This window comes from Onychostruthus taczanowskii, unplaced genomic scaffold (genome assembly GCF_017590055.1).
Source record: "Onychostruthus taczanowskii isolate IOZ18803 unplaced genomic scaffold, ASM1759005v1 scaffold21, whole genome shotgun sequence".
NCBI classification, from domain to species: Eukaryota; Metazoa; Chordata; class Aves; order Passeriformes; family Passeridae; genus Onychostruthus; species Onychostruthus taczanowskii.
In genome coordinates, this window is record NW_024499351.1 from 9,668,188 (window position 1) to 9,740,276 (window position 72,089).

General features: G+C 40.8%; 2 protein-coding genes across 2 annotated transcripts; one reads left to right on the plus strand and one right to left on the minus strand.

Moving 5' to 3' along the window:
• Positions 1–10,690: 10,690 nt before the first annotated feature.
• Positions 10,691–39,021, minus strand: EFCAB2 (EF-hand calcium binding domain 2). Its single transcript, XM_041404499.1, has 7 exons — positions 38,994–39,021; positions 21,188–21,272; positions 17,772–17,844; positions 13,661–13,740; positions 11,973–12,015; positions 11,806–11,872; positions 10,691–10,827 (listed from the first exon to the last, which is right to left on the minus strand). The coding sequence occupies exons 1-7, from the start codon at positions 39,019–39,021 to the stop codon at positions 10,691–10,693; spliced, it is 513 nt and encodes a 170-aa protein (XP_041260433.1).
• A 17,629-nt stretch (positions 39,022–56,650) lies between these two features.
• Positions 56,651–70,250, plus strand: HNRNPU (heterogeneous nuclear ribonucleoprotein U). Its single transcript, XM_041404369.1, has 14 exons — positions 56,651–57,604; positions 58,351–58,462; positions 58,587–58,660; positions 60,981–61,120; positions 62,699–62,798; positions 63,897–64,009; positions 64,405–64,668; positions 64,933–65,052; positions 65,657–65,785; positions 66,153–66,321; positions 66,854–67,093; positions 67,345–67,547; positions 68,624–68,695; positions 69,131–70,250. Exons 1-14 carry the CDS (start codon positions 56,872–56,874, stop codon positions 69,182–69,184), a joined length of 2,523 nt encoding a protein of 840 aa, XP_041260303.1. The 5' UTR covers positions 56,651–56,871; the 3' UTR covers positions 69,185–70,250.
• The last annotated feature ends 1,839 nt before the right edge of the window (positions 70,251–72,089 follow it).

The window sequence follows — 72,089 nt, forward strand, 5'->3', positions numbered from 1 at the left end:
AGTGTATTCTGCTCTCCTGCTCTGACTGCCTGAGTAACCCAATGGGGAAACCTAGGAGGATTCATGACTGGACCCAGATCACTTCAGTTTCTGTGTCTGCCCATCAAGGGGTGTTCAGACTTGGCAGCACAGCTCTGGAGAGCAGGGGATGAGTAAGGCATCCCTGTTCATCAGAGGGTCGCCTTGAAGTCAGTGCTCCAGGTGAACACAGTTTGCTGGGTACAGGGACTTCTTTCAGGTTTAAACAAAAGAGCAGATTTGTCACTGAATACAGACATCAGCGTGCAGGAGCTGACTCCAACAGCTTGTCTGTGTGCCCAGGCAGGCTGGGGTAAAGTATTCCTGCCCAGATTCCAGGGAGGAATACTCACAGCTTTATGGTATTCTCTGACTGTGGTCCCAAGCTGTGCTCCCTGGAAGAAACACAAGCACAGAGCAGCTGTGCAATGTGGCTTTTTTCTGATCCATAACTATTCTGTCAGACACCATGACAGAGGGAAAACTACCCCATGGCTAGGCAGCTAGCAAGACAAGCACAGCTTCAGAGGTGGACTGGCAAAAACTGATAGGCATTTCTTCCTACTGCTGGAAAGCTTTGGCAGAGTGGAATGCATTACCCCATGTTACCAAATTCACCAGAACTAGGTCTTCTCTTCTTTAGATAGAGTTTGTCTGCTCATGAAAGTTTCACCAGTTTAACATAAATGGAAGTTCAAATTCCCTTAATGAAATCAGCATGATCTCCTTGATGGTTATTTGTTTGAATGTAAATCTCATTTTACTAGCTACACCCATTTAGTTTGTACCCATGTGAGCGTATGCAAGTCAACCAGGAGAGCACCAGCTTTATGTTCAGACATAAAGCTCCATCAGTTTCAAAAAGCCAATTTAATCTAACAGCCTGTCATGCTTTAACTGCAGCCAACAATCCACCACCCCACAGCCACTCACTCATTCCCCCTCAGCAGGATGGGAAAGAGAACTGGAAAGGTAAAAGTGAGACAACTCATGCGTTAAGATAAGAACAGTTTAACAGTTGAAATAATATTTTTTTAAAAACTCAATAATATAAAATTGCAATGAAAGGGAAAATAAAAAAATAAAAAAAAAAAACTCTGCCTGCACAGCTCCTCACTGCCTTTTTCCCAAACCCATCAGGATATCTCTTTGTGTATAGACAAGGCTCAAGAATGTTTAGAATCACCTACATTTTAATTTGGTTGTTTATTCTTGTCCATATTAAAGAAATGTTCACCCATGCAATTAGCATTATTGAGCACTTCAACCGGTGCCAACCTCACCACTGTATCCACTGCATGATGCCTGATCTGTAATAATGCAACAACATCAATTTACAGTAATGCATTTTTTCCAAATGTCCTAGCACGGGCTGGGTGAGGGCCTGGAAGTGGCTGGTGCTGTAGGAGACTCACAATGACATTCTGTGACCAAGGAGTTTTGAGAAGCAGTCAGGCATGTGATAGAAAAATGTGGTGGGCTGCACTGACAGCTGAGGCTGGTCCTATTTGAAAGCATGAATAAATATTCTGGCAAAAATATTGTTAAGTGAGGGCACTTGTTGATAATTTTGATGTTTACTGAGAAGGCTTGAGTGCCAGTATGCTCACACAGTTCTTTCTATAATGTGACTACAAACTGAAGCATGCGTTTGGCCCAAAAGAGCTGGAATCTCTGCCCTGGAAGTGGCAAATCTCTGTGTCTGTGAATGTGTTCAGGAGCCATTCCATACTGCTGGGAGAAGCCAGGGCTTCATTGTTCACTATGGAGTGCAGCTGGGGAGGCAGCCTGAGGACAGGGACTGGTGATTTTGTGTTATCTGTGTTTTTGTTGGCAGTGAGAGGCTGGTGTTTGCTCCCATGTTATTTACATTTTAGTCTATACCAGGATCACGTCTTTTCTAGGTGGAAGAGATGCTGCAAACCTGAGACGTGTTCTTCTATGTCTACGTACAAATAAATAAATGAACCAGCACCATTGAGTGGAAGATCTCAAGAGAAATGGAGTGCTTCTGTAGCATGCTAAGCCTACTTAAAACAGAAAAATAAGTGTACCAACTCTGATTTTTTTTTCTAGGAAAAGCTACATGCTACCTCAGGGTAGTAAGTGATGTAAGGAACACCTGCTAGAGAGCAGTTTGTGTAAGGTTGTATTATTTGGAGAATCTTCATTTTATTTGGGCTTCAAGCTGATGTATTTATCACAGAGAAAACATTTTTTGTTGCTAAAAAGTACAGAGAAAGCTCCAGAGGGACCAGTAAGAGTATTGCCAAATTTCTAAAGTTGAAATTCTCCTGTTAGATGCTACACAGCACTTGAAGAACCTGTGTGGAGATAGAGCCTATCCTGTCAGTCACTCTCAATTTCACTTGTAAAGGTAGATGTCTCATGAAGGTGGTTCTCAGACCTACCTAGAAAGCAAACATATTTTTCTAAAAAGTGTAAATGAGTGACTTACCTTTTTTCCTGTATGTCAGTCTTGTCCAGTTGTTCACAGTCTTCCACATGCTTTACTGGAAGAAATTTTCATGGACTTCAAAAGGAAGGTTAGAATTTTTTAAGGAAGTGTTTTAGGAAGGTGCTCAGATGCTAACTAATCAGCAGGGGCCCACATGAGTTGAAGAATCTTTGTTGCATGAGTCTCTGAGAAACTAGGCAGACAAAATTGCTGCCTATAATTCAAGTCCATCTGAAAAAAGAATGGGCAGCCAGGGCCATATGGCAGCTTCAGGATTAATAATTGCTGTGCAAATAGCAATAAAATGAAGGCTACAATCTTGTATGCTTCTTCAGGGGAAGGTCCTGACAATATTCAGGAGTCTAGCAAAGGGTGAGGGGGCGGCTGGGTGTGGAGTTTTGGGTGACTACGTGTTTACCATTTTCTGTGCTTAAAGAAAAACATGCACGCCTTCTCCTAAGCTGAACTGTTTCCTAAAAAGGCTGCCTACCTGCCTCAACACTTGTCGCTGTTTTTCTTTATAGCATACTAATGAAATAAAGCTGGGGTTAATTAGGCATCACAGTTGTATTCAGACTAACTAAGGAGATATTAAAATTTTAAGAAGTGAAGCAAGAAATCATTATAGACACTTATTTTACACATCTCATAAGTGTTAATAGTAATGGTCCTTCCTCAGTCTTGAATAATGGTCAACTCACATTCCCTTGAGCAAACAGGCCAAGGAGGTTTTTTTTTAATAGATTACATAAATTAAGTTAGTTTGCTAACTAAACCAAACATCCTGCATACTCATTACTGCTTTTCAAGATTTAGCCACATGGGATACTGATAACAGCAATCCTTAAAACACAAAAACCTTACAGCTCTTGTCTTGATAAATGAGGATAATTTCCAAACATCACAATCACAAGAACTATTTTTTCTGTGGAGCACAAGATAGTCCTAAAATTCCTCTGCATGCCTTCTTCAAGCAGGTAAGGAGTTCCTTAAATTTAAACAGGGTCTTCATTCTCTTATTCACAATACCTGCCACGTGGTTGGTGCCAGGATGGGGCATACTAATGGGACTTCTTAGCCAGTACACTTTGATGTCACATTTGTTGTAAGGAAGGTCCCAGGCTAACTCTCTGGCTGCTCAGGCTCAATCTCTTCACCGTCTTGAAGATGTCAGTAAGGGGAATAAATATGAAGAATTTGTCCTAACAAACTCTGCTTATAACGGAACAACTTCCTTTAACCCACGGACCAGATTGGCCGTGCAGGAAAGTGGTTCATGGAGCCCAAATTAATGAATAATTGAAAGAATGTTCTGCAAAAATGGAAACCATTTTAAAATCTCTGAATGTAGCAGTGCATGGCCAATCTACAGAGTTCTGTAAGTAGCAGGCATCCAAAGTATGCAGTTGACGCCACCAGAATCCCTGCAGAATGAGGCATTCCCTCCAGGAGGAAGAAGATGGCAGTCAAAGTATGCTCTTGCATATGAACTTTTGACCCATCAAGTGCTGTTGAAGAAAGCACAGCTCGTTATCCAGACTTCCAATGTAGGAAATAATGATGTTCTTTAGATGCATCGGTGTCGTGAGGACAGGTAGATGGGAAAGCAGTTTGGCACTGTTGGTTCCCTAGGGTCATGTGTCTAGAACATTCCAAGAATCAAGACAGGCAAAGAGAACTCAAAGGAAATATTAGAGGTTGCAGGTTTTAGAGCAATTAGAGGTCTAAACAATACCATGAAATTGAGTACATTAACCATGTTCCCCTGGGCTGCCTTCAGTAAACTGCATTGTGCCTCCATATGAGACAAGCAATAGAAACAAACGGCATCCAAACAGCTAAATCTGGGGCTTAAACCAGTCTCTGTACACTGAATAATAGCTATCCTGAGCAAATATCCATGTTTTATAACATTTCCTGAATATCAACAAACTGTGGCTCTGGTAGAGCTCTTGTTCTTTTTCTTTCTTTCTTTCTTTCTTTCTTTCTCTTTCTTTCTTTCTTTCTTTCTTTTTTTCTTTCTTTCTTTCTTTCTTTCTTTCTCTTTCTTTCTTTCTTTCTTTCTTTTTTTCTTTCTTTCTTTCTTTCTTTCTTTCTCTTTCTTTCTTTCTTTCTTTCTTTTTTTCTTTCTTTCTTTCTTTCTTTCTTTCTTCTTTCTTTTCTTTCTTTCTTTTCTTTCCTTCTTTCTTTCCTTCTTTCTTTCTTTCCTTCTTTTCCTCCTTTCTCTCTTTCTTGCCTTCCTTTTGTCTTGAATGGATTGAGTTAAGGGCCCTGTATTTACAGTGGTCTTCTTCCCACTCCTAGTTATACAACTTCTCAGAAAGTTCTCCCTTCATGATCTCAATTATAGTAAACCATCATATTCAGCATAAAAATCTATCTCTGCAACTTTGACAAAGCACAAAGAACTAGAGACAGGTTCTCAGTTTTCCATTAAATTTGAGTTGAATTTCAGTGCACCTCTGAGTTTGTGGGAACTCTGAAGAATGGCATTGCTTCTCAAGGCAACAGCTTAAGACCACATGAAAACTGGCTATGGTGGGGTGTCTTTAGTTTTGTCCCTGCAATATTGAGTGCAACTTCACCATGCAAATAGGTGTTCCAACAAAGTTGGAACAAAGTCCTTAAAGCTGCACTACTGAGTTTTTCCTGGCTGTGTTACTATGGATTAAAATTTCAGTCTTTGCTACCAGTTTCCAAATGGACCAAAATATAGCCTTAATTGTAAAATCCATTGTAATGCATAAAACTTGAATAACTCACAGATGTGGAAGACCTCAGAGAGCTTCAAATTCTTGCATTATCAGCTCAAAACCACACCTCTAGAAACCCTTAGAACCCTTAGAACTCCACTCTGATTCTAGGGTGGTGTCCAGGGCCAGACATGGTTGCACACCATAAGGCAAATCTTAGGGCCTGTTCTGCACGGGGGGATGCTGCTGTCTTGGCAAGAAGGAGACTGCTATTGACAACAAATATTCAAGGGCTTTCCTCTATTTGAAACATCTTATTTTGAACCATTTTTTTTTAATGCTACCATTTAGGCAGTTATTTGCAACAAGAAAGCCTCTTCTAAAAGGCTTCTAGAAGAAATAGAGCCCAGAATAAAAGGAACTAGTTTAGTATATGAAAACACAGAAGCAACATGTGTGTGTTTTTAAGGCTGCAGTGTCTCCAGGATAATAGCAGGAAAAGATAATTTTACATCTCCATGCAGAAGCATGCCTAGTTTCACTTTTTGTGCTCTGAACAATATGGAAAAGTTCTGACTGTTGACTCTTGCTCACTCTTGCTTGCATTACTATAGACAAGAATTAACTACTTATACCCACGGTTTTACAGTTTTGGTCATTTCAGTGACATGACTTGCAGCTGGTTGGACACATCTGTTGGATCTTTGACAGATAAGTCTTCTTTAAAGAGACTAAAAAGTTTTTATAGTGCCTTGTGAGCCAGTGCATCACTATTTCTGAAGCTCTTCTGTAGACAGAATTCCCTTTGAAGTCAATGGGAGTTCTCTCTGAATAAGAGCTTTAGGATTTGGGCCTTAAGACATAAATGCTGTGATAAATCTTTTGAGCATAGTGAGTAACATTTTCTTGGCTTTCAGAACTACACTAAGCCAAACAGTAGCCCCAGGGATTCAAAATAGGTTAAATGGGAGAATATGCTTTGTTTCAACCTACATCTTTCTTTAGCTTTTAAATCAGCATAGTCCCCATGCCTAGTACTGACCTGCCAAAAACACTCTCCAACAATAAGAGCAGACATTTTCATAGCTAGTTTTATAGTCAAACCTATCATGGCATGAGATACTATGAAATACAGTTGTGTGCAATGAAAAACAAACATACTTGATGTGAACTGACCTGTTTAGAAGTTGAGACCTGAACATACAGTCTGGGACAAAAGACTTGAAGGCTGAGAACTTTATTAATTATGTTACAGGGAGGTCTGTAGACACTGATTTCAATCAGACCATCATAGTACAAAACACTGTGCAAACATCAGAATTAATGACACAAAAAGTCAGCAAAACAAGTAGGCAAGACTACTTGTACTGATACTCCCTGCAAGATACTCCCTGTCTCCTATTCTTTATAATTCCTCTGACTTTATACATGGAAAGATCAGGAAGCAAGAGATTGTGTGAGCTTCCAATACCTCTCACAAAGTTCAAAATGAAACCTGTCTGCCAACCTCCTGTCACTGTCAAGACTACTCTCCCGCTTTCACACAATTATAACAGTGTATTACTGGACCTAAAACATCTTAACTTCCCGTGCCCATCCCAGCCTTGGTTGAACTCCAGCATCCCCAGCCACTTTCCCCCATGAAACTGAAGGACCAGGCTCTTCCTGTTTCCTGTGATGAAGGCTTTGCCCATGCTGATTTCAGTGGTAACAAGTCTAGAACCAGTGATAAATCCCACCCTGATACAGGCAGCTGTCAGGGAGTGCAGCAGTGCCCAGGAGTGTGGGGCAGAGAAAACTCTCCTGCATTTTCAATCCTCATAAGAGATCACGCAATTGTATTAACAAAATGACACATAAGACAACCAAGAGAAAAGACCAACTGAAACAAGAGAAAAAGGTAGAAAATTCTTATTTCCTAAACAGAGCTAAGAGCCTGAACATTTTACAGGCTCTTACCCGTGTAATATCATGGGTGGAGGTGCACAGATGAACAGCCCAGTTCTCTCCCTGGAGTCCCAGCTCTGATGCTGGATTAGCATTTTGGTGGAGGAAGTCCTGCAACTTCTGTTTCTGCCCAGAGCCAGTGGAGAGTCTCAAACAGCTGCAAATATCACATTGGTATGCACTGCAGTGCAAAAACACTGAAGTCTTCAGGTGTGAATATATATGGGACTACCACTAACAGAGAGGAGTGTTTTGGAGAAGCAACTTCAAAGATGATGAAGGAAACACAAAAAGCAATGTATTACCTGGAATATGAACAACTGTACTTCCAAACACAAGGTCAGCAGCTAGAAGAATTCCTCCACAGTATCAATAAGACTGAGGTCTCCACTATACACCAGATATGGCCTGGCACAGCTGAACTTACTTAAAATTGTAAACAAGTAAATTCTTGTCCAGCCTACAATTCACAGCAGTGATGTAAAAACCTGCTGATTCAGTTGTATGTTTAGATTGTTTCCAGTGTTTGCTTCTTTGATTTCTTCTACTTTTAATTTTGTTTTCTTTTTTTTTTACATCTGGATAATGAGTTACCTTCCCTCTCCCTCCTTAATTAGGTCAAAAAACTCTCTGACTTGCCCAGTTTCTTCATTGCCTTGGCTCTATGTCCCTGTGTGAAATCCAGGTGCTACACTGGCTCCTCCCTGGAGATTTGTCCTTTTGTTCCAGTCCCTTACCTTGGTTCCTATCTTGAGGGAAGAGGCAAAAGAGCCAGCAGGGAGAGGCATGTCATAAGAGACAGCTCAATACCACTCAGCAGTTCAATTTGTTCACCTCAAAGAGGACAAAGTAACATATTTTCCCTTCAAATTTAGAGACAAAGAGGGGTTTTATTTTCACCAATATGGTTCCTGAAGTCTCCTCTCCCTTTCCCTAGGGTAGGGGTCCCTGCTCATCCCCAGGGAGCACACAGAAGCAAGGCACTCAGTCCCTCATCCAGCCTACCACTGCCATGGGGAAATGGGTGGCCATGGGCTGGCAAATCACGAAAGGCACAGGCAAGGGAACAGCCTTGTGTGGCCACAGGCAAGGGAACAGCCTTGAGTGGCCACACGCAAGGGAGCAGCCTTGAGTGGCCACTGCTCAGCCTCCTCTGGGGCGACCCATGGGGCAGCTGCTTCACGAGCCTGTCAGATCACTCTATTTCAGCCTAGCTGACAGAGCACACTCAGGTTTTAGGACACTACAGAGTCTGAGATAGGTTCTTGACAATTCTTTCACCCTCAGTTTGGAAACTCTCTGGGCAATAAAATTTGCTTACTTATGCCCAAAGAGAAGACTGCAACTTGCTTTTGTCTGTCTTGTTTGCACACATCTTTCTTGGGGATGGTTATAAGAAAATGGAACTGGAAGAACTGCTGTACAATAAATCCAGACACAATCACAATCCCACTTTTTAGTTGCCAGAATACCCTCTTTCCTTGCATTTGAGGACTGCAAAAAATTTATATATATTAAAAAATGCATGTTAATCTCCTATCTGCACTATGAATTGCAACAGTGTTGTATGTGGACATCCTGATTTGACACAGCAACAACTGAGGCAGCCTCTGGGGAAACACCACTTGAAAGAAATTGTGCTCTCTCTGGAGCATTGGGAGCTATGAAATTATATTCTGAATAAGCATCTTCCTGCTGATATCTAAGATGACACTGACAAGAACTCCAAGACTGCATATGAATGGAACTTGTACTCACACCACCTGTGTCAGAAATCCAGTATAACATACTTCCACATCAACAGGAAGAAAGATTCATCTAGAGAAAATAATTTCAGCTTTGAGAGATTGAAGAAGACTAATACAAATGTATTTTCTTAATAGGCTTTTGTTGGTTTTGCTTCAATCTTCAAAAACTTGTATCTTCCCCCAGTGTAACACCAATGGTAGCCTTTGTTTTTCCTTCTCACTGGCAATGAAGTTGGAACACACAGTAAGTGTTTTAAACCAGAATGCACTGCTGAGTCTTAGGAGCAGCGCAACAATGTTTCCCAGATGCAGCTTAGAACTTGGGCAAATGTTGTCTACCTGCATTAATTCTTCATTGTCTTGCTGTTTAAGCAAGTATCAGTGAAAGACAGCTTGGGTTAGAGAAGTAAAAATTGAATCAAAAAATGGTCTCTTTCAGACTGCTTCCATCACCCATTTAGATCATGCTAATCTCTTCTTTGTGAAGCACAGCAGGTCACTTTTAGCTGTGCATGAAAACAGTTTGTCTGAGCTTCCAGCCCAAAGGAAACAAATGGGTAGGAAAAAAGACCTGTTATGAGGAGGGGTGCTAGGCTCTGTTCTCAGCACTGCCACTAGATAGGCATGACAGGGAGTGAGGCACTCAGTGCCCCTCTGTGTCAGTCTTCCCTACATTTCATCAGCTGATGAAGGTTGTGGATGACACAGAGCTGGAATATGCAGATGGAACAAAGGAGGGGTAGAAAATAGTACAGGAGGAAAGCAAACTTGATAAAGAGTAGTAAAAAAGGGTGGAGTACAAAGTACAAGATGCTACTCTTGAGGAGCAAAACACAGAATCTCCTACAAACTGAGAAATCATCAGCTGCTGGTCATGTGTTAGAAGATTATGTACAGCAAGAACTCAAGGGGAAAGAACTTGAACTCAAGTTAAAGAACAGCAGTACAGTAACAGAAAATTATCAATCAGGAAATAAGAAGAGCTGTGACGTCTGTGGTGGTCTGCTAGCAGGAAAAGCTGAGACATCCATTCTACACTAATACCTTTCCAAAAATGGTCCTTCATCAGTTTATGAAAATCAAATTCTCATCCTGCTATCCTAAGTTTTGAAGAGTTGAAGTCACTGACTTTCCAGCTGGTTACAAAAGGGGAACTGTTCCTTGCCTATAGTAACCAAAATGTTCTCAAGAATTAGGTTTACTATGGAAATGGTTGGAGTGTTCTCTGCACGTTTAAAATGGAAGTAAAATATCATGTCAGCGGATTAATAATATAAACTGGAACTAACTAGTCCAGTTCAATTGCCTATGGTAAACAAAACACAAATATCTGAAAAACACTAAGAATTATAGAAAGTTTATTTGATCTATTATTTCAAAAGCTACCTGGTTCCTTATTAGTTAAACATAGACAAGGACTACAGTTAAATATAAAAGCTTCATCTTGTTATTATTAGTCACCTTAAGATACTCACTTACCTGCTTATTACATATTTTCATAGGTCTCACTTTCTCTTAGTTTTTCAAAAGCAATCATAAAGTTATTTCTTAACTTCATTAACATTATTTTTCCTGCTATTTTCCAACAAAATTCCATTATTTCTTTTCCAGACCTTACAGAGTATTTCTGTCAAGAGCACTTTTTCCAGATGTGAATATATTTTTATATGTATATATACATATATACACACACAGAATCCAAGGAAACATAACTACACAGATTTCATTTTAATTATAAGCACCAAGTGACAAGCTGAGCTTTGTTATACATTAAAATACATATTTCAACTATCTGTCAAGCCATGGTGCTGTTACCAAAAGGCATCTCAGACATTAAAAGGGAAGGTCTTGGTTTCGTCTACTACCAGCTTTGTACGGTAATCTCTGTAGTGAAGAGTATCTGTTTCTGGATCTAGAGCAACGGCAAGCATGTCCTCCATTTCCTCTTGAGTAAAGGGCTCACCTGAAAGACAGCACAGAATAACATTTTATCTCGGTAAGTATCCTGTCAAGGACTAGCAAATTCCGCTGCCTTTCCCTTGAAAGGATCTCCTTTTGATTCTCACACAGAGGAGAAAAGGAACAAACCTAAATATTTTATTCCTTCCCTTCTGCCAATATAAGTCCTGCACACCAAGTGAGCCAGTCTAAAAGGAAGGAGACAGACGATCTGGATCTATCTGATCTTCTAGTTCACAAACACCAAAACAGCCTTTTCCTCTCTGCCATGGATTTTGAAACAACCATTTTTGTCAATTTTTCTCCTGTGTAGATTAGAATTATTATCTCTCATTTGTCTATCCTTGCACTTGTATTCACATCATGAAAGACTTCTGGTTTTTTTCTTCAAAGCTGTTGATGGCCTACTTCATCTCTCAGAAAACCAGGTTACCATCATGATGCTAGGTCTTGCACAAAACCTGCACACCCTTTTGAACATGAGGCAGGTGGGCATGAGTCAGCCACACAAGAAAAGCAGGCTCTTCAAGAGATATTGAGGATTACAGAATGTACAACTTAAATCTCATCTTTGAATCTCTTTGTTTGCAGGCGGCTCTAGAATTAAGATCAAGATAATGAAAGAATGAATGAGCACTGAAACCACTGAAACATCCGGAAATCTAAGCTGCAATTTTACAGGACAGCAAAAGAGTCATATACTTAGTGAGCACAGAATCACAAAATATCCAGACATGACTGAATTACAAATAAGGATAAGAATAAAAATCTCTATTCTATAATGTCTGCAAGCAGGCAGATAAATGCTCTTTCCCTGCATCACTGACCAGTGAAATGTCCTAGTCTGCAGCCACTCATCACAGCAACAGCATTGTTTGAAGACAATGTATCTACTCCTGCAGGTTTTGGCCTGCAGGTTAAGGTGCCATATACATATGTAATGCTTTTTACTTAAATACTGATATTACAAAAGTCATGTTACCTTCTTCAGTCAAATGTTTGACCAGGTCCTCTTTGGTAATATATCCGCATTTATTCTCATCCAAAGCCTTTAAAGAAAAAGAATAAATATTGTGGTTTTAAGCTTATTGTATCAAAAAGCAGCAACTTCTTCCCAGCAATTAGGTACTTGAATATTTTGTTACAGACCTCAAATGCATGTAGAATAACATCTTCTGGAATAGGTCGGAATCTGAAACCATGGAATCAGAAAAGTTAAGTTAGTGTTGGCCGGTGTTCTGAAAAAACTAAATACAAGTACTAAGGGAAAGGAAGGCTTATATTCCATGAGAATTTACTAAGTTTTGTCTATCAAACATTTAATTGCAGCCTGATCCTTTGGAACTGTCCATATATTTAACTCTTACATCTTTTGTTGTACTACTGTTTAATTTCCCTTGTGCTGAGGAGCCAGATGAATGTTGTCTGCATGCCTGGGCTGGCTTGGTGGGTTAGTAGGAATCAGCCACAGCTGAATCATTCTACAAAGCCAATGCACTGAACAGAAATGGACAAACCAAGAAAACAAAGTTTTGTCCAGGTAGGCTGGTAGCTAGGCAACAGATCACCTAGTGGGACTTGGGCAGCCTAATGAGCTGATGATGAGCAAAGTAGGCTGGTAGCTATAAAAGGTCTGTCACTAACAATTTCAGAGAGAGAGGAGAACTGGGCACGTGTGTGCATGCATATGCATGCTTGATTTCAGAGCAGGAAAGCAAGCTCAGTGCAGCAATGGAGACTCTCCATATCCCAGCAGGCTCTCAACAAACCCCCAGAATACTAAAGAGAAGGAGCTGAATCCAGGGAGGTTCTAACTGCTTGAGTGCTTTGTCTGGACCCGCCTCAGTCTTTTACTATCTAAAAATCAAATGTGCTAAGAAGAAGCCTTGGATTTTATGATCCAAATCTCATGTACCCTTGCTTAAGTGAACTATGGACACAGTGCCCCAAAAGATGAAGTGGGTCTTGACAAGCCTGCACTAGTCTGGGGAAAGCGTCCAGGGGTGTTTTTGTGTTTGTGTGTATGTGTTTGAGTTTGCATGAAGGGGGTGTGGAGGAGGAGGAGGAGAAGAGCCCAGAGCAGCAAGGCATCATTTTGTGAAAGGGTGAACATCAGTGCAGAGCCACAGCTACTTCATGTGTAGAACACCCTCCTACCAAAGGGTTGCTACTGTGTGCAAAATAACTTCTCAGGATTGAACAAGACTGAGTTTCTCAAAAGCCTTAATGACCATCTTTAAAATGAAAGATAAACTCCTAGTAAATGATCTTGCTTTAGTACAAAATGTCAAAATAGCACAAGTCCCTGTGTACATGCAAAGACTTCTATGCACCTTTGTGACCACTTTTAGATGAGCAGTCTTTTAGAGCTCTAATTGTATACATTCAGCTGTACCTGGCAGTCATTTTAAAACATGAATATGAAGCTTGTTTACACAACTTATTTAGAATACACTGTAACACTCAGTGCTTCTCAGTAACTGTAACTCATATGTTCGGAGAAAGCAATAGTTATGACATTAATTTGCATACAAAATATTTCAGAGGTACACAAAGCGTGTTGAATAGCAATTCTGATTCCAATTAAAAATACAAAAGCTACATGCTATCACAATTATGATTATAAGCTGGTATTATTTATATCACCAGTACTACATAATTTAATGTAGATGAACTAATTTTGAAACAAAATCTATATAGCTAATGTAAAATGAGTATAAAGGACAAAGAAGATCTATACTCCTTCCAGTTACATAAAATTTCTGTAGATTGTTTTTCAGAATCAACCCTATCAATCTGGAATAATCTACAGACACATAAAATTCACTTTCCATTACCTTCTATCAAGTAGAACTTTTGTCATCACTGGAAGAAATTTTTCCAGATGAACGAATCCACCCGGTTCTTCTACTTCTATCTAAAAAATAAAACTTAAGTGTGGCAAGGTATAGACTCATTAGCAAACTAACCCAAAAACCAGAAAATTGGGATGGTCCCTGCATGAAAATTACAGCATTAAACTTTGAATATTTACATCAAGTCTTTAATATCACATGGCACCGTAACATCTGAGTGAAAGGCTTGTGATCAAATAGTAAGAGATTCAAGGAACAGCTACTATCCCAGGGAAATACAGGTCTGCTATTAGACGCTTGCAGCAACTCAATATTGCCCTCTTGTGCTTCAAAAGCATTCATGCAAAGGAACCAGACACTGAGGAACTGATCTTATCTGCCACAATAACTCAGCAGAGGTTTAAACATTCAGGCTCAAGCCACACTAGTAAAGTCTATCAAGATCTGGAGCTTTCCCAAGCAGTGTAATGTGAACACTCATTACAGTAAACCATGAGCATGTTCCCTTGGCATGATTTTGAACTGTGCCACCCAACATTTCCCTCAGCAGATACTGGCTTGGACCTTAAGGACTTTTCCCCAGCAGGATGCTTGGTGCAGCCACTCAGCATAAAGCCAGGTGCAGACATGAGCTGCTCTGTGCCTGCTGGCTTCAACAGCCAAGGATGTTTCTGGGCATATTTAATTGGCTAGCTTGGATATAGCTCCAGTCAAGTGCACCTTAATGATGGAATTTGTTGCTTTCATGTTTCATGAAAGAAAGTTTAAGAGAGCTGTCAGGGGAAGGACCAGAGAGGCAGGCAGACTGAGTCAGGACCAAAACAGCCATAAGGCAGCCTATAAAATGCTACCCAAAAAAGCAAACAAATTAGTCCCAAAACATTGGGGACTTCTAGCAGCATTCTCAGTGCATTCCTACACTTCCACAGGAGATAAGCAACATGGTAAAAACCGCTCTCTGTCATTGGGGTGCATCCCTTCCCTGAAAATTTTAAGTTTGGATCCCAAAATGAGTCCTGTTAATTGAGCTTGCCTGTTCCTGTCTGTGTTGAAACTGGATGCATGCCTTGAGGTCTCACATGGCAGCAGCAACACCTTGCTAGGCCCCCTGAGACACAGCTGAGATTCAAAGAAAAGTCAAACAGGCACTGATTTGAAATCTTCTAACTGAGCCAGGAAAAACTTAGTAAGGAATCTTCCTCCTGGGAGCTGGGTCAGAGCTGGGGCAGTTCCTGATACATCCAATTGCCTAAATGGAAAGCTGCAACTGCTGCAGCATGCTCTTTTCCAGTGTTATGGAAGGGGGCTGGGTGCTAAGAGAAGAGAGCCATCACGTCCTGCTGCTTTAGAGTGGAAACTGACTTGAAAAAACACATTTTTCCTTCTATTTGGTGAGCCTAGCAGGAAGGATCTTCAGCAAGGAAATGAAGATGTTGTGTGCTTCATTCTAAACCAAATGGAACCTTTTACCATTACAGAATCACTTGTTTTGCTGCTTGCTTGATTGAAAAGATGTAACAAAATACACGGCAAAACCTTGTCCTGGGACGTGATCAGCAGCCTCAGCTTCCTCTGATGTGGAACAAACAGTTTCCATTTCAGAGTCTCTATAGATCCAGCAGCACCCTGAGTAGTTAAAATTAATCCTATTTCTAACACTTCTTACTCTTCCTCATGCTCACTCGTGTTCTACACCTCATTTCTCACTGATGTTTTTCTTTTTCTGTATTTCCTCCTCTTTTCACAGAAACAGTATTTGCTTGTTCAGACTCTGTGAGTTTCACTCAATTTCTCTCCTTTGGGCACATCCACAGCTCCCATAACAACTGTATTGTAGCATCTATTATGTTTTGTACTTCTGTTCTCCCAGCCATAACATTGGGGTACTTGAAACACAAAGAAACAAAAACATCTCCCAGAGTTACCAGGCAGAGCACTGTACCAAACTCCAGGCATTGTAGTAACCCTTAGGTAAGTTTCCACCATCTCTAGATTTAGCATTTAATCTTATCTTTGTAAGTAGGCCTAGAGATACGATATTAAGTACAGAATTGAGTATAAGGCAATATAAGAAACATTATATGATAATTTATAGAGATAACATAATTGTATGAATGCTGATTTTGCAGATATGAATAACGTGGTGGGAGCATGTGCTAGTTTAGCAATAAGGCTAATAGGAAGATGAGATGACAGAGACACAAGTAGTGAGAAACAGAAATTAATCACAGCTCACAATGGGCAACAATACTGGGGAAATAGCTCGGTTACAAACTGGCTAACAGACACAATTTTTACCTTATCTAGATTAAGATTAAATGGTATTACCACAGCAAATTATAGTTGCATCTTACATAAATTAAGATATGTTTGTGATTATCATAATATATGAAGGGTTCCACAAGAAGATAATGTTCTTCTGGAACTAAACCTATGCCAAAGCTTCATTTACAGGCACCATGAAACATTATTTGCTATTTATTTTCCAGTGCAATGTTCTTTAAGGTTAACCATCACTCTGAATGTATTCTTTCTTCTTGCAGTATTTGTGTTTTAATATTCTTACAATCAGCATTTTCATACATGTTACACTGTTCTATCTCAAGAATCTTCTACCTTGTGGTTATATTGTACTGTACTTCTTATGTATTACTTAGGTCACATTTTTTGAGTAATATTGAAAATTGGGGGGGAAAAAAGTAAGTTGAATCTCTTCCAGAGGACAAGACAGGCCTTAAATTCTCCTGGTTCTCCTGGACTTGAACAGGGTTGTCAAAGCATCCCAGTTTCTCAAATCTGTGTCTTCAGTGAGGAGTTGCACTGCTCATTTGCTGAAAAGAAGAGTCACTGTGGGACACTAAAAATATCATCTATATTAAGCACCATAATTTCTCTTTCCATTTTGTCTTGTTTGTCAGTGGGAGCTGGGACAGTCTGGTTCTGAGAGTACAGAACCAGAGCAGACAGATTGCAGAATCACGTGAAAAGAGCTTTCTCCTCTAGTGATTCTTTGCACTTCCTCATGTGAATCATCTACATCATTTTCACAAGACTTAGTGCAAGACTTCTCACACTAAATTCAGATCTATAAGAGGCCAGACAAGTCTAGTGAGGAGAGACTATTTCTGCAACTATCCAAATTATTGTTGGATCAGGAAGAAAACAGTATGAGACATCATTCCACAGTATCCTGACCTACACAAGAATAGGAGAAAAATCCTTACCCCACCTCTCAGCTCCAGCACTGTTCACTCCTTAAAGCAGCATGCCTGTTTGCAAAGAGAATGTGAAGTCTTTTTCCCACTTCTTTGTCCCATTTACTAATCACACCATGACAAGGCAGCAGCACACCACTTCTATTACAAGCATGATGTAAGGAGACAAAAATTAGTGTAGGAAAAGACTGTGGAGAAATGTGATTAATTTCCTTACCTCACAACTGCCTACCACTGGGAGAATGAGAGCACCACTAGGTCGTGTGATGTTTTATGTCCTGAAGCCTGATTTACAAGCTTAAGCAATCAAGTAAGAAAAGATTCTCACCTATAACTCAGAAATCTTAAGACTGAGAAAGACCTCATGAAGGACAGAACGTTGAAAGGTCTGGCTATAAGATAGCAATAACAGGACCTAGTTCAAAAAATGGCAGGCTTTCCCTCTGGGTATTTTTGAAATGTGATGTGTAACACCTGCTCAAGAACTAATTTTTACTACCTAACCCTGCAATGTTTCCATGGCATGTCCAAAAGAATAAGATGGTTAGAGTTTGGATATCTGACCAAGGTTTAAAACATTATTTTTCATCAGTCAGTTTTTCCTCCATTTTCTATAAATGTCCCTCCACCTTGGCACAGTATCACAGTCCCCCTTTGGGTAAAAGAGTCCAAGACTCCTCATTTTAACCCATCAACATTGTTACGTCATCAGCCTAAAGATTTGCTTCAGGGCAACCTACCAGACTGTCTGCTGGAAACACTTCCATTACACTTCCAACATCTCGGAAAAGAGTTTAGGTTTCCCATTCAGCAAGACAGAAGGGCCAAACTTGTTCAAGTTGAAGACTGAAAAAAATACAACAGATCTAAACATTTACCTTTGCAATCAGTTCCTGTACTTCTGCCTCATTTGGGAAGCAACCCAGTGACCTGACAATGCAACCAATCTCCCTGGAAGAGAAGAGAAGAGAAGAGAAGAGAAGAGAAGAGAAGAGAAGAGAAGAGAAGAGAAGAGAAGAGAAGAGAAGAGAGAGAAAGAAAACATCTTTATTAATAAGTCTGCAATACAAGACTGTTGAGAATACAGACACCATTCCGAGCTTGAATATAGGAGTGTGCACATAAAAGCACCAAAAAAAATCTATGTGGAATTTTAAAATGATGTCTCAGTAAGCAATGTCTACTTTTTCAGACATAAAATATTCTGAAGCTCCTTGAAATTGTTCTTGCAATTTCCCACAAAATTCTTTACTATTGTGTTGCACTGTACTATGTGCAAGTTACTTTTACATTGCTGTTCTCTAATTGTAATGCTTATTTTCAGTAAAGTCTATATATATATATGTAGTTAACAAATCACTTGGAATTCTACTGAGATACAAAGTAACAAATAAAATGCATACTTCCATTAAATGCTATAAATATACAAATTCTAACAGCATTAAAGAACAATTACGAAAGGTGAGGAAGAAGGCAGCCCTGCTATGTCCATGCTGTGCTCTCAGAGAGTCAAATAGAGCAACAAAGTGGCTTATCACCACTCTGTTTATGCCATAAATATATTCATAGCTTGCTGAACCTGGTGCAGCTGTTCTGAGCCTCTAAATAAAATTCTGACTAAACTGGCAATGCCTCAAAGTAGTCTAAGATGAACAACGTCACAGACTAGAAACAAAATTATTGTAAGGCTGTAATAAAGCTTTACTGAGCTTTATTGTATGATTAAAAACAAAATAACAGAAGCACTAATATAGCTTGTGACTTACAATTCAATTCAACAACACAGAATTTAAGCACATTTGAATATGTATTCACAGTGCTGGTTGTTCCCATGATCCAAACATCTGTGGTTCCTTCATCTTACCAGTGGTAAAGAAAGTAGGTTTCCAATTTGTGCAAAAATCAGATTGCCTAATAAAAACGGTAGATATAAGGAGGAATGATCTTTGTAAAATCCTCTTACAATAATAAGGCCCTGAATGCAGCACACCAAGCATATGCAAAGTTATATGTATAAATCTGTGACCTCCTCAGACTGGTCCCAAGGAGTTCTCATTCTGACTGAAAACATGTGAGAAGCACTAAAACAGACAAAAGAGAGAAAAAGGCTGGCTGCACAAAACTAGTTGCAGAGCAAAACCCAATCTCACACATCCATGTGTTCTGAAATGGAACCATCTACTCTTCACTGTGGGTGTGAATGGCCAATGGCCTCAGGAAGGTCACTCATTTAGACATAATCCTTGTCCATGCATCCTACTTCTAGTTTGTATAATATTGCATTTGTTGTTCTCGCTCCTGCACTCCCTCATATTTTCCAGCTACTTGTAACTATTCCCTGCCTCCACCAGAGCAACATCCAACACAAATCCTGCCTCCTTGTTGTCCCACACTATTTCTGTTCTCACAGACTGCCAGGGATGGGAATGCTGCCATTACCCTCCTGCCTCACTTCACTCACACCCAGCAGAACTGTGATGTGACTGAGGTAAGTCAGACCCTAGAAGAGTCTGCAAAATCTGGCACTGCTGGATGCTCTATCTGGCAGTCTGCCTGCATGCCAGCACAAGGATGTTGCTTGAAGTGCTTGTGGTAAAAAAAGTCAGGACCCATTTGGTAATAACATGGAGTTTAAAGGACCTGGAAGGAAATAGGAAACTATTTTGCTCCCAGCCCCTTCCTCCCACTTAGTTCAGCAGCTGCAGTTTCTGCTGTGTAGTTACTAGAATACAAAAACGATAGTTAAAATCAAAGTTACAAGTTTTGTAACACAGATGCAATGAAAATTTTGGGTCATGGTTTTCACCTTGCATATAACACTTTCAATGACAAGATTTGTAATATCACAAGAGTCCTTGACTGAGTGACATGAAATATGCATGGAAAAATACCATCTTCCTCATGCTTAATTTCTTACTAATTTGAACTAAGAGTTATGAGATACCAATGTTGGCCTGTCAAATCAGTATCATTTTTCATTATTCATGGATATCTGATATTTCAGGGATTAATACCAACACAGCTAAAATTGTGGTTAAGAATTGTGCTGTGCTGCCACCTTCTGATACAAGATAATCAGCTATTAATAATCCCATTTGTGACACAGCCCTGCAATATGAACCTAGGAATAATTAGACTATAAGTTTTTGTTCAGTGTCTGCATCTGTACTACAAAAAAATTTAATGTGAAATTGTGCATTTACTACATTAAATAGACTTTTGGATGTTCCCTGTCTGAACAAATACATTTTTAAAAGAGTCTACTTGTATCATTTCATTGTTGTAACCAATGCTCCCAAGCTGTATATCCGTATACAATGGAGTGAGAAGTGCAGAAGGTTCTACAGCTGTTTAGCCGAGACTGCAGATGTAAATGACAAACAAGCAGTGAGTATGCCATGACACAGTGAGGGCTGGGGGTGGTACTGGCGGGGCTCTGCCCCGGGCCGGGCAGCCAGGGCCCATCCTACAGCCCAGACAGGAGCAGGGCACCAGGGGACACCGGGACAGTCCCAGCCCCGGGCATCAGGCTCCTCTCTGGGCACAGACCGAGAGATTTAAGAGACCACTTTCCCCTACGGACAAGGGAACAGCAACTATACTGAGTATGGAGACATATCCTGATATTCTCCCCGTCGGGTATAGCTGAAAAACCATTACTTTTATGAAATACCTGCAATTTCTTAAATTTAGAGGCATTAGTAAGCATGCATTGCTACAACCATCACATAAATATTTTGCATCTCCCTTTCCTCTCTGTAATGTAGAAAAACTGTTAGAAATGTTTAAATATGTTTTTCAATTTGTCTTCATGCAGAATGTCTAACGACAACAATTTCACCAGTTCTCACACTCCATTGTAGTGTTTCTATTCAATAACTGATTTATAATTAAAAGGATATTCTTTTGAAAATAGTAATTGTAAATATGAAAAACTACTCCAGTAAACTTTCATGACAACAGCGTATAACCTCAGAACCTGTTCCCTGAGAGGTAAATATATGGTTTATGCATTTTATAACATGTTATACCGGTATGAATGTTTATGTTAAAATTAAGTTCAAGTAGCACTGTCAAATATTTAATCTTTTAAAATACCATAATTAAAAGCATCCAGGAATTTTTAGGCATCCATCCAAGGTCAAGCTACTACAAACATACTTGTCCAAACAGGGCCAAAAGAACTGTTTCTATTACATTTTCTAGTAAAGCAGATGCCAGTTTAGGGAGCTGTTTATCTCTATTGAGATTCTGTAATATATTTGTGAATATATTGGTGAATATATTTACAAACCTGACATCCACAGTTTTATTGGATTCACGGTCAAACACCTCAAAAGCTTCTGTAATCTTTTTCTCAATTTCAGCTACTAGGCCATCTGCAAAAAGAAACATAAGAAAAAGAATGATTCACTGAGCTGTTACAACTAATATATTTCCAATTTGAGACTTATGACAGCAGAAACACCAAAACTGACATAGAGCAGACAGGAGAGTTACTTTGCAGAAGTTATGAAAAACCTCCACTCTAAATGCAGGACCTGTGATTTATATTAGTAATATTGCCTTGCTATGGCTCTGCAGCTACATCAAGTCTGCTGGCAATGGTATGCCTCACATACACACAGCTGCCCAGGTGTGGACCCTGCCCAGAGTGTGCCACAGCTCACTCTGGACCACAAGTCTGAGCCCTTCCTGGATGTCACTGTGCCAGTGGAAGGAGCAAAGCAAACACTGGCCCACGCTTGCCCTGAGATGGGGCTGAGTCACTTCATCCAGTTTCCTGCATCCAGGAAAACAAGTGCTCTCATGTCCACTCAGTTAGTCATAAAGTATGAAAAGCTGAGAACCAGGGATAAAGAGATAAGATGTATAAGATCTGTGCACAGTGAATGTGGTTCATGGTAAATAATTCATAGTAAGAGTTTGGAAAAGAAGGACAATCTCAGCAAAGGAGAAGGAGTAATTTGCTGCATTTGCTTTCTATATCTCAATCTCTAAGAATGGGGAAAGAAGAAACCACACATTATCACAGATATATCTCACATAAGCCAGAAATTGCATTCTTGGGGCACACTAAGAACCAGGAAATAAATTCTGAAGAAAAAAAAATATAAGGAGAGGGATGTGTCTATCTCAAAAGAAAATCTCCCTGGCAAGAAAGCCAGGGTAAAAAAAAACAGTGAACTGGTAGCCCATTTATTAGTTTGACTCCAAATGACAGAATATAGGAAGCAGAATGACAAGAAGTTGACTTCTTGGTCCCTGTGGCTAAATACAACCCCAAACTCTGTTTTGCAAACCAGCTCCCAGGAGGCAGCATTTCTTAAGTTAGCCCCCAAGCCTCCACAGAGATTCCAGAGGGAAAATCTGAATGACAGCCAAATTGAGATTGGTATAGGTATGAGGGACATTTGTTTTCTCATTTTCATACTTGTCTTCTGTATTTTCAATATAATAAGTAAAACAAAGCTCTCCTCTAGCAGACAACACATTTCCTTCTTTAGCTGATGTGGTGTTAAGTGCTGTTGAGCAGCTCAGACCAACATTAAGCCACCAGATCTGTTTTCTACAGGCATAACAAATTCATACCTAGATTTCTACAGTCCCAATAGTTTGGGAACCCCTGGGGCTGTAGTGTGCAATCATTCTTTTCATTTGCTTTCTTGCCCTCATGACAGAAATGTCATTTTGCTGACAAAGGGTATCAGAACTGAACATAGCTGAATTATGAGATCACATTGGCTTTCTGATCTCCCTCTCTTTATCTTGACCCATGAGCTTTTTTGTTGTGGTTTTTCCTCCTGTGCAGTTGAGGAGTGCAGAGAGAGGCTGCATAGTGTGCCTGGCAGCTGGCCAAGGCCAGCCCATCGCAGACTACAAGCACTTCAATACATCAGTGGATTGACCCAGATAAAAGGAACCTCTTCTGCAAGTAGAAGAGAGGTGCATCCCCCCATAAAGCTACAGCTGCCTGCTGCTTTTCATCTGTATTTGGTACTGAAGTCCCCAGAGGATACACAAAGAGAAGATAAGCAGGAACATATCCTGTATTTCTCTCCCTGACTTTATGCCCCTGATGGAAGCATGGGCAGGTATGTGTGCAATGGATGTTCACTGAGGATGAGGAGTCCTGTGCAGTCTCCAGGCACAGGACAAACTGTATTCTTTCCACAGGCTGACAATAATGCCTACCTTTTCTCTGCCTATGTGCCAGTAAAATCCACATTTAATTATTAAAACAAAAAAAAAAACCCACAGTTAAATCTAAGTGGACCTGATTCCTTGTGGAAAAGTCTCTAAAGACTCTCAAAGTGCTAAATTTGATGGGGTTTTGTTTACTGGTTATTTCAAAGAGTCTTGCATCATGTCTCCCATGTAGACTCAGAGTTTAGTTCTTGACATCAGGCACTTCAATTGTACACTACAACTTGCAACAGAGAAACATTGAAGGAATATTTATAGCTGCATATTCTTGACATGATGTATGAGACTTCCATAGAAATAAAAATTAGCCAAGAGAAGGCAGGGAGAGATTTTAAGTGCTGGTACTCTGTAGGCATCCAGCCTTTCCAAGCTCTTTTCCATGAAGACAGTATACTTTAATCTTACCTTCTGAAGAGGTCTGATAAAGAAAAGTCCTGAAATGAGATGAACTTGATTTAACCTAGGTACCAGATAATCTATCATCTCTTCCAAGAACCGAGAGGAAGTTGTGACTAAGAGCCATATCCCTGGAAGAAAACATAATATACTGTTGTCCTCTCAAAGACTCTCTGTGAGATGAGTAAACATGTAATAAGCTACTGGCTGAATTTGTTGACTTCCCTCCAGGAATTAAAGCCAAAGATGTTCTACATAGTTCAGGTTGGCAAAGCTGTTTATCTTAAAAATTCTACAATTCACTCTAAACCTCTCTTTGTGAGGGAAAAGTACACGCATTCCAACTCTAGGATAAGAAATGGGTAAAGTTTTAAAATTATCTATTCAAGAGGGACATCAAAAGATTAGACACACAGTTAACTCAGTAGATGTGGTGCTTTAATGTACTGAAATAGTTCTGTACAAGGAGACTCTCCACCACAGGTAGATCAATGAAAGTTTCATGTTGCCCTGTGGACCACGTTCTAGCAGTTTTTCAGGACAGAAATACCTATAGAAAAAGATCCCACTCACTTACTCGACTAACTAGAAAAACAATATACAGTGTCAAGGATGGAATTATGTCACTTCTTGTAATGGTTTAAATAAATATTGAAAAATAGCATGCTGAAAAGGATTTCAATAGCTACATCTATTTATTCCCTCAAAGAAATCCTGTAGGTATCATGTATTATTTCCATTTTTATGCTTGAGATGCTTATGCATGTAAAAATGCTTGAGATACCTGTCAATGTTGTCCAATCCTAATTTATTTTCCTACCACATATGCAATAAAAATAAAAAATGTCTTAAAATCTATTTCTCAGATACATTAACTGAAAATGTATTCACTATCGAGTCTTCTTTCCCATACTATCCTTTGCTACTTCCCCATTTTGTTTAGTGTGAACTGGGTAAAACTCTTGATACTGCCAGTTAAGTAAGACAGAGAGCTGGGACTCCGAAGTCAATTCTGATGGTTCTTGCAGAATGAATTGTCCTTCTTCAGCTTGTCCAGACTGTTCCCCAGCACTCTGAGGCCCATTTGAAGCCAGCCCTTAAGCAGAATACCTGCTTCACTTGTGACATTTCTTCTTCAAAAGCCACACTTTCAGCCATTGTAGGGAACAGAAACCACTTAGCTAGATGTGGCTCTGCCAGACTCTTGAGTAATGAGAATTTTAAGTAGGGATTTACAGTTGATACAATTTGCTAGATTCTACCATTGACTTAATTTATTAGCTTGCTTTCTTTCCTTCCTAGGGGCCAGTTGCTCTGATGGTTCAGAAACCCCTTCTTTCACTAAAGAGAAAAAATTAGTTATCATAAGAGGCAGTCCAGCATTAAACAACCACTAAAATGCTGGGGAGCAGCATCTGTCTGTTGCTCACAGGAAAAGATTTAGTCCCAATGCATCCTGATTAACTATTTATAGTATGAAATACTTTTAAACTCTTTTTATGCTACTTAAAAGAGTAAAATTAAGGGTTGATTTGTAGAAGTACCAGTGAACTTGATTTTATTACTTCGTGTTACTGCAAACACCTGAAACATTCGTCTTCATAAACATTAATTTAGGAAAAAATTTTAAAATACTGTCAATTTTATATTTTAGCTCCTATAGGCATGTGGATATATTATTATTTATTAATTACTGCTTCCCCTTGCCATAGTACTACGCTGTTGCTACAGGCAGGTGTGAGGAAACCCCTGAGGTCTCTGCCGACAGGAACCCTTTCTCATGTGGGCCTGCCTTGTGGAACTTGTCAGTCTGAAGGGACAAGGGACACAACCACGCAACCCCAACCCAGTGACAGTTTGAGAGTCATTTACATGTTGCTATTCCAGTGTCATTTAAAGTGCGGTTATCAACAGCTCTTTTGTAGATTTCCCCATCCAGTAACAAGGGCTCATCAGCTGGAAGTACAAAATCTTATCGGTGGCTTTATACTCCAGCACCATGCCTTCTCTTTCCCACTAGCCATTATTTCAACCAAAAAAGTAGGCAGCAACCTTGGTCCTGTCAGCTGAACTGGGAATAAGATACAAAGACTGAAGAAAAAGGAACATTTTTAAGAAGGTAATGGAGAGGATGTGACTGTGCAGGCAGCCACATGAAAAAATCCACTGGAATCTGCACTCAGCTTCTGTCAGCATTCTATTTCTGCTCACAGATGCAATTTACTGGTTTTAACCACTCTCTCCACTCTACTCCAACACTTCCATAAGGCTCCTATGACCACTCTTGGCATGCTTTTAGGATGAAAGAGACAAAATAAAAACCAAAATAGATTTGCCTTTAATGTTTGCAGACACTGTTTCATATGACCTCTCCCAGAATCCTTCCCAGAACCACAAATGGAAACAGGGGCATAAGAATTTGGGGAGCGGGGGGGGGGGGGGGGAAACGAACAAAAACAAAGACAACAAACGAACAAAGAAACAGTTCCAAAACTAACAGCAGCAGTTCTAATGAGAAGAAAGGTACAATGTATATTTCCTCAAATATAAAGAATAAAAACAGTAAGAGACTTCACAATGCAAACTATGAGGAGGTTATCAGTGAGCTCTTACGAGATGTAATCAGGCTTGTAACCAAGTTCTAACTGAACCATCACCTAGGTCAAGATATTCAAAAGCTGTCACAATACTCAAAATCACCTGTACAGATAAATTCTCAAACATTCTCAAATAAGCTCATCAGTTTTATCCAGGCATTGTGTCTCCAGAATAAAAAGGGAAAGCCAGTGTGGTCTCATAACATGAACTCTTGTTGATGATATCAGCATGCTGCCGTAAACATTTGGGTTGAATTCATATGAAGTGTGGGGAGCTTGGCTGACATAAAAATAACTCAGAAATCTTGCCCCAACCCAAAGAAGAAAACCTTACAGCATTTAACTAATGCTGTTTTAAGGAAATCACTGAGGAACAGGAACATGGAGAAAACCATCCTGAGGCCACTTGAATCTGACTTACTGGGAAGATTCTTCTGCTCTGTAGAGGAAAAGGCATGTGTTAAGTTTTTTCCTAGTGACCTTCTCAATTCCTTCTCAGAGGAAGCTAAATGTACAGTTAGCCTAATATGCTGATATGTTGAACCAGCAATTGTATGTCATGCTCTAAAAATATTGTGGTGAGAGAAATATTGTCTTCTCTACTCTATACCTGCAGTGGCATGCATGATATCAATATATTAGGAATCAGAAAAGAAAGGAACAATAGGATTAAGCTGCAAACTTGCTGAATACACAATGTTGTTTCATTGTGTCTTCTGATACATAACTAAGTAATTAAGAAATGTTATCATTGAAGAGTCGGCATTCTAAAAAGACATATCAAGAAGATTTTGAGGAAAAACAAGAGGTTTATGGAGCTTGATTCCTCCAAATAAGGGGTAAACCTATACCTGAACAGCAATCTAAAGAAAACAGATTGATGCAAAGTATTGATGGCACCAATGGGAAATGTGTCACCTGAATTTAAACATTCAATTATGTGAAGAGATAATATACACATCTTTGTGAAATGTCACATACGTCAAGAATTGACCAGGCTGGTGTCTTCACTGGCTGTAACACCTGCTCCAGCTTGGGGATGCAAGCTACAGCCTGCAGACTCAGGAGAGGGATAATGCTTTCTCTCCTACAAAGGAAGCATCCCATGTTATCACAGATTATACTCAGACAATCTGAATATTAGTCTGTGGGGGGGGGGGGAAAAAAAAAAAAAAAAAAAAAAACACCAAAAACACGCTTAACTGGTTTACACAGAGGTCACTTTCAAGCATTCCTAAAGGAGCAAAAATAAAATCTCAAGAACAGCAAAAACTTTTTCTTTCATGTCTTTCAGAATTGTTGAGAACTAGCCAGGTCATTGCTCCCCATTGCTTATGTTTGTCACAGCATACACCATGAGGTATCCAGATGAGAAGCAAAGCCCATCACCAGTGTGAATCAACAAAACCAAACTCCGCATCCATCATTGTGAATGCGAGCAACCTTGGACCAAGAGCATCACCTCACACTGTTGTCACACCTCTTCCCCTAATGGCAGTACAAGTGATAGCTGAAAAGTTACCTGCTTGTTTCCACCACAGTAACTGCAGTATGGAAAACTTAACAGAGAAAAAAATAAAGGGACTACATTAAAAACAGATAGACAGAACAGAGCCTTCAGAGTGGAGCAATCAGAATGATCTTTGCACAGCCCCATGACACCTAGTGTGAGCAACCATAGAAAAAACCTCCAACAGCAAATAGACTTTTAAAAAGAGTCAGGTAAATAATTTGATGTCTGATATTAAAATACAGGCTGTCAGTTTGATGAAGGCTGTGGAAAAAGTTAACTGCAAAAGCTACTTCATATTCTGAGAGAAAAATATTAAATACAATTTTTCCTTTCATAAGATAATTTTTCCTTTACATAAGATAATTACAACGTGGGCAAAATAGTGATGTAAAAAGAAAGCACTATCTTGACTCCAGTTTTGCTACAAAAATGAAATTATTTTATAGAATTCTGATAGCAATAAAAAAATTAAGAGTTCATATCAAGCACAATGGAAATATCTTTACTTCTTTTAGAATTAGACAAATTCATTAAAGCATTATAAAGCAACTGTGCATTTCAACCTTGAAGTTTAAAAATGTAATAATACATCACTTTGTAAAATATATCTAGTTTGTGCTAGTCAGTTGGCAGCAACTAATGAAGTTACAAGTTGCCAGTAACCTTTTACCTAATGAAACAAGATATTCTGAATATTATCCTGAGTTTTGACTGTTCAGTAGATGGCATTTTAAATGCCATGGCATTCTAATCTACAACAGATTCAGATGTTTCAATACATGTGGGAACCAAAACAACATTAGTGGGACAATTAACCACTCATTCAACTGCTGAGAAAGAAAGTGTAGAAACTATTGTTGCCTTGATAAGCAGTCAAGCTTCTAGTTGCTCAAAAAATTCTTAAACTACTTGACATTGTAACATAGAACAAAAGAGGACATGAAGAATGCCACATCAAGCAGGGAAAGAAGCCACAGACATCCTTCCATCACCCAGAATTTCCAAAGGTATTTAAACCCATAGTTCACACTACCTCTAAACACAGTTAATACTAAAATGTCACTGATTTGAAAGGGAATATCCACCATTGACAAAGATCTTGTCCCTGTTATCTCTCCCCAAAGATGCTGAAATCATGGACAATCCCATCTACTGCTCTCCCTTCTGAATCAGACATGACTGTTCATCAGCAGGAAAAATTGTTCTTTCCCTCATGGTACATGTTCTTGTTGGTTATCAAGCCCACTTTAATGATGTCACTTCTTGCTGCTCCTGCAAGATGCCATTATTTTCCCTGGTCTGTGCTGGGCAGACTGGGCCCATAGCAGTTCACAGAGATCACTCTGTAGCCTCAGTCCTTGATCATTCATACCTGTCTGCCCTGAGTCATTAGGATATAACACCTTCAACAGCTGCTCTATTAAACTTGACTCCCACATCCTGACCAGGATCTTCTTTGCTTCCTCTGTCCTCAGTCTGCATTTCTCCATTCTGTGTTTCTTGAAACTGGGGGATGCAGATGGCAAATTATGCCAGCCCCAGTGAAAGCCCCAGTGGTACTCCAACCACTGCCTGGGCTTTCTACAGGTAATGCATTTGCCTATGAGAATGGAAAAGGGCAAAATATGAGGGATACCTTGCTACCTCTGCAAATTCCTCAAGAGATGCTTGCTCCAAAATAAAATTGTCTGTATACTGGAGAGGACAAATAAACCATAATTTTCTGTATCTTTGGCTCTCTTCATGTGCCTACCCTACAGGCAAGGGGGAAGAAAATCCTTTCTTCCTGCTGCTCAAAGAGTTCCTGAGCACCTTGTTGGTGAGGGCAAGCTCAATCTACACAGTCCTGGGGAACTACTCTACAGGGAAAAATCATTCCCCTGTAGGCAGCTAGTCTGAGTGATGCACCACAGGCATATATCAATCCATGCACCTCATGTATCCCAGGAAAAGCTCAGCAAAATATGCCCTGATGTTTTACTGTACACAATCTGTGTAGACTATATCTGCACATATATCTATAGATACTGAACCATCATTCTTCATAAGCATCAGCAGAGAAGCCTGTATTCCTGGGACATGATCAAGGAATACTACCTGCCTATACTGTGATGGAGTCCAGTCTTCTCAAACCTGAAGCACTGAGGTCTGATGATTTTTTTTTTTTTTTTCAGGGTGGGTGTTCTTTGTTAAGGGTTTTTTTTCTTGGTTTGGTTTGGTTTTGCTTTTCTTTTTTTGGTAGGATGACATGAAAGGAGTCCCTACTTGCACTTCACAGAATGAATTTGTGATTCAAAGAGGAGAAATGGAGGTGCAGTGGGTGACTTCTTGGTATGACCATGCATCTGGGATGCAGCATGCATCATGTTCCAAGTCAAAGCAATTAAGACACGACAGACTCTGTCGGGGATTCCTTAGCTAGCACAAGCCCAGGCAGTGGCCCATAGCAGCACCTAGCTGAGATGGACTAGCCCAGGTCTTTAAAGTGTGTAGGCTGGGGCCAGAACTTGGCTACAACTCCAGATTCTCCTGCTGATTAAGTGTCCTGGACCTACCAGCATGTCCAGGAAAAAAAAAATCAGAAAACTTGGCCCACTGGCAGTTAAAATTGCAAGACATTCTGACACGTTTTCTAATGAGTAATTTTTAAGCCGTTCTAGAGTATTCCTTTTACAACTGCAAGGAAAATGTTCCAGTGGAGGTCATCATCCACTACCTTGCCGGTGATAGTGGGCAGAAACCTTTCCATCAGAAAATGCAATGCAAGCTGGATTCCCACACATGCAGCTGCACAGGCAGGTTTTCTGCTCTCTGTTTTGACCAGCCAGGATGGCACTGGGCAGGGAGATTATTGTGATTACCTCCTTTAAGAAGCAAGGAAGTGCACAAGCAAATACCCAGCCCTTCTCCAGCTCCAATTTACTGTTGCTTTGCTCCTGCTCCATGGGGCTGCAGACCTGAGGTCCTCCTGTCACCCCCCATGGTCCCTTGCTGGGGGTACCACAGCTCGTGCCCAGTGACAGGCACTTTGCTGTGTCACTTCATAGCTCAGTCTTGCACCTTTCCCTGTAGCTACAGCTTAAAGATTTGATCACCACGAGTACAAAATCTTTCTGAGCTCTGAAATACTCAACAGTGAGAGCTAATGCTCTGACCTGATCTTCTTAAGCACCTTATTCCTTGTGTCCTGACCCACTGTCACCTCAACCCGTTGTAAATAGTGCAGGGTCATGCTGCAAACTATAACATACATCTTATTGCCTATACCCTCTGGAGAATACATAACGCTGGGAAATAGAAGGAATGGGTGTAGTGGCTGCTCTGTGTAAGCTCAGACCTCAACCAAAAATTAGGGATAATCTCTTAGAGCTTGAATGAATCTGAAGTCATCATTACTTACAGCAGAAGAACTTGGCAGTCCTCCTGAGCACCTTTCATAATACAACAGCACCAACCCTTGCCCTGGGGATTTCTCTCTTCCCAGATTTCACACAAGTCTCCTTGCCCACACTTTCTGCATTTGTTGTTGCAGAGACCTTGCAGAAAAGCCAGTTTCTTCTTTTTTCACCCTAGTATTTGGTCAAATGTTGAAACAGATTCTTTTTTCCTCAAGCCCATTTAGCCTTTTTGCTCTGCTTTGAAGGAAGTTTGATGATACGGGCCTCAAGACCCTGGGATGGGAAAGTTACAGTGGTATTACAGGACAGAAAAAGCTACTGACTCATGGATTACAGCAACACATTTTCATTTGATAAGCTGTCAAACATTTTATGCCAGAAGTAGCTGTAACATTTTTCAAGCAACAACAGAGGAATAGCATGAAATGTTCCACTGCAGCTCTCAGGACCTGGCCCTGCCTGTCTTCCCAAGCAGTCAGCCATAGCCACAGCGCTTGTTTCACAGGCCTCACAACTGTTGCAGATTTTTACTTTGGAAGCAGCACACAATAAGGACTCTTAAGAAAAAGCATGTATCCAAATTGGATCTAATTGGTCTCAATTATGACCTGAATTTCAGCCAGCAAAGCACAGCCTCATTTTGCAGCTAGTCAACTAGTGGCTAAGTCTGACTTCACAAAGCCTGGAATCATTTGCACAGGTCCAGCTATAACAGCAAAGCTCTCCTGCTACCTGGTGTCCACAGACAAGTTGCCAAAACTTGCTATTGCATGCAGCCAACATTGAGGGCAGTGAAACAACATGCTTTGTCACTCTAACTTGCAGAATGATGGGGGAAATCCTTTTAATACAAAAGACCTTCTCTTGAAGAGACATGGAGCAGATGGTGTGGAGATGTGCCACCAGTCATCCAAAAGGAGGAAGGAAGTCAAATCTATGCATAGATCTGAATTGCTTTATGCACACCTGTGATGCATAGGTAATATGCAATGATTATTTTACACTTCATTATGTTATACTTCCTTCAGTGAAGTGAAAGAAATGTCAGTGCTTCACATTAGTTAGCCTTCAAAGAATAACAGTGATACTTTTTTAAAGTCAATACCAGCTGCATGCAGTGTCCCTTTTCACAAGGCAGAGATAAACTCAGCAAAAATCTCCATTAGGAATGTCTCACACATCCCTGAAATCACAACTTTGGCAGTTGCACCAGGCAGCATTCTTGCGGCAGCTCAGAGCTGGCAAAAACAGTAATCTCATTGCAATTTGTTCTATACCACTCATCTCAGCCACACCTGGGATATAACGAAAGAACTATGTCTAGCCCATACTTACATCCTCTTTCATTCCTAACAGCAACCTACCCTGTGAGGATATATAGCTCTCCTGGTGATGCTGAGTCTTGCTGTATCTCCAGCTGCAGCTGAAAAAGAACAGCTTCCATAGGCTGTGACACCAGCAGAACGCAGGTCTGCTGCTGTGCTGTGCGGTCGCAGAAGGCATCTGGCATCTGCCTCCATTTCTCCTGCACTCTCCACAGTGCTGGCCCCTCAAGCAGACAGCAGAGCTGCAGAGACAACTCTGACACCCACGTAAGCACCAGACCAAGTTTCACCAAAATGCGGCAATACACATGCAGCCGTGGGACCCACAAAAGCAGCTCACTCTGCCAAGGATGTGGGACAGTCTCAACAGGGCACCATGTCACTTGTCACTGACAATGCACACTTGATTGCATGTGTGGCAGCAGCAAACATCTAGTAAATTGAATATTCCTCCTGAACTGCCTTGCACACTGATTGCTCAAGTGGTCCAGAATCAGGCACCAGAATCAACTGGATATGAGTGCTCTGAGAATTTATTTTAAACATTAGACATTACGAAGTTTAACTGCAGTACCACAGTACTGCTGCTAGAACAGAGCAGTATGTAAATGTTCTTCTTTTCAATCTGCAACATAATGGCAGAATGAGGGGTTTAAGTATGACTTAATACAGGCTGTTATTATGCAATATATCAGAAACCCTTCAATTTGGTGTCTTAAATGGATTTTTAAAAAATAGTTTCTAGACTGGTTGCAATTCTATCTGCAGTGCTGTCTTTGCCCAAGCAATGGAAGACTGTTAGATTGAAACAAAATGGCAAAGAATTACAGGGGTTTGCTGCTGCAGCTGCTTGGTTTTTAAGGCACTGCCTTGAAAGTATCGCTTACAGTGCTAAATCACTTTCTTTACATACCATGAATGAATACAAACCTCCAATTTTCTTTCTGTTTACCTAAGAGTAATATTCTGAATCTGAACAGCATTTCAGCTGACAACTGACATATACATTTAACATCAATGGGGAATAAGACACTTTTGGCATTCATCATTTCAGGCAGGCTAAGCTAAAGGAAAAAGTTAGCAAATGTGGAAAAGAAGTACACAAGCTGTTTAAAAATGAACTTCAGAATTCATTTCTAATTTTCTTGACCATCAGCAATACCAGTCCAGAGCCTCCTGTGAGCTTACACCAGTGACACAATAATCTATACCATTTTTAAGATGGTGCTTGGAAAGCTTTTGAAGGTTATGACTCTACACAGCCCTAGGCTGGAATCAAGAAAATCCCTTGCAATCTCACATTCATGAGGCTGTCACATCCTACCCACACCCTAAACAGCAACACTGAACAGCAAAGACAATACATTTCCAAAAAGTTGGGAGTCTGTATTTTATTAAAGATGGGCATTGACAATTTAAGGCTGTTTATAAAAATATTGCTGAGACCCACCAGGTAGCACGTAGTCCTGTGGCTGGTTTGGGACCTCCAGCCCTTCCCTGTGCCGACAGCTTTTACCTTCCCACTGGGCACCTGCAAGCACCGCTTCTCTGGCCACCTTGCAGCGCTCCAAGCCCTGTCACTGACTGTCCCATTCACTTCCCGTGTCACTGCCATGCTGAGAACAAGGCCCACCTCCACACAGGCTGAGCTGGGACATTGCTGCGGCTGCTGCTTCCCTCAGGATGCCTCACAGATGTGTAGGAGCTATTTTAAGCTTCTTCCCCCACCTCAGCCATTACCTCAAGGCAGAAAGCAGCAGCACCCCATGGCAGGATTTAGTCAGGGCAGAGCCATGATGTGACCAAGACCACTGTCTGCATGGCCACCTCCCAGCTGGGGGCTAAACACTGGCTGTGACAACAGGTTCATGTCACATTTCTGTTATCCAAAAGACCATTTTCCTTCCACAATCTTTTGCCCGACACATTTTATTGCCAAGAGCAACAAAGCAGTATCTGTTCCCATAAAATACAGGTACTGCTAAGCTGAAAAAAACCTCCCAACCCCTCAGATCTCAGAGTAATTAGTATGTAGACATGGAAATTCTTAATAACACGTTAACTATTGTTGGAAAGATAATTTGTGGGAGTTCTTAAGCTCACTGGTTGGCATTGTTGAAAAGACAAAAAAGTTTAAAGCCTTTCTTTGCACACCATCCAATTTTTTATGCACTAAATCAGCTAGAAGTAGAGCCAAACTGAAAAATTTCTGCCATTTTATGCACCATGGAAACAAGAAACCTGTCAATCTTCAATTACCTATTCTACATCCATTTGAGATCGATTTCTGCTGTGGGAGTATAGCCAACAGGTTCAGATCTACAACCTGTGTTTGTCATGGGAGATTGACATAGTTTATTTTTTGTTTCATTCTCAAATAAGTACAAATATTAAAACATAAATCAGATTAATGTCAGGGTGCATGTTAAACTGCATTGCAGTTTAATAAAGACTATAAACTTTTCTTCTCATGTAATTTCTTACAGCAATGTCAACAAGAGGATATAAAAATATTCAAAGTGTTCATCTATAAATCCCACTGTGATAAAACTGCGCACTGATTTCCTAAGTAGTCTCATATATTCAGATTTTCTTCTAGAGCTGAAATACTTCTTGCTTGAGCCCTATGAAAGCTACTTATTTTTAACAGCTTATACTAATTTAGTATTTTTCCCCATAAATTAAACACTGCCACTTTTTAAACTGGAGATAATTTGTCTGATGGACTACTTTAGCCTGAAGGTCTACTGTGTTTAGTTCAGAGCTTTTGTACCTTTCAAATGCTGGTGCTCATTTGTGAAACTGTCAAAAGTACATTTTAAAATCCTCAGTATAAGAAGTTCTTAAAAGAACTCACATGCTTCAATATCATGTGCATCATCCCTTTCAGTGGGATTCCCCAAAGTCGTGCACAGCTTAAGTGCTTTTCTGTGTCGGGTTTGAAACTTTCATGTTAATTAAGAGTGCTCCAAGCAGAATGAATGGTTATGACTGCCTACCGTGCTCACAGCAGCTACAAGGCTCTCTCAGCTTTGACTCAAACCATTAAAACAGAATGAGCAGTGATAGCACATTTTCAATGTCTCTAGCAATACAAAAGGCAGGCAAACCCAGGTGAAGTGATGTGGACAGGAAGGTTTAGATCCTCCTTCCAGGCACAAGAAGATTCAGCAGGGCAGGTGATACAGGCATAACTGCTTCTTTGAAAGAGGGTAGTAGTTGAATGCATAACTAGCTCTCCCCAAATATTACCTCCAGAATCTCTGATTTCACCAGTATGCCAGGCAGCAAACTGGGGCAGGCAAAGAGCAGACATGTATGTATAACTGAACACACTGTTTCTGTATTCACATACTAAAATAAGAGTGAAAACTCTTTCCCAAGATCCACATGACAGAGTGTCTTCATCTGTGGTGCGGAGAGGTTTTGTGATTACAAATAGCAACCCAGAACAACAACTAATCATTTACCAGAGAAAACCATCGTTGATGTACAGTTATACTCCGTAGGTCTTCACAGCAGAATCAAGCAACTTTCTGGAGACACCTGTTATCCACAACCAGGTATTTGGTTCCATACAGGTGTAAGTGGGTGAAGTAGCAGCCCAGACTATTCAATATACTTCCCTTTGGATTAAAATTCATTACTTATTAATGGCATTTTAAATATGCACTATCTGGCACAAAGAATATGGTCTTTGAAAAACTCTAATACTGATCAATTACATAACATTTCCATAATGATACAGGAACACTGAAGCGTTTTCTCCTTTATGTACTTTCATGTGATTTCTTAAATCCCAGATGGAGAATAATTTGTCTTCAGTATAGCTGTAGCTGAAGCACTACCAGTCTGACATTTTGCTTTCAGGTTCTAGCAACATCAGTATTGAGATCAGAGGTATTAAAACTTAGAAAATCTGACATGTTATGTCAAATTACAAAGACAGTATCTGAGAGCAAATGGAAGAACAGACAGACTGAATTAAGTAGCAGAAAAGGGGAAAGTAACAGAATTATAGGAGGGAAGATAGGGACAAATGTACAAAAGTGAAAGATTAAACAAATATTCTAGCGTAATCAGATGGGTGTGAAGAAAAAACACTAAACATTGTTGAAAGCACAAATGTAGGGATATAAATTCAGACATAAAACATGTAGCTACACACAGTATGGGCGTTGTCCCCTTAATATTTATGCACATACAAGATTTTATTTGCAACATTTGCATAAGCTAGAGGGTAATACTCATGTGAGTAATATGTACAAGAGGTAGCAGGATTTGGCCTCTCACTGTTTTTCCTTGTGTTCATCATGTATATCTGTAAAACATTTAAGCAGGCGTTTCAACTTCGAAGAAGACTGAACTTGGAAATAATGGGACCTAAGGGAAACCTTTCCAGGAAAGCTGGTGGAATTGCAGATCTGCAAAGCACCAAGAGGAATACCCTAAGGACTAATTATTTGACAATTCAACTAATGGTATTACTTTGAAGCATAATAAAGTTAAACCTGCAGCTTGTGTGGATGTGCAGTACTTGCTGGAGGAAAGCACAATCGATCTGTGAATCCAGAATGGGAGAATCCTAATTAACCCTCTCACTGCTAGCAGCAGGAAGGCTAATAGCAACTCTGAAGTGGCACAAGTGACTTAATCCTAAGGGATTGCTTCTGTTAATGAGACACTGTTAACTGTCCTCAGCCGTGTTTACAGCAATGAGGCACCTTCAGAAGGCAATAAACAACTGCTTTACTTAATAGCAGGCTGGGATTCTCCTGAGTGACAGGAGTTATTGTCCTATTCCTACAGATAAGAAACTAAAGTCCCATATGCCACTTCCCATGATCCACTGGTCGGGCCAGGGACAGACCGTTTAGGATGACACTACAATTCTCCTCTAGAAGATTACATCTGATGCTCTTCTGGGAATACTGCTTTACAGGATGTTAAAAAACATGAAGCATAAAAAAAACCCAAGAGAGTCTGTCTTTAGTAATACAATAATTAAACTTCTTACAAGGTATTCTCATTATGAAACTACAAAAAAAAGACTTTAAAAGTCTTTAATCGAGCAATCAAAAACCCATGACCTTCCTTCTCCAAGAGTTTCTGGCTGTGGCTTGACAAAACAGCACAAAATCTCAATATTATTCATATGGGTACCCAAAATATATGGAGCCAGGCTTCCCAATACTACTTCCCTTATCTCAGATGGTTCAGTAGTCTTCTAGGCTTTATCCTATAATTTCTATCCACCTCTGCTAGTACTGTGCCTCAGCTTCATTTGCACCACTAGAAAGATGCAAAAGATAGGCTTCTACAAGACAAAACAAAAATTAAAACCAATATAAAAAAAAAAAGAAAAAAAAACACTTTAAGAGCAGTCCTCAAGGAAGCTACATGTTTTATTGTTTAATTTCTTCAAGATATCTATGTTGCAAAGTGCAGCTAGAAACACTTCTACAAAAATCAAATTAGTCATTTAGCACCATCCACAGCAACCACTTAGACAAGACTTTTCTGCAGCATACATTGTTTCCTAAAAAATATTAAATAATTATTTCAATTGATTTTATTGTTTCAATTACAATGTCCAGACTTCGCTAACTATTGCAACATACACAAGTTTAGTTACAGAAAGGATGGATTTCAGAAGTCATAATATTGTGGGCTTTACAGAAAATATGTTTTCCTTGAAATGATACTTGAATATCCTTGAAGAAGGAATTACCTCCAGCCTATAAAATAGAATTTCTGGCAACACTCCATAAAGTAGAACACAGTGGCCTCTAAAAATAAGCCATGGGGCTATCAGCAGCACAGATTACTTTTTTCTGACAGAGAGAGCCCAATGCATCCAGAAATGACTCAGAGGGGCCACAATCAGCCACAATCAGCCAGCAGCACGTTCAGCCATCCCAGCTGCCCTGCCATGCCATGCCAAGGGGCTCGGCCTTGTCACCATCCAGCCTGGGCACACCCTGTGCGGTGGCAGCTCTGCCACAAGGGTGCCAGCAGCAGGCCTGTGGCAGGGAGTGCTGCAGAGCAGTGGTGTGGCCACCGTGAATGGGATGGCAAGTCAGGAGGTGTATTTCTGTTGGTGTAAATATGCACGTGTGTGTGCTTTCATACACGTTACCTACATACACACATCCATGCACAATGTGCACCAACAGATATGTAGACACACGTATCTAAAATCACAGAATGAGCTGAGCAGGAAGGGACAACAAGGATCATTGAGTCCAACTGCTGGCCCTGCACAGTATCACACCATGTACCCGAAAGCACTGTCCAAACACTACTTGAGCTCTGTCAGGCTGCTGCTGTGGCCACTGCCCTGGGGAGCTGTTCCAGTGCCCAGGCACTCTCTGGGTGAAGAACCTTCTGATACACAACCTAAACCTGCCCTGGCACAACTTCAGGCCATTCCCCCGGGTCCTGTCACTGGGCTCCAGAGGAAACCACGCTGTTGTGTCCCCCGTTGCATGTCCCCGCGCTCCCCCCGCCCCCAGCCGCGGCCAAGGCTCCCCGCGCCGCCACCGCCCCTCGCCCCGCCCGGGGCCTGAGGCGGGCGGGCCTCACTCGGTGGCGCCCGGCCCCCGGCCCGGCCCCCGGCCCGTCCGTACACGGCGCCGGCGGGGAGCCTCGGCCCCGGCCTTACCGCCGCCCTTCTGCTCGTTCTCCGCCATGGCCGCAGCGCCGCGCTGTCGCCATGGCGACGCGGGCCTGCTCGGGCCCTGTCCTCACACCGCCGGCTGTCGGGCTGTCGGGCTGAGGAGGTGACAACGTGTCCGAAACCCTTGCACGGCCCCCACTGCAGCCCACCGCCCTTCCAGACAGCGATCGAGTGAACCCCTTCGACCTGCCACTGCAAAGGACTCAATTTCTCTTTAAAATACAGCTTTCCCCAGCAGTTGTGGAGATTTCCATGTGTCTGAGCTTTAGAAAGTGAAAGAACATTTTATTCTAAATGCCATCACGCCAAAACAGCTAAAATATTCTGTCTTAGTGATATTAAATAAAACTGTGCGGTTTAAATTTAGCTGTGAGTTTTAGCAGACAGGCTTGCAATGCCTGGTTCTTCTGACTCTAAAACAACTGTGAAAGTATAAAAAATACAAATAATAATATACTGGCAAGATGCAACCATATATTCCTAGAAAATAAATATTTATTAAACTGCTAAAGCTAAAACCTTGTCCTACTACAGGTGCTTGTCAGATGTTCAGTTTTGCAAAGCCCGCGTGGATGACTCCTCCTCACACACTCAATTCCATCTCTCGAACAAACACTTAATGATGCTCTCAGTATTCATAGAAGCCTAAAATTAAAAAAAAAAAAAAAAACACATGGAGCATGAACAAGGCTTCTTTGATTTAAAAAAAAAAAAAAATAAAAAAAACCAAAACACCTTTTTATAACATTTTAACATTTGCTATTTGCCTTTCAGCCAATTATTTTTGCATTTTTTTGTTGAACATGGCTCAGAGTAAAGAGGGTATAATAGATACCCAAGAGAATACATCTTTATTCTGTTGGGAAAACAGCTGATTTTGCTCTCTAACAAAGCTGATCCCTCTGAAAGGTTATCTACTGACTTGAACAGTTTATTAAAGTAACTAAATATTTCAAACTACATGTCTGACTGCAGGAGTACAGATTTGTTTTCTCTCAAATTGCTAACAGAAATTTTGGTGAGAATAGCATGGCAGACGAATTTAGAGGATGCAGCAGCAGAAGAAGAAACCTTTATCCTTCAGTCTTACAGGGGTCCTATTTCTTATTCCCTTAACACCTCCACACAGATAACTTGTCTTTCCTGATTGTAGGTCTATGGTGGTGGGTCAGTCACATGTTTGAAGCTGGAGAAAGGTGCAAAATACATTGTTTTGGCAAGGATGGACCTCTCTTATCTCTTCCCTCCCCTAAACAAATGTAGAATTTCATGTTCTTGAATACTGTGCCAGTATTTTCTAGGTCATTCATCACAGGACACTTATAACTCTTCTACAAATGCTACACTAATTCAAAGTATTTACTACATATCCCTCAAAAACCTTAATGAAATCCTGTTCTAGTTATTTGGGTTTTCATGACAAATTCATGCTCAAAATATAAACAACTTTCAGTTTTAAAACAAATACAAGTATTGCATATTGTTCTTATTTATTGAGATTATTGCATGTTCATAGTAGATTTTGAATGGATGTGAGTCACTACAACTGTGGTATGGTACGACAGTAACTCCACTTGGGCACCCACCTCTAACATCTTCCCAGCAATTTCTCCAGGGCTTGCACTTGTCTTTCCTCACAACCTCTTCCTCATTGACAAGCACTAATCTTTGTTTCCTCCAAGAGAGGTGGTAAGAAAAGCAGTGTGTAAATGCTGATGAAGAAAGATGACATCATGAAGTTTACCACAGCTATGACATGTCATTTACACCACAACATCTATGGACTCTGGCCCTCGTCAGCTGCTAGAATAGCTCCTTGGGGAAAGTATTGTTGTGAGTGTATAAAGGCCTTGCTCAAATCCTGGATGTTCGCATCAAACTTGTTAAGTTTGATAACTTTAGCCTTGCTACAGAATCTTCACTGACTCAGAGCTTATACAAATTTCAGCAAACAGCATTTTGCACTGTCCTGCCTGTGCTGTTGAGACTCCACTCAGGACAATTACTGTAAATCAAAGTGCTTCATTTGCATTGTCCGCTCTAGCTTGGAGTTTCCTTTTGCTTCCAGTAGTTTGCAGCCAAGTGTCCTTATTCTCCCAATTCCTAACACATAGCCTTTGGTGTCTTGTCTGTCTCCAGGAACAGAACAAAATACTGAATGAGAAAGTACTTCAAAATGAGAACTCACTGCTTTATAATTTCCTGGCAATGTATCTTGAAAAATCTGTGTAGGGAAAAAAATGTTAACAATTATAATGCAGATCAAACACCTGATATATGGACCTGAACCGTATAGCTGTTTCCCTTTTAACTTAATGCACAGATACCTCAAACCAAGGATATGAGTGGGCTGAAACAACTAATCACATTTTGGCACAGACAAGTACAAAAGGAAACCCAGAACTACTAATTCAACAGCTTGAAATATCAGCTGCTGCATGCAAGATCTTTACAGAGCTCCTCTGAAGAGAACATACCCTTTTAAAATTGTGATTTTTCATTTTAAAAATGTCAGAAGATATCTCAGGAAAATTATAAAAGAATCCAGCATCATTGATATAAAGCGTGAATCCACTGAATTCTCATAGACATAAGGTTCCCTTACCTCCACTCCTAATTTCATCACATACATTCCTCTCAGTTATCAGGATCCTATCACACATTTTGCATATTTTCCGTGCATATGTTCAGAAATGTTATTCAGCAATAAAAACCAGGTCTAGACTGGGAGAAGTGATGTAAGAGAGAGAAGTTCAAGGAGGTATATAATACCAAAAAGCTACAAAGCTGTGTCCCCCCATGGCTTCAGGGCTGCGCACATCTCAACACATCTTTACTCCAAACATTCGCCAAAGACCTTCACTGTAGGACTCCCTCTGTGGGTCTTTGGGGACGATATGACTGAAAGCACAAAGAAGCCTATTCATTTGTCCTTCACAGAGAAAGTAGGTGGATAACTACGATTTTGTGTCAGGACTCTTACCTGTAGCTCCTCTGCAGCAAAGGGGGGTACAGCTGTGCTGTTCAGCAGGCATTTCTATGTCACTGTACCCTTTTTCACCAATGTGACATGAATGACCCAAGTGTACCTTCATTCCACTTTTCCTCTGGGATCAGCAGCTGACTTTAGTGACTCAGAAACAGATTCTTCAAAACAGAGTATCATCTAAACATTAGCTGTTCACCAAATGTTATACAGTAACCAGATAAAAATGAGAAAAAGACTCTGTCGTTCCTTGCCTATAATGTATCTTTCCCTACAGAATTTAGGTAAATTACACTTGAGAACAGCTACCTCATTCCTTCCTGTGTAGGAGGGGAAGACAGCTTCTCCTCTGGCTTGCTCTCTTTGTAACTGCAGGCTTTGATCCTGTGCTCTGAGTAGATGAAGAGAAGCCTAACAGAGTGGGCAGAGAAAGACATACAGGCATGCCCTCCATTATTTCCTCTACCACTGACCTCTTCCAGGTTGCTGGTATATTTGTATTAACCTTATCTGTCATAAATTTTCTTTCTTTCAAAAAAATAATTCTTCCTGGTCTCACCTACAGAACAGCAAAAAGTACATAAATTATACATAAAATTACATACATTGGCATAATTTGCTTTACTTTTTATACAAATAATAATCCTAGAAGCCCAATTACTGACCTCTTAAATAAATATGCTTCCTTGACACATATGGAGTTCACCACTGCTGAAAGGGGAAGATCCAAGTCTTGTCCTTCCTTCCCTCATGCTGGCTGCATATCTTCCTTCTACCTTGTGCTGGCTCTGCCATTCACTGAGAGCAAATATGAGTCAAAGAGGTAGTAAAAATGCAATCCTTCAAAAAGTGAATAGTGTTCTGCCCTATTAAGAAACCCGGAAAAGGATCTGACAAGCATCTCAATCAGCACATCCAGGAACTTGGACCCTGCAATTAGAAGAGAGGAAGAAATAGAGGGGAGGGCAGGAAGGGTGAGATGTTCTTTTGGAGCGAAAAAGCTCAGTGGCTGTCTGAGTCCATAAGTAAAACACTGAAGGAAGAAAGGCGGAATATGCTGATAATAGCAGCATCTCAAACCCTTCTCAGTCCAGGGGATGGCTTTGGAACTGTCCTGGCAAATATCTCTTACTGCTCATGTACAGCTACTGTCCTAGGATCTTTAGCTCCTCCTGTCCAGCTTCAACAAAGCTGCATTTGAGGAAAAGTGACTGAACATACATTAAAAATGAGTTGCTAGGAAAAAGGAAGCATTTCTTTACTGCAGTAATATTCTTCAATGTCAAGGAGCTGCTGGCAGTGCTCAGCCTCTGGGACTATGCCTAAAGAGCTACAGCAGAAAAAAAGCTCTTTCTTTTATGTGTAAGTGCCAGGATACTGTTCCCCATCCCACCCAGGCACAGAAATGGCCCTAGAGATCCATATATTTTAACCTTCAGACTTTATTACCATTAATTATATCTGGAAGTGAAGCCAGGATCCCCCAGAACACGGTAGCAGGAACAAAACACAATCATCCATCTGCCTAGCAACATGGGTTGCCATGAGTACTTCTCCATCCTCCACAGGCAGCAGGGACTTGCCACTGAAAGCCAAGCCAAGCTCAAGAGCCCCTTGAAAAAGGGCAAAGAGAGCCTACTTCCTCACATGAACACATTCCATCTCCCAAGACCTTCCTTTGGAGCCTAGAATGTGTCAGCAGCAGCCTGAAATGAAACCCTCATTTGGAAATGAGGGACTTCTGGAGTACTGAGACAATGCCAGTGGAATTGCTCTCACAAGAAGCAAAAGCAATGACGTTGGGAACATCAATGCTGTTAAAACTCCATTCTTCGCTTCTCTGTTCTTCTGAGAAAGTTCTTTCCATGTTTTAATACCATGCCAGAAAAATTCCCAATAACATACTGTCAAATCACTGACTTTTCACACTTATGAAGAAAAGAAGAAAAACCTGTGAGTGGTACTGAAGACATGGAATTACTTTATAACATCCCTAGCTCAGGAGATCTTTGAATCAGAAACCATTTGTAGGAGGTTGAGAGACAGAGTTTTTAAGATAGTAATTTGCGTGGTTCTCCACTGAGCACCTGCTTTAGGCCTCATTAGAAGAAAGGATACTCAAAGAGACAGGTTTTGACATGTCCCAGAAGGTTCATTTTGCTGATCATACAAAAAGCAAGACTACTTGGTAATTATTTAATATTTAAGGGAGCACCACCCCCCCCCCCCAATAATGTGATTATCTAGAAGCTTTTTTAAAATAGTGATTTGTGAAGAAAACACAAATTTAAGGTTTCAGACTGACATTTGGACAATTGTAATTGAATGGGACTGTTGAATAATGGAATTATATTCATGTTGCCAATATTGTGGACCTAACCTTTAAAAAAGCTACTTTGTTGTTTGCTATATCATAACATGTAATTTAATAGTATAAAGGCCATAGCAGAGATAAATAAGCCCAAAGTGCATTTTATGAAGATGTCAACCACGACACAGGAGTTGTTAACCTTGGGATGAGAGAAGGAACTAAAGGTTATATGTCTGAATGATCATATATGGCCCTTAATCAGTTGAGGCATGATATAGTACTTTTTAATACTTAGAAAAATCTTCCTAGCTCATGAGTAGCACAAATACTTCCTTTTCTATCACCTGTAAAGATTATTTGGGCATGAAAATGTTGCTGTATTCACTAAGTTAGTAATAATCAAAACCAAAATGAACCTGGGTATAGAAAATCTAAGCACTTCTGATTATTCTACTTTTTTCAGAATGCAAACCTTCATTTATTAAAAAAAACTTAGACCATCTGCTTGTGAAGATAATGTTTGGATAACTGGTGTAACACTATCCTTTTAAATCTACAGTAGGACAGAAGGGAGAAAATCATCTTCCATAATAAGTCCCATTACCATGCTCAGGATTTTACTTTACAAGTCTGACCCCGCTACCTGCTCAGGTTAACTTCAGAATTTCAGTGGGAATAAAGTTAAGGTCTGGGGGACTGATCTTAATTCACAATTTATTCATCTCCACTAACACAAATGGCACAGGATTAAGCCTAGTGTTATAGCATAAGCACCACCTTCATTCTCATCCATCTCAGTGTTTTTTTAATTCAGAAGACTAATTGCATGTCTAGCTTGTTTTTCCAGGTTCATGAATTTCACTTATTACTTAAATAGAAGCTTTAACTTTGCAGATATCAAATGTATTTCCATATTTAAATAAAGTTAATTCTGATACAACTAGAGATACTGCACAAGGTATGTTTTGTAGACTTCCTATACAGACTTACTATTGTAAAATAAAAGTTGCTTTGAAATAAAAATATACTTTGTTATTTAAGAGGGGAAAAAAGAAACAGAACTAAGACACAGCCCAGAAATATTTTCTATACCTTCAGAATAAGAAAGAAATTGAACTCCTATTTGATTCTCCCATGAGGGATAGGGAACTTTGATGCACTGTGGCAAGAAGATATATAGCTGTATTAATGAAAATCTAATCTGTGCTCAGAGACTTTGCATGTTGGCTATAAATGTAAAATATTCATACCACAATAGCCTGTTAGACTGTCAAAAGCTGAAGTTCAGCCAATTTTACCAGAAAGAGTTGACATTTTGCTGCATTCTTCAGTCTAGGGAGCTGAGAAAATAAGCTATCAAAACCACTCCTCCACTTGTAAATTTTGCCAGTGCAACTATTTAGATATGGCATAAATCTAGAAATAGGAAGTGTTTGTCTACTGCACCATTTAGATGCAGTAACTCAAACTAAGAGCAATAACAAGTGCTTTGGATTGCTGAGGTTTTGTGTCACTGTGCCAGGACAAGCAGAGGCATCACCTCCTTTTGTATCACCTTCTCTGCCATGACCCAAGGAACAGCCATGAAAGGATCTGAGCAGAAAACTGATTCAGCTAGAAAATACTTTTTTCTTGTGGTTGTGGTTACCAGGTTGTGAGCTGGGCTGTGTGGCAGAGAGTGTAAGAACAACTGACAGGGGCTGAGGAAACACAGACCTGCCACCGAGGAGCAGCCTGACACTTTTGGTGCAATCCTCCAAGAAGGGGCCTGTGTTCCATCACTGGCCTTGCCTTCTCCCAACTCAGATGGCTGCTGAACTATCTTCCAGTCATGCTCCATTCACATAAAGGTGCACCAAGGAAGCAGAGGCAGGTCTTGGAAAAAGAAACATCATCATTTATTAGACTAGCTGACAGAGCTGAGAGGATTAAAAAAAAAAAAAAAAAAAAAACCACCAACACAGTGGTTTTGGACATATAATTCCTTTTTCAGCTCTGAAAAAAAACTGCATCCCTTCAACAGAGTACATTGGTCATCATTTCCAAATAACTGTAGCTTTATTATGTTACCTCATTGGATTGTTGGAATGAAATGGCTAGGTGGGAACAGCAAGGTAGAGGTGAGTTTTGCAAAGGAAAACATGGTAAGGACATTAGCCTTGGGGGACTAAAAGACAAGCAGTTATCACATGCAGAGCCCTAAGGAACAGGGAAAAGTGTAACCTGCTAAACTGAGTCTAACAGACACCACAGATAGCTGCAAATAAAGGAAACTTAACAGGAAGAGGCACTTAAGAGTCCTGATAAAGCCATTTAAATTGCCTTTGGTTGGACATTCAGAGCTATATCATGTAAGAATTTATGAAACCGTGCCATGAACCACACCAGAGAAATGACAAACAGCTTGAAGGAAGCTAGGAAATACAAATTGGCCACAAAGTACCCAGGGCTTATTACCCTGTGAGGCCAGTTCGCATTTGCCAAATAGCTTTATAAAGACACACACAGTGTAGTGTAGGGAGCAACAACTGCTCAAGCCATGGTTGCTGATGAGACAGTTGCTTTTTAGACACACTGATCACACACAGGTCAGTGAGTAAGATTATTCCAACATATAAAGATTTAAAGCATACGAAGGCTGTGATCAATGACCTGCTCACTTAAGGAAGTCATGTCTAAGACTACACAGGATAGTAAAAAAGGACTACTTAATATATACATAAGTTTTACCTGTTAACTGAACTTTCCAAAGTGGAAATAGAAGTTTAATAATCCATCTGAAACTCTGGATCTGTAAACCCTAGATAGGTAAACTCTTCCCAGTTCTATTTCATTAGCACCATGATTTACCCTCAGGAACAGCTTGGCTATGGAAAGGAACCTAAAAGTGGTACCACTTACAGTGCAAGATAATTATTTTTTTTCTAATTGCTTATTGAAATATATATTAAAACAGAGCACAGTTTTTATCTGGTTTATATATACTTGCATGATACAAAAGTATTTATTGGCATTGCTGTATATATCAGTAACACCTTGAAAGCAGGAGTTATTGTCAGTTCAGATTAACTCAGCCAGACAGAGTCCAGTTTTTAACTAAACCACAAATTCTGGAAGCCTGAAGACCAAATCTTGCAGCAGTGGTTTGAGGCAATAATGTCTCTTAGTGACCTTAACTCATACTACCAGCTCACATCTCTCACTCTGTAATGCAAGAACCCGGTAACAGTGGGTGTGGATATCCTAGTGTGTTTCCTTCCACCTCCTTTCCTCTCACCTTGGCTGTTCAATACAGCACAGCATATTTAATAATTTAAATTGATAGCTGTGGCCCAGGGAGTGCTCACACATCCCATTTTGTCACTTCTCAAGCAGTGCAGCTGCTGGGACAGTAAAGTCTTAAACCACTGTAGCTAAACTAGAGACAGTCTGCATTGAAATTAATAAGTATGGGTTCTCTGTTACCAGACCTCAGCTGGGAGCCTGATGAGTATTTTAACCCCCATTTTTCAAAGACCAAGACATGTAAGTGAATGTTCATGTGCAGTTGTTCACCAGATTAAGAACCAGTCTCCAAGAGCTCAGTATGCCCCACATGAAAAGTGTTGTATCGTATATCTGTTGCTTGTAGGCTGAGTATCAGTGTTGTGTATTTTAGGATATCTTCAAGATAGTACTTGTTTCTCTCTCCCCATCCTCTTTGCAAGTAGTTTGTCTTTTATGTGCATCTTGGAGCACCCAAGATGCATTGAAGGTACAGATGACATACCCAAGTGCTGAGCCTTCTGAAGAGGTTCTCCTTTTGTCTCCTGTGTGCCTCTTTAAACATCCAAAGATGTTTCTGGAAGCAGACACAATATTGAAGCCTTCCTTTCCGTGGCACCACCACTATTCCTCCTCCCATGGCAAAATACCTGCAACGCTAGAAGCCGAGGTTTCACAGAACTGTAGACAGACCCGGGATCGCCGGATCCCAAGACACCAATCCGACCACATGTCTCTAGCCCTGACACCAGCAATTCTAACAGGATCTAATAACAAGGTGGTGGATCCCAAGACACCAATCCGACCACACTGTTGATCTCTAGCCCTGACACCAGCAATTCTAACAGGATCTAATAACAAGGTGGTGCAGTAACATGTCCTCCCTTCTAACTCATAGTCAAATATTTGCAGCCTTCAGAGCGGTTAAGGTTGGAAGGGACCACAGATGGGGTCATTTGGTCCAACCTCTCTTGGTCTCCACAGCAAGCCTGCATGGCCACAGTAGTATTTTCATTAAGCAGTTTATCTATGAGACTTTCCAAAATGGCTACCAGAAATCTGCCAGGATGCTCATGAACTGATTTGGTAGCCATGGAGATAAACATGATCCTTCTAATCTAAAATTTCAGAAGTCTGAGAACCTCTTGTTCTCCTAAACAACTCCAGCAGCCAATTTTTTAGTATATTTTCAGAAGTCCCATATCCAGAGTGACTGAAAAGCTCCTCAGTAAATACAGCACAGTTCCAGAAAGGACTAAAAGAGGTTTTTTTGTCTTTGTGAATTACTTGCATTCGGTAGTAGAAGCAAGAAGCTGATTTTCAGAGCTCTGTTTTTATCACTTTCCAACCTATATTCATTGACATAAAATATAAATGCAAAAAGTTATCAGCCTAGAGCTACTGGCTTCCCTATAGATTTGAGAAATGAGAAACACAGAGGAGAATGTCTGATTTGAGGCTTTGAAAGAAATAAATACCCATGTCTTTTTCTCAGTAGGGACAATCTTCAGTAGTATCAGAGTTAGAAAGGAGTTGGAGGTGATGGGACCTCCAGAAATTCACAGATCACATAAAGCTCCTGGCCTGGTATCTTATCTGCATAAGGTGTGGTTGGTTTTGAAGGGGCCAGTGCCATTAGCAGCAATTCAGTGGTTGGAAGGATATCTTTTGTTTTTAAGAGAACTATTATCAAATCCTTTTCTCCATCCTCCCCACATCTTTCAATAGCCTGGTGGATTGCAGCAGATAAGGGTTGGGTTTATATTAAACATAAAGTTTCACAGACAAATCTAGCTTGTAAGAGCCCTTTTTTTAGTCAACTTTGTGATCACAAATAATTGCACAGAATTAATCACTTATATTGTCACTTGGAAATAAAGAATAAAAGTGCTAATTTCTGGAAGCTGAAGAGAGGATATGTGCTATCTGCTGAGAAAAACTGATGGAAATATGCACTGGGAAGAAAAAGATCTGTGAGGTATTACTGTTGGAAGAATCAGAATGAAACCTAAATGAGAGGATTTAAAAATAGAACAAAAATGAAGAACAGAAGTGAAAAAAAACCCACAATCAAATACTTGAAACAGAAGCATCAGGGAAAAATGAAAAATGAAAGTAAAACTCCATATAGATAATTAATGGAAAAATCCCAGTCTTGAGGCATACACTCATACTCCATCTCAATCATAAGGCAAATACATATGCTTAGCTTTACCTCACACAACACCAGTGAGTTCAGCAGTAAGCTCCACCAGTGTAAATCACACTTCTCCCTCTCTTACACCCCCAGTTTCAGCAGATGCAGCCACAGTAGAGACTGGGGGAAAAAAAGAAGACAGGAATGAAATGCAATTTCCAATTCAGTTAAAACATCAGACTGTTAAAAGTACTGAAAGAAAATACTTCTTTATCCTTACAAATGTGGTTCCAAACAGACCTAAAGGGTAAAAAGGGGAAAACCAACATACTGTTACCCAGCTTTAAATCTTTTAATTTTGAAAAAGAGGCTCTTAGGGTTTTAATAGATCCTGGTACCCTGCAATAAGCAACCTTATTGCTAATTAGAATACTGTTTCATAAATTTTATTTTCTTACTTCTAAAGAGTTTTCTCAGTTTACATATTCTCTGGAATTAACAGAATCTCTGAAGTAATTTCAGAAGGAAAAAGTAATAAGTTAGTTTAATAAACTTGACCAAAGAAGGAAAGTAAATTTCAATTTTCAACAAAAATGCTTAAAATCCAGAACACCTTCTAGAAGAGCACAGTGTTTACCACTGGTATTTATTAAATATTTTTTTAAACTTTGCTTTATTCAAACTTGTTCTGGATATTACCCAAGAAAAAACCCTGTAGCATCCCAGCATGAGGCAGCTGAGAGCCCAGCCTTGTGTGTGTGTGCAGGCAGGCTCCTTGCTGCTCCACCAGCCCTTCTCCTGCAGCCCACGCAGGCTGGGCTGCTCCAGCTCCTGCACTTCACTCTCTTCCCTCCTGCCCTCTGTCTGAAAGCCACAGACTCCCAGTAAAGCCATAGTACACATCCAAACCAAATGCTTCCCTTTCTTCTGTCAGGCTGCAGACTTCTTCCAGCCTTGGCTCAGAGGTACCTTTGGTCTCCAGGTGCTTATTCCCGAGCAGATGGGGCCCCAAGCACTGCTGACTGTGGGTGATGGGTGCATACCAGCTCTTGGCTCCTGCAGGGTTTCATTTAGCTGTCTTGCAAAGGGAAGTGCTCTGTCCCTGGGTCCAAAAGTGCAAACTTCCAGTGTCGTCCTCCATCACATCAGTAACAGTTTGTGTGTTGAGGAGAGGAGGAGGAAGGCATGAGAGAAGGAGGGGTACTTTCACAAGTTTTTCTGCTGAGCATCCAAATGGATTTCTGTGGATTTGTTACCTGTTCACAGGAAAGAAAGTGAAAAGTGACTCAGCACCCATGTTCATTCACTTCCTTCCCAGGCTGTCAGTTTGGGGGTTATCTGGGGTACAGTTCTCCAAAGCAGCCCTCGTTCACTTGGAAGCAGACGGAGATTTTCAGCTCATTTCATGTGGGCTGCTGCAAGCTGCAATCCGCTGCCAGCGCAGGTCAGGTTCAAGCCAGATTTCTCAATGTTCCAGCAAAGTTCTGCATCATTATGATAAAGTATTTCAAGTATATGAAAGCATTTGAGATACAAATGGATGAAGAATATAGGGAAAGCTATAAATCAGCAAGTGAGAAGTACAAAGGAACAAAAGGAAATATTACCAGAAATATTTCCTCATAATAAGTGTGCTTCAAATAAACAATGGACTAAAACTCTCTTCTGATTTATTGCTCTTTGCAAAATTATGACATTAGGTAGAAACTCATCTTGTTAAGCCTAAGAACTTGGACAGGGATGGCTAGAGTTAGTTACTATGGAGTTAAAAAAAAATGTTGGCTTTTGTGATGAGACCAGCTTCAGAGAAGAAAGAGAGGATAAAGGAAAAGAAGCTGGGTTTAAGCATTCATTTAAAGATTTGCCATCTGAATGCTCTGCATTAATTTCCTTTAAAGCTGATCAGTTATAAGAGCTTTTCTTCATGTAATTGCTTGTTTTTCAAGTGTTTTGTGATTATTTTGGTTTTGTTTTTTTTTACTAGAGTATCTGAGACTTTCCCATGTGGAACATACTGGTGATAAAAAAAGTCTTTCTAGATATTGTGGACAATCTGCCTCTTCTCTGTTTTGAAGGTGTGAGATTTGTGCTTGAAGTGCATGTCTGTTTTCACTCCTTTTTAATTATACTTTTGGTCGTAATTTTTTCAAGTTTGTAAATGATAGACAAGCACACTGTTGTCACACAGCTCTTATTTCAGAAACACAGTCCTGTCTATGATAACAGGATTGTTAAAACAGTTATTTGTTAAGCTAGGCATGCTGTGTTTACCTTGATTCTTACTTTCTTAACTTTTGCTGTTGAGGATCTCTTATTTTGCTGGTATGTGAAGCAGGAGAAACAACTGCAGATGCCTAGTCTCATAGAGGAACCGCCAGGCAGTTCTATTTTCTTTTGTATGAAAAAGAAGTCATAAAATCCAGAATCTAATTGAGGCCCTGACCCCGTAATGAACTCAGCAGTCACATGGGTCTGGGGACACAGGAAAAGCTATAGGATAGAAAGCCTTGGACTGCAAATACTGACAATTCAGGATACTGCTCTAAACGTGTTGGCCTGATGTTATTTGAAAGAATAGCTCTATGTTCCTATCAGAAAATCTCAATTGGATAGTTTAGGAGCTTGTTAACTCTTGGATTAACTACTTTACAGCAGAAAGCCCTTAGAAAATTTTTGACTCCCCTCCTCCCTGACTTTACTGGCACTGTTCCTTCAGAACATCATGACCTGAGGGGATACCTGGTTGTGATTCACAATACATGCTGCAAGGACTGCCTGCCTTCTGGCCAGGGTGCACTCCCAGAAATATTCTTAGCCTATGGATGTGGAACCAGCAAGGTTACATGACAGTGCTTTTCTTCTGCTGTTTATTGTCAAATAATTGTTCTCAGAGAGTTTGTAGGAGACTCACTGAGGTTTTTTTATGCTTTCCTAGGAAATTACCTGTAGTCATTTGCTAGCAGTTGCTTTAGTGTGTTGTCAGAAGAGTTTCTAAGTCTTTCATATGAAATGATGCTGGTTTCCCTCAGCCCGAAAAAAAAATGAAAGGCTGAGCAGATTTGCTCCAGCAGAGTGGGTTAAAGAGCAGTCTATGACAAAGTGGCTTTCTTTCCAGAGAGCATTCTACAGTGAAGTTAACTCAACTAATGCAGTTTCCTAAAATGAATCAACTGAGCAAACCTCTGACCTCATTTCTTTATCCCCCTTTTAAAAATTATATAGTGTTCAGTCTTAAAGTTAAGCTTTCCTTTTCTTTTTTGAGCTGACTTCATTTGGGACTAAAAGAAAAGTAGCTGGGCTTGGGATACTGCTTCCAAAGGTAAAAGCCAAGAGATCTGCAACCAAGACTGAGGAAAAGCAGTTTTGTACTCTCCAAGATACTTTGTGGTGCTTTGGAGTCTGCTTAGCAGACCTCAGGATTTTGTAACAGCTGCCTTGTAGGATTGCCAGGGCAGTGCCTAAACAGGGAAAGCTACTCGGGGTCTCTCTACCTATCTGGGCTCCAGCTGTGTGTCACACAGAAGTGGCCATCTTGAACGCATTCTAACACGTATTAATGAATATTTTAAAATAGTTCACTTAGTCAGCTTTGCCTATCACAGATTTAAGGCATGCTGTGGTAGTACCTTCAGTTACCATAAAATATTCTTAAAAATTCTAGGAGGTTTATGTGGGTTTTTTAGCATGGCCTTCCCAATCTGTTCACTTTTTTGTGAATTGAGTGGACAGAGGAGATGGTCTAAGAGCTAGCAACACTCTGGTGCCACAAAAAGTGTGTGGTGACTTTTATTTTTTGGCAAGAGCATTTTATGAGGGAAAGAAGAAAGATGTGTTGAAGAAGCTTAAAGAGTAAAGCTGATCTGTTGAAGGGCCCAGCCCCAGAAGACTTGGAAATTACTTTTGAGAGAGAAGACTGGTTTGGAGAAAAAAACAGTTTAGGTTAGGAAGTATCACAGATAGGAGAAAAATGCTGTATGATTGATTAAAAAGTGCACAGAATTGCATCTTTTATATATGGGTGCATGTCACTTTTCATTTAAATAGAAAGGAAGATTAAGTTTCAATATATTTTGAGACCAAAAAAGGCAATTTTAATAGAGGAGTATTTTGGTTACCAGCAATTATGTTTTGTTTTTCACATGGCCATCATCATACAAGTAGCAGCTTTGCACATTACAGCTTAAAGTGCTTTTCTTTAGTGTTACCCTATTTCAGGATGTTGCATTACCAAACACTCATTTTTGATGTGGCTGGCATCTATCTGCATGTTCAATGAAAAGCAGAGCTGAAGAATTCACTCAGTGAACTCAAGTAAAAGAGGGTACAGCAACAAGGAAAGCATACATCCTTAACCTATTTTTGTCCTTCAAAGTATGAATAAGGGAAAGAAAAACTCCTGAAACATAGGACTTAAAGAGGACAGGGGAGTATCTTAAGAGAGATTTTTCCCAGGGACAGATGTGTAATAAATATGTATATAACTTACATATAGAAAAGCACTTTTATTTAACACTTTGAGGCAGTCATTAAAGTTACACATCTATTTCAGTTATGTGTGTGTTTTATTTACTTAGCTGTTTGATTATTTACAACTATTTATTTATTATTTACAATTGAATCACCTGACCAGATCTGAAAATCAACTGGGATTTCTGACTTCTGTAATAACAGGTAACATAACTGTAGTCTGAAAAGTCTTGCTACACCTCTTTAGTAGTGTAATTAAGTGTGTGGTTAGATAGTAAGCATTACTCTTATTATGATGGTATGAGTTAATCTCCTTTAAAAATAATAAGTTTATCCTTCTAAGTGGTTTAATAAATAGACAGCTGTAGTAACTTTTAAAAATGCCTCAAGTTAATAGTGCTAAATTTCAAGGGGGGGGGGGGGGGGGAAATTATTTTTACTTTATCTACTTGTGCCTTTATATACAGGCTTGGATGCTTTAGGGTCAGGAATCTCTCCATGTGCCTCAAAGCTGTTAGCTGTTTTGTTTCTCCATGGTAACAGGAGTATAAAGCAGTATGAGCATGTTACTGAAGTAAGGAGACATTACATCGTTTAGGAATGGGATTACATGTAATGACTGCAGCTCTCAGGTGATTCTGAATGAGGGTGTGTTCCAGCACAGAGGCACTGTCAGTATGTGCAGATGTGCTCATTTAAGGCAAGGCTTAGGGATACAAAGCTGGCCTAAAAGAATCTATCAATCCATAAAGTTTGCAGTGGTGGGAGGGATTATCAGACATCGGGGTTGATTAAACTCTTCCAGAAGTATGACTCAACATGTGAAAAGCCCTGTGCAAGATCAAGGTCTAAACACAGGGCTCTCACTGATGTTCAGATAATACACAGTCATTGATGTATTTTCTGTTTAAATTTGTTTACATACAAAAGCAAAACAAACACAAAAACAAACAAACAAAAAAAGAGAGTTGGATAGGCAAATGCCATCCAAATGAATGAAGAATTATCTGTAAGTTTCAGTCAGTAATATTGCAATATTAACTAGTTTAATTTTGTTGTCACTTTGGCAGAAGAGTATATGTCAGGAGTCCCTCAGCAGACTAGCTAAGATTGTTCTTTCATGAAGAAATGGACAAAGGCAGTGATTTAGAGTGGTACAGCTTAATCAGACACTGACCTCTCCTTTGCATTGTACTCTTACCCTTTTCTTCTGCTGTTGAGGTGACTCTGACTTACTGGACTGAAATAAAATCTACTAACTTGACCTTAAAGTAAGGGAAAGGTTCTGGCAACTTTTTTCTCATCTGTACACATTGCATCTCTTCCTGAATCTGTTCCAACAAGCTGTTGTGTAGTGCTGGGTTCAGCTAACCTTGCCGACCGAGTCGAGTTTTCTCCAGGTAGACATAGCCTGACTGAGGATAGAGCGGTGTGTGTGTACGTGTGTGAAAGAGCCCTTTCCTTGAGCACTTAACACGGGATGACTTCCTTGTCTCTCTTCCCTTCCTCTGGGGCAGGCAAATGCAATTTGTTCTGGTTCAGGAGGCCACGCAATCTGTACCAGCAAAAGGCAACTTGGTGGCAAATGCACCTTCCCTTCTGTTGCACTTCACACTGATCCTCTGGCGGTTTGACTCGCATTTCTTTTCCTGCAATTGAAAATTGGCTTTTCATCTGGGCTCCCTAAGGAAGCCGACTTGTAGATCTGTGCAGCCTCTCTGCTCACGTGAAATCCTCTCCACTCTTTGTTTTCATGCTACTTTTGACCGAATTGGAAACATCTAAAATTCGATGACTGTACAACTTGTGCGGCTGGGGAGAGCCCCATATTAACGCTGTGCAGAGAGGAAGGCAGGGGGAAGAGAAGAGGGAAAGCTGCGCAGTTTTGGTGAGCGGCTTAGCCCCGTGCCGAGCTCCAGATTAGGAGTCCATGCACTGGAGAACCTTTGTTACCGCCGGCTCTGGTTAAGGCTCAGCGCCGTGCCTGCCTCCCGGTGCTGCGGGATCGGGGCAGCCCCGCTCCTGCCCTTACGTAACTGCGTTAGCAGGGCTGTGCCAGGGGAACTGTCTGGAGCAGCAGTGCCCTTTTTCAAAGCCTGAACGCAATAAACCGTGCGGGACTAGGCCCGACGTGGGCGCAGAGGAGCCAGGGGAATGAGGACAGGGTGCTGCGAGGCTGCGGCTGGAATGCGAGCCCCTGCTGAGGGGGTGCATTTCGGTCGGGCTGTGGCTTCACGCGGGCGGGAGCTGGCACGGGGGTGCCTCGCAGCCCGGAGCGGGTTCTTTGTGCCGGAGCGGTGTATCGGCCCATCGGCCGCCGCCGCCAAGGAACCCGGCAGGACAAGGGCGGCGGGGTGCGCTGCGCTCGGGCGGGCATTTACGGTAATGCGGTCGTTACGGTAGCGCGGGAGGGCCTACGTGCGCGGGGGCGGGGCGGCGCGCGCGCGGCGCCGGTGCGTGCGCGGCCCCGCGAGGCGCGTCTCCCTCGCGAGCTCGCGGTGAAAGGATTTGGCGCCAGGCGGGTCCGGCTCCGCAGCTCCCGCAGCCGCACGAACCCACCGCGCCTCCCGCCCGCACCCACCGCCCGCCGGGGCACTGACACACCGCACGCAGAGCCAGAGCCGCCCGTCTGTCCCTGCTCGCCGCCGCCCGCGCGCCGCCCAGGGACCGAGCCGCCAGTGCCGCCGCCGCCGCCGCCATGAGCTGCTCGCCCGTGAACGTGAAGAAGCTGAAGGTGTCGGAGCTGAAGGAGGAGCTGAAAAAGCGGCGCCTCTCCGACAAGGGCCTTAAGGCTGAGCTCATGGAGCGGCTCCAGGCCGCGCTAGACCAGGAGGAGGCCGGCGGGGGCGGCCCCGCCAGCGGCGCGGCCGAGCCCGGCAACGGCAGCGTGGAGGGGGAGGCGGCCGAGAGCGGCGGGGGCGCCGCGCAGCTCCGCCAGGGGGGAGGCCCCGGCCAGGCCGCGGCCTCCGCCATGGAGGACGACGACGAGGAAGGGCTGGAGGCCGCCGATGGCGACGCCATGGAGCTGGGCGAGGAGAACGGCGAGCGGGCAGGGGCCGGGGGCGGCCCCATGGAGGAGGAGGCGGGCGGCGAGGAGGAGGAAGAGGAGGAGGAGGAGGATGAGAACGGCGACGACCAGGGTTTCCAAGAGGGGGAGGACGAGTTGGCCGACGAGGAGGAGGCCGCGGCCGGAGACGCCAACGGCCACGGTGACCAGCAGCCGCCGCAGCCCCAGCAGCCGCAGCAGCCCCCTCCGCTCCTCCCGCCGCGCAGCGCCGCTGCCGCCAAGGAGGCTCCCGGCAAGAGCGCTGGGGGCGCCTCGGGGCCCGCCGCTGCCTCTGGCCCGGCGGGCCCTGCCAAGCAGCAGCAGCAGCAGAAGAAAGCGGAAGGCGGCGGCGGAGGCGGCCGCCCCGGGGCGCAGGGCGCCGGGGGTGAGTGAGCGTGGCGGCGGGAAGCGGGGTGGGGGCCCATTAATGCCAGCCCCCCCGCCGGGGTGCGGGAGGAGGGGCGGCGGAGGGGCCGCTGGGGCGCGCTGTGCATTGTGCGCCGAGCAGCGCGGGGCGCGCCTGACGTCACTTCCGGGCTGGGCGCCGCCGCCGCACGGGATGGCGCTGGGAAGGCCTGGCGGTACAATGGAGGCGGGAGGAGGAGGAGGAATCCCTTCCCTGGGGCTCCCGCCCGCGGCCCGCCGGGAGGAGGCGCAGTCGTGCGGATCGCACGGTGCCCTTGCGAGCGGCTGGCAGTGTCCCGCTGCCTCCGTGGTGGGCGGGTGGTGATGGTGTTGCGGGTCTGGAGGCGCGGCGGGTCAGGACAGTTTTTTATCATTTTAGGGGTTTTTTTTCTTTTTTTCTTTTTTTTTTCTTCTTTTTTTTTTTTTTTTTCCTTTTTTTTTTTTTCGGGGTGGTTTCAATGGGGCTCATAACATTGAGAGCCCTACTGGCTGCTGTGTGGTGTATTGGCGACTTCCGTGTGCTAAATCATTTCTGGGTGGCAACGAGTTTTGAGTTTCCCGTGAAAATTCAACATATCTTAGTAACATAGTAAAATTTCTTGTTAAGATGTTACTGCTTATCTTGCGCTGTATGCAGTTTGCAAAGTCGAAACCATGATATAGATTTTTATTCCGAAACAAACTAAAACTTTAAATAGTCAAAATAAATCATTATTTCTGTTACAGGAGATGGTAAAACGGAGCAAAAGCCTGGTGAGAAGAAGAGGGGAGTAAAGAGACCACGTGAAGATCATGGTCGGGGATACTTTGAGTACATTGAGGAAAACAAGTATAGCAGGTAAACAGAATTGGTGCTGGGCAGCATTTGTGATAAGGAGGAAAGGAAAATTAAAACAGAGGTGTTTTAATTTTGTGAAAATACATGTAGCTTTATTATGTTTTGTTTGGTTTTGTTTTTTTAGGGCCAAGTCCCCTCAACCACCTGTTGAAGAAGAAGATGAACATTTTGATGACACAGTGGTTTGTCTTGATACTTGTGAGTAAACATGCTTTCCTTTGCTCTGGAAAGATGTGGTGTTAAGGCTTCTAATCTTAATGCCACACTTTCTGAGACGGGGAGGATAACATTTATTGGTTTTCAGGTAACTAAAAAAATTAGAAAAATACTGTATTTCCATCCATTTTTAGCAAACAAAAGAACAGAAGGATATGAGAATGTTAGCAGTAATGAGCTTGGTTTTCCTGTGAATTCTGTACTGATAGATGGTTCTGTGAAGACATCTTAACCAAAACACTAATCTGGTATGGAAGCTTAGGTGGGTAAGTGTAGAGTGCACATAAACACCCTGCAGACAGCTTGATGAAACAGCTGTCCAGCACTATGGCCCAGAAAGCTCAGAGAGTCAACAGCCTAAGTGCTTACAAAGTACAGTTTGGGGAGTAAGCTTCCTGCATAAGTTCCCCTATTTAGGTACTGACCAGTGGAGTGTTCGATCTTCCAATAAATTTAACAAAATCTGGTAATGCCTCCTCAGAAATGACCCATTAATGTAACCTGTGAGTGTTTGGGCTTTGGTGGTTTGTGCAAGGGGGGTGGCAGAGAGACTTGGTCAGCAGAGCATAGGAATTGAGAAGTATCTGCAAACAGGTTTTTTTTGAGGCAGATCATAAACATCATTTTTACTGTAACATATCATTATGGCAGAGTTGACATTTATGTTCTTGAGGGTAAGTATAAGGACTCAGTGCAATATTAGAACACTTGATCTTGAAGTAATGCTTGAACTTGTTGGATTCTTACAGTGCCATGGAAGGAAAGCTTAACTTTTGGCATTGTCTGGTATATTTGTTAGAAGTTTCAGGTGGTTTTATCCACAAGAAATGGTTTGAAATGGAAGGAGGTATTAGTTTACAGTCACGTAAATTGCTGGATATGCCATCCCTGACATTTTGCTAACTAAGTCTCAAGTTTCTAGCTGCTAACGTGGTGAGTAGCCACTTCTGTGGGAGCTTTGGATGCTTCCAATAGCTGAGTAAATAACTACTTTTCATTATTACTGTTCTAGTAATAATAGTATTTTCTAGCGGAAAATATTGTTACTGGACAAATTGTGATTTAAAGTGTTGGCAGACTCTTTAGAGATAAGATTCAAACACAGCTGTAAGGCTGAATTGTGTAACAAATTGGCACTCTCTCTTCTGGATAGTGATCCAGACGTGTAAGAGGTTTAGCCACTCTTAAGTGCTTTTTATTACCAGTGTCTTACAAAGCTGTAATTTCACATTCTGTTCTCATCTCCCATTCTAAAGGTAGCCTGCAAAGGTGGGTTTCTAATGTGTGATTTTATCTGCTTTTCAGTAAATAAGAGTTACCAGTACTGATCAGAAGACACTTGGATCACTAATAGTATTTTTGAAATTTGGGATGGCTGTATGCAAACAAAACAAAATCTTGTGCGTAAGCGTTGTCAGTAGTACAGGGCAGGCTGCATTTTAGTGTATTCTGGCATCATGCAGGTTTTATACCAGAGCAGAATTCCTCCCTGTTTGCTCATTTTGCTCCTTTCTTGTAACCACCAGGTAGGTTGGAGCTGCTTCTGTGGATTCCGAGCTCTGGGGAATTCAAGTGTTGCATGCTGCACCTCTTGTTACCATTTGGCATTGTTTTTCTGAAAGCTCCTGGGAGATTCATTTGCAATGTCAGGGTGTGCAGCTCTGAAGGTGCTTGTAAAACCAAGGTTCTGCTTAGGTTCTTGGAGTGATAGGTGAATTCAGTGTGTAGGTCATGTTTTTGGGCTGAAGTAGGCTCTCTTAGCACACTCTCTGCACTTAGCATATCTGCCCCTGATTTAACTGCCTTTATTTTAATAGACATAATCTAATTTGACTTGCTAATTGACTGTATTAACCAAAGACTACGTTCAGTACTTAAATAAAAACATTTGTTTTCACATTTACTTTTTAGCAGCCCTTAGCTTTGGTCTTGAGCAGTGAGACTGCTTCAGAATCAGGTCTCTAGAGGGTACTGGAGAGCACAATGCAGATGGCTCGGTATTGATGGAAAGGGGTAACTGACAGAGGATTCAAACAGATAATATAGAACTTAGGGGTTTTTAAGCAGATGTTGAAAATAGAGGGAACTTGGGTGACAGAAGTGAAGATGGCACCTTGAAAATGACTTGTTAGCTAGCTTTTCCTAAGATTTTGGCTGAGCTTCAGTCTGCAGTTCCATCTAGACATGTTGCTTCTGTCAGTTAAATCACCTTTAGAAGCTGGCATCATCTTTAATGCATAAAATTGGACACCTGTATTTAATTTTGTAATCAGAGTAAACAGAATGATTTTTATGTTAACAGATAACTGTGACCTGCATTTTAAAATCTCAAGAGACCGGTTTAGTGCTTCCTCTCTGACCATGGAAAGTTTTGCTTTCCTTTGGGCTGGAGGGAGAGCCTCCTATGGAGTATCTAAAGGCAAAGTCTGCTTTGAGATGAAGGTGAGTTAATGTTTATGGGACACTTTTGCATGCTTAAATATTATATTTATAGTTGTCACATTTTTTTGGACTTGGTTGAAACTAATTGATGTGAACAGGACCCTTAAATGGTTTTCTCTTAAAAGAAGGTAGCTCAGTTTGCAAAACTGTTTTCTCTTAAGAACTTTGATTTAACAAAAAAACAAAAAACAGAAATTAAAAAAAAAAAAAACAACCACAAAACACTACATTAGTTCTGAATGTGAGACTTTTGGTCTTATTTTTTAATCACTAATTGTATTTGTCATCTCATGCATCAACACAAATAGAGAGTATTTTTATACTCTCTATGCTTGTGCTTTCTGAAAATTACAGAAAGCTTGACTTCTTTTTTTAAAGGGATATAAATTATCTCAACAGTCCTTTCTGGTTCTGCTTAGTCTTTGAGTTTGTTCTGCTGTAGGCATGGATTTGGGCTGGATGACCTCTAAAGGTCCCTTTCAACATCATTAACTCTGACATGATGCATTGAATGTGAGTATTTAGCAAGTAGTTGAATTTTGAGAGCAAGAGTTCTCCTGAAGGGTCAGAATGGCAATCAGCCTTCCAATAAACTGATTTCTCCAGCTTGTTGATGGAAGAGGAACAAAATCACAAAAGCTTGAATTTATTTTTCGTATTCCTTTTTTACTTAACAGTGTTAAAGGCTTTTTTGTGTATGATGGGCCTGTATGTATTAATCTGTTCTCCTCCTCTAGTGCTTTCAAATGTAACTGTTACCATGAGAATTGGATAGTGATCCCATCATCCAAACTTTTGCATGGAGTGATTTCTGTGCCTGTTGATACCTGTAACTTTGGAAGGCCAGTGAAGGGAAATTTACGTCACTACTTACTGTCCTGTTTGCTTTCAAATGAGTTTCAGCTCAGTCACCTGACTGGAATAGTTGCAGAGGTTGATAGGATACTGATGGGCTTTACACTTCCTTTTAGTAAAGTTTCTAAAGACAGTTAAAAAACAGCTGGTTGCATGTAGATTCCAGTGTGTTTAGGTGGCTTTCTGGGGGTTTCTGGGGTGTTTTTGTTTGTTGCCTTTTTTTAGTCTGGTTATGTTGTTTGGAAGCTGGCAGCTTGCCCAGGAAGTCTGCTCACAGTGAAAAAGGGATAGTGTAATACTTTCCCTAGTCTCTAAGAAGCAGATTTTTCATACAGTGCACATTTTCTTAGCTAAGTAATTTACTGTTAATCCCAACTTCATGGCAGCTCGGGTTTTTTTAATAAATATTCGTATTGTTTGTAATTTTGATACAATGTCAAAAGGATTTAAGGCTTTTGACCACTGACAGGGACTGCCGTGACAAAGTGATGAAGATTTATGGTATCTTCATTGCTAAGTCAGGAGATGGAACTGTTCAGTCACTCATTGCAGTTTCATATTCTTGAGCATGTTTCATTTTTGCTGAAGGTGATCACTTAGACTTAGTAAAGATTTAACCAAAGTGGGGTTCAAAGTAAAGGTTCAAAGTGTTACCTTTTGTTCTTCCATCTTCTTAGTGTGTAATAAATACTGCTTACCTTTTCCTGAATAATTTAAAAATAGGTTACAGAAAAGATTCCTGTTAAACACCTGTATACAAAAGATATTGACATACATGAAGTGCGAGTTGGCTGGTCACTGAACACAAGTGGAATGTTGCTTGGTAAGACTTAAATGTTTAATTGCTTTTGTGTTGATGTGGATTAAGTTTTAAATTTTTTTTTCTGAAGCAGGGGGAACAAGCTTAGTGGCTGTAGTCTGTGTTGTGAAAAGTGGTCTTAATTTGAGTCATTCTCTGGACGTGGTGTGAGAAAGTTCATTACTAGGACCTAATAAAGTCATAAAGTATTCAGACCTATAAGGGTTAGGGCCATAATTTAGCACTTAATTCTTCCAGTTATTATCTATGGGTTATGGACAACATTGTTAAATAATCTGATAAAATAAAGGATTTGTCTTTGTCATGTAGTGTCAAAAGTAGAAAAGGGGGAGTTGCCCTTCTCTCCACTTTTAAGGGGTGGTGCATGGTATAAAATTTAACTCATGGTAACTACATTCTTTTTTTTTTTTTTTTTTTTTTTTTTTTTTTTTTTTTTTTTGCTTGGTGGGAAAATCTTAGTTTCTGAAAATAGCTGGAAACAAAGTACAACTTCGTTATATATAGGACAAATGATTATAATAATATTTATAACTTATTGCTGAAACACATATTTGGGGGAAATATTGGTGAGTTGGTATGTTCTGACATCAGCAACAGCTTTCTATTTAAATTACACCTAAGTCCTTGTGTTTGACACTTCCTGTTAGCTTGTTCCTTGCAGCTTCATCCTCAGCTGTTGCATAGGCTGACTGTCTGCTAAACTCCCTTTAAAATGGGAGGGGTAAGTGCTCCTGGAGACTAAACTTCAGAAAGCCTTTCTGACTACGTTACAGCAGGTATACCAGTGCATAATCAGGTCTTCACAGTTTAAAATACTTGTTCATGTCTTTATCTGACAGTTCAGCTTTTATTGTCAGCATAAATCTGGAACCAGCAGCATAAAGCTTTTAAACAGGGATGAGGAAACACTGCTGTTCTATTTCAAGTGAAAGTATTGAATAGAAGAATGAGCTTGTATAGCTGTTGGGGGGCATCATAGCTTGTTTTGGCATTAATAAAAATACTCTGAACAGCAGCTTATTTAAGTAGCTGTAAGGTGATTTATGTCTAAAAGGTTAGATGGAAAAGCCCATTTGTAATTAGGTTAAATTTGTCCTTCAGGTGAAGAAGAATTTTCTTACGGTTATTCTCTAAAAGGAATAAAGACATGCAATTGTGAGACTGAAGACTTTGGTGAGAAGTTTGATGAAAATGATGTGATTGGCTGTTTTGCTGTAAGTTTTCACTTATATTTTCTTTTGAGGGAAAACATCCTTGAATTTTTAGACTGCTTTGATGTTAGAAGTGGTAAAGCAAATACATAAAATCACGGGAGCAAGACAAGTTGTTTGACATAGGCAATAGAAGCAGCAGCTGTTACTAACAGTGACTGCTGGCAACATAATTTTATATTCACGGACAAATGTCTTTAAAAGCCTTTTAACAAAAAATCAGATCTTGAACAAAATTATCATTGACAGTGACTCATTAGAAGAGAAAATTAGGTTTAGTTCCTTTATGAAGTAACAGTTACAGAAGTTGAGTGAACATAGCCAGTAGAGTGAAGTGACTCATTAACTGTATAAAGTGAGTTAATTTTATCCAAAATAATGCTTTGTCTGAAAAACAGAATTTTGATGGTGATGAAGTGGAACTCTCATATTCCAAGAATGGACAAGAGCTTGGTGTTGCATTCAAAATAAGCAAGGAAGTTCTTGATGGGCGACCACTCTTTCCGCATGTTCTCTGCCATAACTGTGCAGTTGAGTTCAACTTTGGTCAGAAGGAGGAACCCTACTTCCCTGTACCTGAAGAGTACACCTTCATCCAGAAGGTCCCCCTGGAGGATAGGGTCCGGGGACCAAAGGGTCCCGAGCAAAAGAAAGATTGTGAAGTAAGTTTCTTCTGATGATCTCAAAAGTTGTTAAAGCACATGGATGGAAATGGTTAGAGTTAAGGAGACTGTTCCATCTCACTCTGACATTTTTGTTTGGGAGCTTTAATACTTGATATCTTATGACCTACTTACTACCACTACGTTCCCCACTCCCAAGACCCCCACATCCCCCCTCAATATCCATTAGGCTTGCTGGGCTAAGTTGTGTATTAAAGAAAATCTTTGAACTAGTATCTCAAATACAGAACTTTTTTTTCATAGGTGGTGATGATGATTGGCTTGCCAGGAGCTGGCAAGACTACATGGGTTACCAAACATGCAGCAGCAAATCCTGGAAAATACAATATTCTTGGGACAAATACTATTATGGACAAAATGATGGTAAGTGGTAAGACATTTTATTTCTTTGTCTGTTGGAAACGCTGTAAATCCATGGTCTTTGGTTGCTGTGGGGTTATTTTGTTTAATGAAGCTGGCTACTACTTAGCTAGTGACCATTTGTATTGAAGAAAAGAGTGGCTGTGGCCCTTAGTGCCACGGTCTGGTTGATAAGGTGGTGTTAGGTGGACTCAGTGATCTCCAAGGTCTTTCCCAACCTAATGGTTCTGTGTAAAGATTTTATTACCTTGCTGATCTGCTAATTCACACATGGCAAGATTCAGAAGCTTTTTGTGGTAAAATGGAAGAAATAGTCGGCTGTTGTTGACTATTGAATGTATTTCTACTTCTCTATACATCACTATTCTCAGAGCTGGAATTAGTATTGTGATGAGTGTACCTTGAACTGAATGGTACCAATTCTTGTGGAGTCTTTGTTTATAAATCTCTTACATTCTTTGGAGGGTTGAGAATTTCAGTTAAGAGTTTGCAGCAGTTGTGGCCTTGAATTGAACAACCCTTGAAGTGTGGTGGAAAGCATTTAGCAAAGAACGTCAGCCACATATATCAGGACTACACTGACTAACGCTGGGAAATTTCTCCCTAGGTTGCAGGTTTTAAGCGTCAGATGGCAGACACTGGAAAGCTTAACACACTGTTGCAGAGAGCTCCACAGTGTCTTGGAAAGTTCATTGAGATTGCAGCTCGTAAGAAGCGGAATTTCATTTTGGATCAGGTAGAAGCTTCAGTGAAAAACGGTTAAGGAATTTTTTTATAGGCTGTATTGTAGTAATTAATTGGGATTAAAGTTATATTATAATAGCAGTTGTTTCAGTTACTGACTTACTACTCATTCAGGGGACACAAAGTTGAGATATTACTACAAATGCTTGTCTGAACTTCTCTAGATTTATGGGATGTGGGAGGAAGTGTTTTAACACATTGATACAAGCTGTAACTTTGCATTATGCAGCATCTTTATGTCCAGTTATTTGTAAACTTCATTGCAAGCTCTTGTAGAGGTGAAGTCTATACACCTTAAGTTGACTTCCTTAACTCTTACAATGACAGCTACGTGTAGTAAGTTACTGCATTTTTTTCAGACAAATGTGTCTGCAGCTGCGCAGAGGAGAAAAATGTGCCTGTTTGCAGGCTTCCAGCGCAAAGCAGTTGTTGTTTGCCCAAAAGATGAAGACTACAAGCAAAGAACACAAAAGAAGGCAGAGGTGGAGGGAAAAGATCTTCCAGAGCATGCAGTTCTCAAAATGAAAGGCATGGAACATAATCCTATACTGTGTTTTAGGATGCTGAGTATCTGTTTAAAGGATTAAGTAAACGTGAAGTCTAAAAATCCACTTTATCTTAAACAGTTGTACTTATACAAAACTGGAAGACTATTGTAACTTGGTAGGATAACACTATATTGTGTTCCCTCTGCTGCAGTCCTTAACACTACTCAGTTACGGTGATACGCTTCATGCAGATGCACAAAGCTGTCTTGGCATAAAGTGCCCTATATACGTGACATATTTGGCAGAAACTGGTGTTCTGAGTGGAGGCTTATAAAAGAAAAAAAAGATAGGCAGAATGTTTTCGAGGTTTGGAACAGTACTGGCAACTCCATGAAGACCTGTTTATTTCCTTTGTCACTGTTACGTTTCCTAAATGCTCAGATTATGTAATTTTGTCCATATGCTGAGGGGATGCAGAGGGTGGGAGGAAGAATGGGGGAAAGGTGGTTAAATTGCAGCTTTGATTATAGCTGAATGTAGATGCTGAATACTCAGTGTTTTTGCAATTATAGGGAACTTCACACTGCCAGAGGTAGCAGAATGTTTTGATGAAATAATCTATGTAGAGTTGCAAAAAGAAGAAGCTCAGAAGCTTTTGGAACAGTATAAAGAAGAAAGTAAGAAAGCTCTTCCGCCAGAAAAGAAACAGAACACTGGCTCAAAGAAGAACAAGAAGAGCAATAAAAATCAATTTAATAGGGGTCAGAGAGGACGTGGAGGATTCAACATGCGGGGCAACTTCAGAGGAGGAGGTGAGCCTAGAAATAAATCTGTGACTTCTGGCGGTTTCTGCTGCTGGGGAAAAAGTTGTAGTACTTGCATTGCAATTATTATATAGTGGGAACCTTGATCTCAATTTCAATAAGTTTAACGTTTTAATGAATAGTTAATTGTCCAGCTTAAATGAGAGGCTCGTCAGACCTTAGACTGCACTGTTCATCTTTGTGTAGCAAATATGTAAGACCTAACAATTACTTGATTAAAATAACTCTCTCCCTTGCAGTCCCTGGCAATCGTGGTGGATACAACAGGAGGGGAGGCAACATGCCTCAGCGAGGTGGTGGAGGTGGCGGTGGTGGCGGTGGCAGCAGCGGAGCAATTGGCTACCCCTATCCTCGTGGCCCTGTCTTTCCAAGCAGAGGTGGCTACTCAAACAGAGGAAACTATAACAGAGGTGGAATGCCCAACAGGGGAAACTACAACCAGGTGATGCTTTGAGGGGGGACTGACTAGTTGAACTGCAGTACTCGGGATGTTGATGACAGCTCTGGTGCCTGTGAGGAGTCACAGACTTGGTTGTGGTGCTACACTGATGCCATGCTGCAAGGCCTTTCTAGTTTAGCGCATGTGCCCAGGGCTCTGAATGTTGTGTAACAACTGCTGATCCAGGGGGCTCATGTTAGGGCTATACCTCTCTCTGTCCTGCTAAAAATGAAGACTTTTAGTGCATGTGTGTGAAGGCTGGTCTCCAGTTTTTTGTGTTTTTCTTCCTCTTCCCCAGTAACAGTAACTGTTGTTTGGCCTGAGGATTAAAGTGTATTTTTATCAAACATGTAGAGAACTTTCTGAAAATAGCTCTGCACGGAGTCTTTGTTTTGGTGTCTGGTATCAAATACAACTAGTAAAGACACACTAGCCTAGATCTTACCTGATGGAATATCGGTGGAAGTATTGGAAAAACAAAATAGAGATTACTGAAGAGCCAGCAGATGGAGCCCAAGCCAGTAAACATGGCTCAGGTTTGCCTAATACTGTCAAATAGGGGAAAAGCAAAATTTTATCTACTTGTATCAATGTCCCTTTGTTGTACCATAACTTCTGTTGAAGTTTTGTGGGCTAGCTCATCTATTTTCAGTTGTGTGACCCATATCCTTTTGTCTGATCAGATAACATATCCTTGTCGCAACTACAGCCTTTCCTAACTAAAAATAGACAAGCTCTTGTATTTTTAGTTGTCCTGGTGCATTTAGCAGCTGGAAATAGGGTGAGTCAAAACTGGATTAGCCAGCTTTCCAGACCAGGCAACAGCACTTCAAGCTGTTTTATTAATTCTGAGGTTCTTCCCCTATGCTTAAAAAGCAGTTGCTTAGAGGGGAGGAAGGAGGCTTTTGGTATTCCAGTGTTTTTCAGGGAGGGATTTTTTGGTGGTGTGTTTTTCTATTAACCTGGGGCTGGTGCTTCTATTTGGTGTGTGATGTTTTGGTGGTAATGAAGATTGGTATTAGGACACTGCTAAAAAATGCATGCAGACAAAGTAGTTAAAAACTGTTGTTCTCTTGCAGAACTTCAGAGGAAGGGGAAATAATCGTGGCTACAAAAACCAATCTCAGGGCTACAACCAGTGGCAGCAGGGTGTAAGTAGTCCCAGCTTTACCTTTTTACTGATTGTTAACTTGAATATTGCAAAGTGCTGACTAAAATAATGAGATGCATAGTCAAAAGTGGATAGCAAAATGTTCTAATGCTAGGTAATATCACTATAAATAGCTTCCTGTGCAAAACTTAATCTGCCTTGATGGTCTTGATATATCAAATACCAGCTGTGGCTTAACGTTCTTAATGGTATGTAAGTACTTGGCTTCACGTTACTGCTGTGAAGTGAACTTTTAACTGCCTTCAGTTGTTCAGGAGCTTGCTGCTATTGGAGAGGACTTTAATCTTGTCAAGTTCCAGGGGATGTTTGTTAAATGCTTTTCTCTCTTTTTTTTTTTTTTTTTTTTTCCCCAAGTAAGAAACTTAACTGTTATGTGATTGCAGGTTAAAACTAACTATTTATTAATCTATTGCAGCAATTCTGGGGTCAGAAGCCATGGAGTCAGCATTATCACCAAGGATATTATTGAATACCCAAATAAATGAACTGATACATATTTCTCCAAAACCTTCACAAGAAGTCGACTGTTTTCTTTAGTAGGCTAACTTTTTAAACATTCCACAAGAGGAAGTGCCTGCGGGTTCCTTTTTTAGAAGCTTTGTGGGTTGATTTTTTCTTTTCTTTTTTTGTACATTTTTAATTGCAGTTTTAAAGTGATTCGTAAGAGAACCTCAGCATTGTGCACGAAAAGAGAATGTGTCAGTATTTCAGGGTTCTACATTTTATCTGTAAAATGTGACTTTTTTTTTACCACAACAAAAGTAAAACGTTGCTTTGTACCTGGTGTCTTTTTATTAAAGAATTTTCTCCTTTTTCCCCATCCCCCAATTTCTAAGAAACAGTCGTGAGTCATGTCACAATATGATGAAATGTTAGCAACCAGATTCGTATGGAGGCATCTTAGTAGCCCGCAAATACCATGAGATTATGTAAAGCTCCCTATTACACTCCATCCTCTCTATGAAGCTCTTGGGTGGGGAGGGGAGGAGCGGGAGGCAAAAGTTTCTGGCAATAACTAGGACTTTTTTGTAACATTTGGAACTCAATGAGATGTCGGGGGCAAAGAGGAAACCTGGGGCTAAATAGTGATGGTGGAGTGTACGTAGAAGCTCTTAAAGTTGTAAAACTCGGTTGCTTTATTTGTGGAGGCTCAAACTTGTGAAGGTACAACACCATAATTTTTTTTTCCATTTGTTCTGCATTTTGATTCTGAAAAGAAGCTGGCTTTGCCCATTTCTTATTAAACAAAACTTGTTGTAAATCCAGTTGTCTAATGGGATCTATATGAAGTTAGCTGTGTGTCTGTATAACTTTCCCCACAAAATACTGTATACCTAGTGTGCTTGTAGTAGTTACCTCCACCATTTTGTAAGCTAATGAAACTGTGAGTCACCCATTTTATATCTTAATTTTTAATCATGTCAATTCTCAAATGGGTGTATCTCCTTAGCCTGCTGATTCCTTTTCTCTTTAAAGAAAGTGGGTGGAGAAGTTTAACTCTAGACGTTTGTTTGCAATAAAATGAATTCATTTTACTCTTGTTTGGGATTGTCGCCATCAAGGTCTAAAATCCCGTTACTGCTATAAAGAGGAAGAGAATGTATGAAAGCGACGATGTTGGACAGTTTTAAATTCATTACTGTACATGCTGAAATATTTGTGTTTCTTTAAAAAAACTGGTGGTTGCTCTGTTAGAGATCTATCACATGTATAATTCACAGTTTAACATGGTTATATGTATAGGGCAAAAGTCTTTTGAGTTGCGCTTGCATCATGTAAATCCACTTAACCTCTTTACTGTAAAATAGACATTAGGGAAGGAGCAGGACAAGGATTTGGACAGGGAGTAGGACAGGAGGAAGGATTGTCATGGAGTTTAACAGAGCTTCAATTTGTTTTAACTGCTATTTTGTTCAGCTTTATGCTTCTGTAAAATTGTAGTGGCAATGTTAGCTGCTAACTTGCGTTCTAATGCCATAAGACAAGGAAAAGATGTATCCATTGTAAGAGGGACACGGGGTACACACGTGAGAACACGTGCCACTGCTGCCATCAGGGCCCTGGAGTGTGCTGGCAGTCCCCGTGGCAGTGTATGGACTAGCAGAGGCTTCCTGGCAGCAGCCTAGAGCTAGAGTCGTGTGCTGTGCTTGAAACCTTTCTCCAGTGTTAGTCAATTCCTAGTAGTCTTCAGAAGTAAAGATAAGCTTGTGTTGCTCTTCTAGCCTTTATAGCAGATGCCATTGCATATTGACATTAAACATGAACAGCACCACCTCCTTGTTAATAGTGCTTTAAATCATCCCTTTACTTTGAATGGGAAAAATGTAAATTGTCTTAAAAGAAACATTTAATGAAATTTGGGGAGTTGAAACCCAAATATGTTTTGCTGAAATGGAATTTTCTTTAGACTTGCGGAAAAAAGTTTAGTGTAATTAAAGTCCATTTCCCTTCTACCCTCCTCACAGGAACTAACACTTTGTATGGAGTGCTGACCCTTTGCTTATTTTGGTACTCTATAAAATGATATAGTCTTAAACTAAAATATAAGAGCCTACACTTACTATGTGGTTGTAAAGCCTGTATTTCAATTCAAAAGTCTGGGATGTTTTATTTTCAGTTTCTTTGCTGTATGGTGTTTAAAAAAACCCAACAAAACAGCCACACGTGAGGTGCTTCAACTCACGCTCAAAAAGCAGTATCATGTTGCTATTAAAAATACTCCTCTCCAACAAAAGCTGTTTTGGTAAGTTCAGCACTATCTGAGAAACAGAATTCAAAAAAGCTTCAGCACATGCTCTACCTGGGACACGTGTAGCTCAGAGAGGGGGTGGAAAAGTCCACGTAGGTCCTGCTCGCGATTTGTCACAGTTGAGTGGAGAGCAGCGCTTGCATGGAGCTGTGTGTTCAGCCTGGGCCCGCCCACACACTCAACGTAGCTCTGAACATTCCTAGAGTAGGGATTTATTTTGCCATGTGAAAATGGCTTTTATAGAGAAGCAGTTGCCTAAAGAGTAACTAACAGTAAACCCACAGTTTGCATTTAAAAGGGACAATACAGCTGGTGGCTGTAGAAAGGTGAGGAGGGCACAGCTGTACGTTGCCAAAACGAGAGGCTGAGCCATCTGTCATGTTCAGTGATTTCTTGCGGCTTACAAGGGTTTGTTTACATGCAGGAAAGTACTTGGATTAGAGCAGCACAGATAGTGGCATACAGCACTGGGGTCTGGGCTCGTGTTTCGGGGTGCTTTTCCTTTTGGAGTGCAAACTGGTTTTGCCTTTTCCTACCTGAGATGGGTATTTTTCCTAGGAGAGTACAAACCTGGATAGCTTCGGGCTTAGCTCTGTGACAGTGGGACCATGGCACATGGTGCCTG

What these genes read in the sequence shown, in the direction of transcription:
- HNRNPU (XM_041404369.1), top strand. Translation starts at nt 56,872, where the DNA reads ATGAGCTGCTCGCCCGTGAACGTGAAGAAGCTGAAGGTGTCGGAGCTG. An exon ending in TGCAGTTCTCAAAATGAAAG is followed by an intron (nt 66,322 to 66,853) that starts GCATGGAACATA and finishes TTGCAATTATAG; the next exon opens with GGAACTTCACACTGCCAGAG. An exon ending in ACAACCAGTGGCAGCAGGGT is followed by an intron (nt 68,696 to 69,130) that starts GTAAGTAGTCCC and finishes AATCTATTGCAG; the next exon opens with CAATTCTGGGGTCAGAAGCC.
- EFCAB2 (XM_041404499.1), bottom strand. Translation starts at nt 39,021, where the DNA reads ATGGCGGAGAACGAGCAGAAGGGCGGCG. An exon ending in GAACGAGCAGAAGGGCGGCG is followed by an intron (nt 21,273 to 38,993) that starts GTAAGGCCGGGG and finishes TTCTTTTTGCAG; the next exon opens with ATGGCCTAGTAGCTGAAATT. An exon ending in TACAGGAACTGATTGCAAAG is followed by an intron (nt 13,741 to 17,771) that starts GTAAATGTTTAG and finishes TTTATTTTTTAG; the next exon opens with ATAGAAGTAGAAGAACCGGG.